Source organism: Conger conger, chromosome 5 (assembly GCF_963514075.1).
Source record: "Conger conger chromosome 5, fConCon1.1, whole genome shotgun sequence".
NCBI lineage: Eukaryota > Metazoa > Chordata > Actinopteri > Anguilliformes > Congridae > Conger > Conger conger.
In genome coordinates this window covers 62,834,954-62,906,412 of record NC_083764.1, presented here as the reverse complement: position 1 = coordinate 62,906,412, position 71,459 = coordinate 62,834,954, and the positions used below count along the sequence as shown (strand labels likewise).

At 46.4% G+C, this 71,459-nt stretch overlaps 3 protein-coding genes and 1 pseudogene across 3 annotated transcripts; all 4 read right to left on the bottom strand.

The window, feature by feature from the left end:
- Positions 1-20,697: 20,697 nt before the first annotated feature.
- Positions 20,698-25,748, bottom strand: LOC133128084 (E3 ubiquitin-protein ligase TRIM35-like). The gene is made up of 6 exons (XM_061241328.1): positions 24,561-25,748; positions 23,539-23,634; positions 23,227-23,453; positions 22,795-22,829; positions 22,182-22,298; positions 20,698-21,750 (listed from the first exon to the last, which is right to left on the bottom strand). Exons 1-6 carry the CDS (start codon positions 24,966-24,968, stop codon positions 21,227-21,229), a joined length of 1,407 nt encoding a protein of 468 aa, XP_061097312.1. The 5' UTR covers positions 24,969-25,748; the 3' UTR covers positions 20,698-21,226.
- A 2,312-nt stretch (positions 25,749-28,060) lies between these two features.
- Positions 28,061-46,934, bottom strand: LOC133128965 (pyrin-like; annotated as a pseudogene).
- A 7,654-nt stretch (positions 46,935-54,588) lies between these two features.
- On the bottom strand, positions 54,589-61,729 carry LOC133128964 (E3 ubiquitin-protein ligase TRIM35-like). The gene is made up of 6 exons (XM_061242771.1): positions 61,262-61,729; positions 60,042-60,801; positions 59,005-59,100; positions 58,707-58,919; positions 57,378-57,483; positions 54,589-55,091 (listed from the first exon to the last, which is right to left on the bottom strand). Exons 2-6 carry the CDS (start codon positions 60,447-60,449, stop codon positions 54,589-54,591), a joined length of 1,326 nt encoding a protein of 441 aa, XP_061098755.1. The 5' UTR covers positions 60,450-60,801; positions 61,262-61,729.
- A 4,367-nt stretch (positions 61,730-66,096) lies between these two features.
- Positions 66,097-70,913, bottom strand: LOC133128963 (E3 ubiquitin-protein ligase TRIM35-like). The gene is made up of 5 exons (XM_061242770.1): positions 70,285-70,913; positions 69,222-69,317; positions 68,912-69,136; positions 67,928-68,039; positions 66,097-67,498 (listed from the first exon to the last, which is right to left on the bottom strand). Exons 1-5 carry the CDS (start codon positions 70,690-70,692, stop codon positions 66,981-66,983), a joined length of 1,359 nt encoding a protein of 452 aa, XP_061098754.1. The 5' UTR covers positions 70,693-70,913; the 3' UTR covers positions 66,097-66,980.
- Between the last annotated feature and the right edge of the window lie 546 nt (positions 70,914-71,459).

The window sequence follows — 71,459 nt, the reverse complement described above, 5'->3', positions numbered from 1 at the left end:
GAGAAGCCGGTCGTCTTCTAGCTCCAAAGTTGATTAAAACCGCACAATGTATGTGCGATCTCCGATAAAATATCGGGTCCTTGCAAGTATTGATGTGTATAATTTCAGAACTAGCAGGCCCAATGAATAGAACCGTGATCAAGGGTTCAGACACAAAGGGAGTGTTCTTAAAATTAATTAGATGGGAGTCTCTTTTGGAACGAACAGCATGGGATAGCCGTAGGTTAGAAAGAGGCCGTGAAATTCGCGCCTGAGGCTTTTGTGAGGTCCAGCAGTTGCGTATTTCCGGCTGTTACTGTATTGGCTAAATTTCCATTAAATTACAGTGGGAGGCGGCGTTGATTGCATCATCAATGGCGTGGACAAAGGCGTTTCCCTGTTTCAAAAAGTTCTTACGTTGGCCCCAACATCCCCCCTTGGCCTTAGGACGAGCTCAAATCAGTCCTGAGGACACAAAGTGGGTCAAAAGTCCATTCACAGTACATGACAGGCTTGCAACATCTGGGCAAAGATTACAGACTGCTAACATCTGGGCAATTGAGGTAGGTTATGTAGGCTATAGTAGGCAAAGAAACAAAACAAAGGTACATATCAAAATACACTGTTGACCGTTGGTTACATATTCCCTGAGATTATATGTGTTAGTACACAAGGGCATGCAGTTCTAGGGCTGGGTGAAGTGCATAGGGGGTCATTGTCCCTATCACTCAACACAGTCTCCTGCAGTCCTGGGTGAAAGAGGAAGAACACCACAGGGCTTGCGTTTAAATCGGTCAGGGATTCTGGTGAGGGAGTCAATTTTAGTGTGTAAGGTTTGAATGTGTCTAGAGAGAATTAGTACCACACCCGCAGTAACGATCCAGCCACCCAGGAGAAGTCCAAACGCGACTCCGCTAATAGTACCCCAGGGATCAGATGACCTTCTGACTATTGGACTGAGGAGAGTAGTTTGGAGTCCAGACTGATCCAGACTGAATTGGACCGTTTTGGTCCCTTCAGACAGGAGTTGCTGTCGAAGGGTGTCACCAAGATCGAGTGTGTAGCCTCGAAAGGCATCTACCATCTCTATTTCTGTCTCATATCTCTCAGGATTGAGGTAGTGTAGGACAGTGTCCTCAATATGGACTGTAGTCCCTTGGGGGACTGTGATAAAGATGGTTTGGTTAGGGAGCTTCATCCTTGTGGCTGTATCGTGGCGGTCGTAGGACATTGTGATCTCCTGCTTAGGGGTGTTCACAAGCCACCGAGCCCCAACTCTCTCTATGCGGGTTTCCTCGACATCATCCTTTATAGTCATGCTAGCCCTGCATTTTTCTGAAGACGCACCGACTCTAAGGCCACATAAGCGTTCAGTGGTATCCCTAATGAATGGGTTGCTAGGACATACCCAGTGAATGTCTTTTGTGAGAGTACACATGTCTAGGTTAGGGATAAGGTAGAGTGTCGGGCTATCTTCATGATAGGCTAGCATGGGTGGTGTTTTGATATGTACATGTATGTCATCCTGCCAGAAGCCTACATTGAGGGCAGACTTAAGGCGATATATATGTTGCTTTTCTATAATAGGTAGATTAAGGATGAATCCTATCTCTAGTTTTGCTGGATTGACGTATATAGGGATGGCACTACCCAGGCTATAGGCCAAATGAACCTGTGAAGTTTGAACTGTGGTGGTGGTAGCAGACTGTACAATACTTTCAACCATACTGAGGGGTACGAGGTATGAAGGGATAGTTCCTCCACTCAGGCTATTCACTGAGGAGCTGACTTCCCTTAGGAGGTCGGACATAAGATCCCTGATCATACGCACCACAGAGGTTTCGGTCTCTACAATATGGGACAGCTTGCTGAGGGCATAGACAGTACTATTCAAAAGTGTTGAATGCCTGTTGACTGTAAGTATGGTACCTTGTAAAGTCCTACCAACACCCTGCAACTGCTGCTGTTGGACAAACAGTTTCTGCTGTATCTCTGGCATCTCCTGCTTCAGGTCGTTTACCTGCCTTTTTATTGTGCTCAAACTAACAGAGTTAGCAGCAGAGAGACCAACTGAAAACAACGACCCAATCGCAGAAACTGCAGTTAACAACCCCCCTAGGAATCGCTTCTGACGCTTTGTCCCCCCCAGTTCTTCTTCAGTTACTAGGAACTTCTGCAATTGTTCCAAGATGTGGACAGTAGTCAGGCGAGCATGTTCCAGGGTTGTTTGGGTTTGGCTGTTCAGATACCTCCCATCGGAGGGGAGGTCCTTGGGCGCATCCATGTGTTTCTGGTAGACGTCCTGAGGGTCAAGGCGGACATAGACCCTTTGGGTGTAGAGGTGGCAATTTACTAGAAGAAGTCCAGGAGCATCCTGGAGAACGATGCCAGTAGGAGGTCCCGGTTCCACCACCTCGTCGGACTGTGCTGTCCGAAGGACCAGGAACATCACAAGGATCCACTCAAGGTGCATTCTGGAATGGATATAGGTTGAAGTGGATTAATGCCCAGGAACGGAAGGTATATGAGGGGTAAGTAGCATGCTACATTAGTGGTGAGGGAGCCTATCTACCAGTTAGTCATGAGACCCCCCTTGGACGGTTGAAGGGTTATATGGCCTAATCTGGTTAACATGGACCCACTTATACACCGGGGTTTGGTTTGGCTTTGAGATCCTGATGCGGTAAGCGACCGGTGACAGCTTTCCCACAATCTCATGAGGGCCAGACCAGTTTTGGAGAAACTTTTTAGGCGTACCGATGGGTTTGGTAAAGTTGAAATACAGTACCTTGTCCCCAACCTGATATTCACTCTCGGTCGCCCTTTTGTCATAAAAGGCCTTCTGTCCTTTAGCACTGGCCTCGAGGTTTCCCTGAGCCCAGGCAAAGGTGGCCCTGAGGTGTGCTTGCAGGTCTGCTACATATTGGTGGGTAGCATATGCTGCAGCCACACTCACATCCTCAGGCCTGTAGAGGAGGTGTAAGGGAAGAGTCATCTCTCTCCCTGTCATCATCTCAAACGGGGTAACTCCGGTAGAGCGGTGAGGAGTTGATCTGATGGCCATCAGCACCAAAGGGAGTTTCACGTCCCAATCTTTGCCATTAGCCTTCACGTATTTCCTCAGCATGCCAACGATGGTACGGTTGGCTCGCTCAACCTGTCCGGATGACTGAGGGTGGTAGGCAATGTGGAACTTTGCCTCGACACCCAGCATTTCCCACAATGAAGTCATTACCGTAGCTGTGAAGTGAGTGCCCCGATCTGAGTCGATAGACAAAGGAAGGCCCCAACGGCTGAAGACGTGGTTGACCAGCAAGATGGCTGTGGTTTCAGCCGTGTCATTAGGGGCAGGGAGAGACTCAACCCATTTGGTAAAGGCACAAGTTACCGTGAGGAGGTACTTGTTACCTCTCGAGGATTTTGGAACGGGGCCGATCCAGTCTATTTGGAGGTTCGACCAGGGAAACGCGATTCCCCTCTTCTGTAGAGGAGCTCGGTGTAGGGGTTGTGATGGCTGGAACTGGCAACAGACTAGACAACCACTGACATATTCTGTTATGTCCTTAGCCATGAATGGCCAGTACACCACCTGTCGGAGCGTTTTATAGGTGGCCTTGGAGCCTCTATGACCCCCACAGGGTGCGTCATGAGCATGAACGATCATCACACCCCTATGCTCAGCTGGAACGACCCATCGAGGAGGTTTCTGATCATTTGGGGTGTACACCAACAACCCTTTTTCAATCTTCAGATGTTTTCTGAGATTGTACAATGTCCTCAGATCACCGGATTGTTCCAGCGATTCTGCTGAGATGGGGTTTTTCAGAGGATCCGACACGAACCGGTAAATGGCCTTGATCACTGGATCCTGTTTTTGCATGGTGACCAGGTCGGCGTCGCCGGGCTTCCTACCCAAACACACTGTTTGGTGACTGTCGTCTGGTTGGTCTTGACCATTCCAAGCCTGTCTACGAGTGATTGCGTTCACTGAGCAGGTGTCCACTGCTGGGAGCCATTCTTCTTGGAACTGCCAAGGGCTACCATCTAACGCGCCGGATTTGGCTAACCGATCTGCTTCATCGTTGCCATCCTTGTCCGGGCCTGCGACTTGAGAGTGCCCCTTGACCTTTTTCCAGTATACCCTCATGCCACGATCACTGACAAGTTTGTCACCAGCCAAGAAAAGTTCTGAGTGCTTCACGACCTTTCCTCTGGCATTGTTCATACCATTCTGTTTCCACACTGGGAAGTGAGAGACAAAACTGTACCGGGCGTAGTTTGAGTCTGAACAGATAACTAACTCTGGAATGTTAGCCCGAGCTGCCTGTTGTAGGACGATAAGCACACCGGCTATCTCCGCATACTGGCTAGTCTTGGGTCCAAGGTGATACTGTTGGGGTTCATCGACAGAGTAGTTTGCCCAAACTATACCTACACCGGCTTGGACTTGGCCCTCATGATGGAATGAGCACCCGTCCACATAGACTTTTGGAAGACCGCGACAAACATTCTCATCAAAATAGTGATGGTTCGATGGCAGTGTTGCAGTTGTTGTCATCATGGGGAGTTCGTGAGGTTCACCCTCACCAATGCAATGTTGGCATTCCGCCAACCCTTGGCCCAGGGCCATTTTGTGGTTCTGAGCATACCTCACCTCAACCTCATAGCCTTGCAGAGCCATCATCCAGGTTGCGATGCGACTGTTGGAGACTCGGCCTTCTCTGAGTCGCTGACTATTTAGGAATGACACAGGTTGGTGGCAGGTCTCAATGATAATTTTCTGCCCTCCGATGTAGCTCCGGAAGTGCTCTACTGACCACACCGTAGCGAGTAGGGCTTTTTCGCAGTCCGAGAACTTCAGCTCAACACTGGTCAATGACCTACTGGCATATGCGACCACACGCCTGTCTTGGTCATACTGTTGTGACAAAGCCGCACTGAGACAGTGCTCTGAGAAGCTTGCCTCAAGATAGAACTCCTTGTCCTTATCTGGGTAGGCAAGACATGGTGCAGTGCAGAGCCTGTGTTTCATCTCCTTGACAGCACTTTCTTGGGCTGTTTCCCACAGAAAGTCTCTGTCCTTCTGGAGCAATTGAGTCAGGGGCCTGGAAATCTCTGCATAGTCCTCGATGAACTGTCGAGAATAATTACAGATCCCCAGGAAGCTCCGCAGTTCCGACACATTGGTTGGTGACTTGATGTCCTGAATGGCTTGAGCCCTGCTGGACTGTGGTTCCACACCATTGGCTCCAACCAGGAGTCCGACGTACTCCACCTTGGATCGGCACCACTGACCCTTTGTCAGGGACAGTTTGGCGCCCGCACCGGAGAGTTGATTGAGCACGTGACGGATCTCCGCTAGATGGGCATCCCATGTCTGACTACGCATCAGGATATCGTCAACATAGATTAGATTACCGCGCGCAACCGCATCGCTCATGGCCTTATGTAGGAAAATGTTAAACTCCGCCGGGGAGTTGGAATAGCCAAAGGGACACCGGTTCCACGTGAATTGTCGATTGCCAAACGAGAAAGCCAGTTTGTACTGGTCCACTGGATCCACTTTCATGGTCCAGAAGCCGTTTGACACATCCACTGTGGAAAAGTACTTCGCATTGGTGACCTTTGCTAGTTCTTGGTCCAAATGGATCATTGGCCAGCGGGAGAGCGGAACCTGCTTGTTCAGCTGCCGGTAATCAATAGTGAGACGCCACTTACCTGATGGTTTCAACACCGGCCACAATGGGGAATTGTATGTTGAGTTACATTCCCGGATGACTTTCTTTTCCAACAGCGAGTCCAGAATTTCTTGAATGGACTCAAAGGCTGCTAGAGGGATCTTGTACTGTCGTACAAATGTTGGTTGTGCGCCGGGATCGGTGGGTATGCGGACGGTGTGCATATCTGTGATACCACAGTCATAAGAGTCCCTGGAGAATATGTCTCGGAACTCATAGAACAGTGTTTTGAGCTCTTGCCTTTGGGTATCTGTCTCCAGTGCATCAGCTTTATCAAGCTGCTGCTGAGCTTCAGCCTCAAAACCAGAGTATGGTTCTTCTTGTGAAGGAGGGTAGGCATCATTGCTCAAGGCTGAGCTATGATCAGAGACAATGGCATGTACCACCATCTCATTGGTTCCACTTAGGTCGATGCGACAGATGGCGCTTGTGTGTATAGTTCCCCGAGGACTAATGGAAATCATCCGAGTGGGGTGCGTGAAGTACACTTGCGCATCATTTTCGTCCCCGATCAGGGAGTCTGGCAACTCACCAATCACCGGAATGGTCAACTCAAAATCATGAAATGCACAGTCAATTAGATAGCCCAGAGGCTCTCGGGCTGTTATCTGAGTGACGTGGTTAGTCAGATTTTGCACTAACAAGTAAGCTGAACGATTGTTCAGTTCGAGCAGGGGTGTGCCGCAGACCGTTAAATTCAGCTGAAAGAAGTGTGGTCCTGGTTGAAAGAAGGCTTGGGAGCACTGTGGTTCCTGTCCCTTTAAAACCATGAGGCGGACAGGTACACCAGCTGTTCTGGCGGGAACGGCTACGTCAAATTCGCTTGCGATTTGACATGCCTGAGGGATGGTCTGGCCTGAGCGCATATTCTCAGGTGTGCCCGTCAGTGGTCTCCTCTCTATGTTTGCCTGAGACCACAGCACCTGATTGATCCTATCAATCTGGGCCCCAAGCCGGACCAAGATGTCGGCTCCTATGTAAACAGAATGGGACAACTTCGGCACTACGCTCATGTAGTGCCTGAATTCCTTCTTTCCAATCTGTAAGGAGAGTGTGCAAACACCAACAGCTACCATGGAGGTCTGGGGAGACCCCGCTGATAATAACCGATGGCTCTTTTGCACAAAGGGGTCGTTCTGACAGATTGCATCATACAGCTCCTGCCTTATGGCAGATTCCTCTGACCACAAAGCTACAAGTGCATCCGGTATGGCTGTTTCACCCACTCGGATGCCACCGGTAACCAGAGGACTGTACAGTGTTGACTCTGAGTTATTTAAGGCACAGAGGAAGGTTTCATGACCATTCAGAACTTGAGCAGGTGGCCAACGGTTCCCGGCTCTATTCAGGGTGTCTTGGTTAGGGGGCGCTTGGCCTTGTGTCTGGAGCGAGGGGGCTAACTGCGCACATAGATTTGTGGGAGCGAGGGAGTCACTAGGTGGTTCCTCGACCGCCACTCTGTCACATGACGTGTGTCCAGTGGTCTCCATATTGATGGGCTTCGGCATGACTTGCGCCCATAGCTGTCCGCGATGACAGTCAATCAGGGGGGCCAGTCTGTCCAACAGGTCCTGGCCAATTAACATCCGTTCCGTGTTAACCTTGGAGATGTACACGGGGTGTACAATTTTCATCTCCTGGAAGGTGAATTCCAGCCAGGCTTTCTGAGTGATTGGAGCCTGGTCTTGGGTATAGCTGGTGATGTTGATGTCACAGGCCTCTATCCGAAGGCGTCTCCCAGTGGACAGGGTCATTTGGGTGACCTCTGCAAAGGTGTCTGCGCACATCAGGCTAACTTCGGATCCAGTGTCCAATAAAGCGTCAAGGTGCAGTCCGTTTTCAATCAGGACTGTAGTATAAAGACGCTTGGCGTTCCCTTTCTGGATGAGGTCGCCTAGGAACTGCAAAAATGGGTAAGTTAGGGTGATCGGTGGGGTTCTATGAGGCTGTTCATTAATTGGTGAACGAACAGCATCACCTAGGGGTTCCTTACCCCACCCAATGAGATAGACTCTCGCCGGTGTGGAGGAAGGCTCCCGGACTAGTCATTCTCTAGGAGGACCATCACCACCTTTGCCCGAACGCTTTTCAGCATCCTTTGGTGGGACTTTAGAGAGGGCCGCCATACCCTTTGATAGGGCGGCCAAAGTGTCCTTTATAGAAGCCAGCTCTGACTTCCACTGGACAGGAGCTTGAGGACCTGCCCCACCCTCCTGTTTTCTATATTGTTCGTTTCGGCGGGAATCACGACCCTTGTATCCCCTCTGTTCTCTGTCCCTACCCATGTAGGTCGACTGGTAGTCATTCCTTTCTCCTTGGGCATCCATCGGCTGACGATCACCACCCCTCTTCGACTGCCTGTCCTTCCATCCCCTTGTTGCGCTGTCGCGATGTGAAGGCCGGTTTTGCTGGACACGGGAGTGAGAGGGTTTTGGAGCAGGAACTTCAGATCCCTCCAGTTCCAATGAAACCTTTGTGGGGGCCTGAACTATGAGGACCCTTTGGTCCTCTTCCCTTTTGTCATTCGAGCGGACCACTGTTTCCCATGCCATCTGTGCCATTTTTTTGATGTCGCGCATCGACGGATCATCCTGCCGCGTCATAAGCGTGACATGGGTCCGCACACAGGGATGTAAGTTATGCAGGAAGAGGGACTTGAAGGCCCGGTCTTCCACAAGACCTGGCGCATTCCTTCCCTGAAAGAATGCATGTCGCAACCTGTTATAGAATTCCCTTGGGTGTTCGTTGCGACGATGCTTGATTTGTATGGCGGAGATAGTTGCCGATGTTTCATCAGCAAATGGAGAATACTCCTCCATCAGAGCTCTGCAGAGTCGAGAATAACTATCACGGGTTGAGGAAGGCTGGGACTCTATGAAAGCATGGATTGATCTGGAAGTAGTCTTCCAGATCAGCTTAATCTTCTCTCTCTGCGTCGCACCAGGTAAGTCGGAGAGACTATGTGCGATTTCTCTGAGGTAGTCCTCAACATTGTGATCCTTCTTTTCTGGGTCAAATCTCTCGATGTCTTTGGCTAGTGCATCCAGCTGTTTCAAGCGGGGACCGCCAGTGAAACGAGTGGTTTGGCGGGGTCGGTAAGTAGTTCCGTGATCACTATCTGAGTGGCTGGACTCTTCTTCCCGCTGAGTGGTTAGGGTTTGGGAGCGAGAACCATGCACCCTACGCCTAGGGGGCGATGGTGAGTACTCCCTACGAGGTTCCCGATAGGATAACTTTGATTCCCTACCATGCGGGGAATCAGAATCACGATACGGCATTTCTGCCTTCCTCCAAGGTGGTGAAGCAGAAACACGGCGTGGAGATGAGGTTGCAAAGCGGGTCCTGTGCTCTTGACAAGAGAGACGAGATAGGCGAGGCAGCCCTATATTCCTTTTGTCCCCTCTAGGGGGCGATGAAGGAGACGTAAAGCGTGATGAGCGTGGGTGATGCTCTGTGGAGCGACCCATGGACACACGAAGAGAAGAAACTGGTGCAGGTCTAGTAGGGTCTTTAGAGAGAGAATGTGGATCAGGTATGTAGCCTTCAGTCTCTTCCTCAGAGAGTGAATACAAATCGGCCTCAGAACAATCCGTGGGAAGAGGGCTAGTAGCAGTTAGCTTAGGTTTGGGCCTATGCTTTGCACGAGTCCCAAGGTTTCCCAGTTCCGGGTGGGGAGCTGCCCAACGAGGAGGAGCCTCTGATGTAGCAAGCTCCCTAGAGCCAGTAGGCTTGGAGGCAAGGCCCTCCGGTACCCCTGTACGGGAGAATCCACTTACCTGTCTTTTGACAATGGACCCAGTAGCACTCTGGCTTTGCTCACCCTCTGTAAGCCTGGAAGTACATTCCTCTAAGGCTTCAGTGGTGAGTTTTAGGTCATGGCGCAGCTCCTCGACCTCCGAGTCAAGCTTATCATTTCTCTGGCGTAGGAGTTTATTCTCCTTATGCAGAGTGTCAAGCTCCAGACTCGTTTGTCTATGGTACAAGAGAAACAGCCTTCCAACTGTGTCTTGTACAGTGAGCACACTCCGAGAGGGGTCTTGGATGAGCCGGACCAAATTGTCCACTCCTGCCGCACACTCCTCAGCAGTGTGCTGCTCAAGTTCCTCCTTGTCTTCATGAGACAGTTGAATGAGTTGAGCCACAAACTCACAAATTGAAATGTTCTCCAAAGGTGGTTGGCTATCTTCCATAGCCACTGCACGTGGAGCACGGAAGCTCATTTCGAACTCTAGTTACTTATTGTGCAAAATGTTAAATTGAATGAAACACGTGAGGTGTGGTGCGTTGCAGCAGCACCTTACAAGACAACCAAAACTACTGCGTATTGGCTAGCTACAGTAGTTTGCACAACCAAAAGCTTTCACCGGAATGCTAGCACGTGGGTTGATTATCACGACTGATTAAGGATAACACCAGCTTGGCAACAACAGCAGAAACGTGTCCAAATCAGAAGCACTGACTAGTCACAACATCAATTCACAGGGCCGGGTTAGGCACTTAGAATCAAAACCAGCTATCGGGTTACCAACAGTGTATACCAACACAGCAACAGCACTAATAAACAACACCAGCCCAGTACCTCAGCAGGCCGGGTGAATCTTAAATGGTATGTACTTCTAAAAGAACAAAAACGGGAAAAGAAAACCAGTGACAATTAACCAACACCCTGGAATGATTAACGATTCAAATTGATTCAACGTGGAATTTGAAATCAGAATTTGATTAATAATCAAAAAGGGATGAGTGGCTAAATGAAAAATGAAAAAGTTAAAATTATGAATAATTGGCAAAACACTTAAAATTAAAGAATTATTATTATTATTAATTTTTTTAATGGGAAATGATTAATAAATTAATCAAAACGTATAACCATTAATTATTAATCCGTTAACTTTATTTAAGCGATATGTCAATTACTAAATAATTATCGTCACTTGGTGAATAAAGCTGCGTTAGTCTCGCGATGATGTCGGAGCTACGTCAAGTCGCAATGAACAGAGCTACCACCACAATACAATTGCGTACAAGCGCCTTTGGCCTAGTAGGCTAAATGTGGGTTTGGCGCCACCCCGTGGCGTCAAATGGTTGTTCAAGACAAAACGCAAAAATCTTGGTCGCACCCCAAAGCTATTCAAACATGAATCAAGCCAACTTTTCTACTCCTCACACGGGGCGCCAGTATGTAGGTTCCGAAGGGTAATATCGTATTTAGTAATCAGTCTCATTTAATTATTAAATTTAGCTACGTTATTAATAACGAACTCAATGGTAATGATTTAATAAATCATTCAACAGTCATACCGTTGAATTAATACTATGAATTCAACAACCACTTATATGAGTTCGAATTTTATAAGTAGCCTTATAAGTAGTTCTTAAATAGCTAGTTGGCTTGATTTAGTGTTGGAAAAACATTGACGGACAACCGGTTACAATAAAGGGGTATTTATTGAACACAAGAAACATATAAACACAGCTAAATAAGAAGGGCGTGACGGAAAAGTAACGCATTGAAGTGGGAAGAAAGATGGAGGACAAAGGAATGCGCGTACACGTATGCCCGCGTCGAGAAAGCGAGGGAAGGAGACAAAGGAAGAGGGAAAGAGCGCGTGCACGTGAGTACACGTAGCGGGCGAAGAGGATGGGGGAAGGAATTGGTGGAGAATGTAGGTAGGGCCTTATAATGGTGGACCTATGGTTCTAGCGCGTAATGGCGCGTACACCTAGCTCAAATTTGGGTGGTCAGGAGACAAATTAATGAAATCACCGCAACAAGAGTACTTGCGCTTTGGGAAGCGTTTCCGCGAGTTTGCGGTGCTTGATTAAATTAATTTATAAACTTAGAATCCACTGACTATAAGCCCGGAGGGTTATTTGTACGGAGGAGAGAGAGAGAGAGAGAACAATGTAATTGGATGATCGTGTGGAAGTTGTAAACGAGAAAAACAATTTAACAAAGTTACATAAAGTTAATCTAACGATACAATGTATATAACATTAACAAAACTAATGCCCAGATGCGCAGCCTTACTTGGGGGCGAATATCTGATGATATTCGACCAGTCTCAAACAGCTGACCGTCGTCAGCAGGCAAAGTTTGTTGCTTGGAGAATCTGTGATGCTCCAGGGAATTAACGCTGTCCAGGTACCGTTGTCCCGGGGGAAGGGCGTCTCTGGCGGGACCAGGGAAATCCGTCTCTGGCCTGACCAGGGGAAGGCGTCGTCGTCTCACGCGTGGTTGGAGGAGGAAGAGAAGCCGGTCGTCTTCTAGCTCCAAAGTTGATTAAAACCGCACAATGTATGTGCGATCTCCGATAAAATATCGGGTCCTTGCAAGTATTGATGTGTATAATTTCAGAACTAGCAGGCCCAATGAATAGAACCGTGATCAAGGGTTCAGACACAAAGGGAGTGTTCTTAAAATTAATTAGATGGGAGTCTCTTTTGGAACGAACAGCATGGGATAGCCGTAGGTTAGAAAGAGGCCGTGAAATTCGCGCCTGAGGCTTTTGTGAGGTCCAGCAGTTGCGTATTTCCGGCTGTTACTGTATTGGCTAAATTTCCATTAAATTACAGTGGGAGGCGGCGTTGATTGCATCATCAATGGCGTGGACAAAGGCGTTTCCCTGTTTCAAAAAGTTCTTACGTTGGCCCCAACAGCGCTCCAGTGGATGTACTGCATGGGCTGGCGTTGCTCTGTGGTGTTGCCGGTCACACGTAATTGGCTGCAGTGTCGCCCGGGGGGACCGCGTCTCGTTGCTCTCCGTCGCCCTCTGCAGGTCAGTCGGGTGTTCACGGCCTGGTCGCTCAAGCTACGCCAGACGCGTCTTTGCCCGTCTCGTCTCAGGTCGTCTCAGGACCGCACACATCTCCAGAAGCAGCAGCAGCTTGACGCTTCGCGTTGGGCCTGCAGAGGGCGCTGCTGCACGTCTATGGTCCGTACAGCAGAAGAGCGCCATTCGGTGTATGGCTGGTATGATACGCTATTCTAAATAACGTCATGAAAGACAATTCAAAGGGAGCGTTTCTTACACAAGGGACATGCACACCAAAAGACGCACTACAATTCCAAGGCTCAAACGAAAAAAATGAAACCCGTTTACGGTGAACCCAAAATTTGGACACAGCACACAGCACACAGTGGTGTTAGGGAACTACAGAAAAACAAACCTGCCCTTTAAAAGAAGGGAAATCACGAACAAAAAAACAACCAAGGAGTACTCTTATGCAATCGCAAGAAAAGCAACAATAAAATAATAAAATTTTAAAAATCAAAGGAGCGATTTCATTTCCTTTTGTTATATTCACAGTGACCTGCGGCCAAATATTACGAGAATGTTTTTGTGTTAGCTGGGCCATTAGCATGTGAACAGAGTGGTGTATCCACGGCCTCCAGCGGGTCACAGGGGAACGTCCTCACCTGGGGACAGGTGAACAGTCCTGGGGCCCAGGAGCCCCGCCCACGCCTGTGCGACGGCCACGCCCGCGTGGGGGAGACCCTTGGTGCGGTCCGTGATCCAGTGGTTCATGGTTCTGGCTGTGTGAACGGTGTTGGAGAAGTCCAGGCTGCAGGCTCCTGCTCCCACACTGGGAGACGCTCCGGACAGAGGAGAGGAGGGGACCCTTCATCGCCAAGCCCTTCTGCACGAAAACGCCATTGGAGACGGTCGCCGTGGCGCCCAGGCTGGGCTTGGTTAGGCTCCTGTGTAGCTCTGTTGCTATATGACATGATAAGGTACATGATCCATTAGGAACATTTTAACTTTGTTACACCAAGTTATTTGTGCGATTATCTACAGTGCATCCGGAAAGTATTCACAGCGCTTCACTTTTCCCACATTTTGTTATGTTACAGCCTTATTCCAAAATGGAATAAATTCATTTTTTTCCTCTAAATTCTACACACAACACCCCATAATGACAACATGAAATAAGTTTTTTTGAAATTTTTGCACATTTATTCAAAATAAAAAACTAAGAAATCACATGTACATAAGTATTCACAACCTTTGCCATGAAGCTTGAAATTGAGCTCAGGTGCATCCTGTTTCCACTGATCAACCTTGTGATGTTTCTACAGCTTAATTGGAGTCCACCTGTGGTAAATTCAGTTGATTGGACATGATTTGGAAAGGCACACACCTGTCTATATAAGGTCCAACAGTTGACAGTGCATGTCGGAGCACAAACCAAGCATGAAGTCAAAGGAATTGTCTATAGACCTCCGGATTGTCTCGAGGCACAAATCTGGGGAAGGGTACAGAAAAATTTCTGCTGCTTTGAAGGTCCCAATGAGCACAGTGGCCTCCATCATCCATAAATGGAAGACGCTTGGAACCACCAGGACTCTTCCTAGAGCTGGCCGCCCGTCTAAACTGAGCAATCGGGGGAGAAGGGCCTTAGTCAGGGAGGTGACCAAGAAGTCGATGGTCACTCTGTCAGAGCTCCAGCGTTCCTCTGTGGAGAGAGGAGAACCTTCCAGAAGGACAACCATCTCTGCAGCAATCCACCAATCAGGCCTGGATGGTAGAGTGGCCACACGGAAGCCAGTCCTTAGTAAAAGGCACATGGCAGCCCGCCTGGAGTTTGCCAAAAGGCACCTGAAGGACTCTCAGACCATGAGAAACAAAATTCTCTGGTCTGATGAGACAAAAATTGAACTCTTTGGCGGGAATGCCAGGCGTCATGAATGGAGGAAACCAGGCACCGCTCATCACCTGGCCAATACCATCCCTACAGTGAAGCATGGTGGTGGCAGCATCATGCTGTGGGGATGTTTTTCAGTGGCAGGAACTGGGAGATTAGTCCGAATTGAGGGAAAGATGAATGCAGCAATGTACAGAGACATGGGGGTGACATGGCTCAGGCAGTAAGAGCAGTCGTCTGGCAGTCGGATGGTTGCCAGTTCGATCCCCCGCCCGGGCTGTGTCGGCACCTTGCATGGCAGCCAGTCGCCGTCGGTGTGTGAGTGTGTGTATGAATGGGTGAATGAGAAGCAACAATTGCACAGCGCTTTGGATAAAGGCGCTATATAAATGCCAATCATTTACCATTTACCATTTAGACATCCTGGATGAAAACCTGCTCCAGAGCGCTCTTGACCTCAGACTGGGGCGACGGTTCATCTTTCAGCAGGACAACGACCCTAAGCTCATAGCCAAGATATCAAAGGAGTGGTTTCAGGACAACTCTGTGAATGTCCTTGAGTGGCCCAGCCAGAGCCCAGACTTGAATCCAATTGAACATCTCTGGAGAGATCTGAAAATGACTGTGCACCGACGCTCCCCATCCAACCTGATGGAGCTTGAGAGGTGCTGCAAAGAGGAATTGACGAAACTGCCCAAAGATAGGTGTGCCATGCTTGTGGCATTATATTCAAAAAGACTTGAGGCTGTAATTGCTGCCAAACAAAATATTGAGCAAAGGCTGTGAATACTTATGTACATGTGATTTCTTTTTTTTCTTTTTTTATAAATTTGCAAAAATTTCAAAAAAACTTCTTTCATGTTGTCATTATGGGGTGTTGCGTGTAGAATTTTGAGGAAAAAAAAGAATTTATTCCATTTTGGAATAAGGCTGTAACAAAACAAAATGTGGGAAAAGTGAAGCGCTGTGAATACTTTCCGGATGCACTGTAATCAGCCAATTGTGTGGCAGCAGTGCAATGCATGCAATCATGTAGATGCGGGTCAGGAGCTTCAACCATCAGAATGGGGAGAAAACGTGAGCTAAGTGACATCGTCCGTGGAATGACTGTTGCTGGCCATCTGCGAACTCACATCCATCCATCCATCCATCATCACCCGCTTATCCGGAGTCGGGTCGCGGGGGCAGTAGGCAAAGCAGGGTATTCCAGGCGTCCCTCTCCCCAGCAACGCATTCTAGCTCCTCCTGGGGGATCCCGAGGCGTTCCCTGGCCAGGAGAGATATATAATCTCTCCAGTGGGCTCTGGGTCTCCGTCGTGGTCTCCGCCCAGTTGGACGAGCCCGGAAAACCTCCAAAGGGAGGCGCCCGGGAGGCATCCTGATCAGATGCCCGAACCACCTCAATTGGCTCCTTTCGATGCGAAGGAGCAGCGGCTCTACTCCGAGCTCCCTCCGGATGTCCAAGCTCCTCACCCTATCTCTAAGGCTGAGCCCGGCCACCCTACGGAGGAAGCTCATTTCGGCCGCTTGTATACGCGATCTCGTTCTTTCGGTCACTACCCAAAGCTCGTGACCATAGGTGAGGGTTGGGACGTAGATCGACCAGTAAATCGAGAGCTTCGCCTTCCGGCTCAGCTCCCTCTTCACCACAACGGTCCGGTGCAACGCCCGCATTACTGCTGACGCTGCACGGATCCGCCTGTCGATCTCACGCTCCCTTCTACCCTCACTCGTGAACAAGACCCCGAGATACTTGAACTCCTTCACTTGGGGCAAAGACTCGTTCCCAACCCGGAGGGAGCAATCCACCATTTTCCAGCAGAGAACCATGGCCTCGGACTTGGAGGTGCTGACTCTCATCCCGGCCGCTTAACACTCGGCTGCAAACCGCTCCAGTGCATGCTGAAGGTCACGGTCCGATGAAGCCAGCAGAACCACATCATCCGCAAAAAGCAGAGATGCGATTCCGAGGTCACCAAACTGGACACTCTCCTCACCTCGGCTGCGCCTTGAGATCCTGTCCATGAACACCACAAACAGGACCGGTGACAAGGGGCAACCATGGCGGAGTCCAACACCCACCGGAAACGTGCTTGACTTTGTGCCGAGAATGCGAACACAGCTCTCACTTTGGTAATACAGGGACCTGATGGCTCGTAACAACGGCCCCGGTACCCCATCCTCCCGCAGTACACCCCACAGGGTTCCCCGGGGGACACGGTCAAAAGCCTTCTCCAAGTCCACAAAGCACATGTGGACTGGATGGGCAAACTCCCATGACCCCGCCAGCAACCCTGCCAAGGTAAAGAGCTGGTCCACTGTTCCACGGCCAGGACGGAAGCCACATTGCTCCTCCTGAATCCGAGGTTCGACCATCGGTCAGAGCCTCCTTTCCAATACCCTACAGTAAGCTTTCCCAGGGAGGCTGAGGAGTGTGATACCCCGGTAATTGGAGCACACCCTCCGGTCCCCCTTCTGGAAAATGGGGACCACCACCCCGGTCTGCCACTCTACAGGTACAGTCCCCGACCTCCACGCGACACTGAAGAGGCGTGTCAGCCAAGACAGCCCAACAATGTCCAGAGCCTTCAGCATCTCAGGGCGAATCTCATCTACACCCGGCGACTTGCCACTGAAGACCTTTTTGACTACCTCAGCAACTTCCGCCAGGGATATAGGTGCAGATTCCCCCGAGTATTCAGGCTCTGCCTCTTCCACAGAGGACGTGTTGTTCGGGTTCAGGAGCTCCTCGAAGTGCTCTTTCCACCGCCCGACAATATCCCCAGTCCGGGTCAGCAGTTCTCCTCCCCTGCTGAAAACAGCCTGAGACAAGCCCTGCTTTCCCTTTCTGAGTCGTTGGATGGTTTGCCAGAACTTCCTCGAGGCCAACCGAAAGTCCTTCTCCATAGCCTCCCCAAACTCCTCCCATACCCGGGTTTTTGCTTCAGCGACTGCCGAAGCCGCAGCCCTTCTGGCCACCCGGTACCTGTCTGCTGCTTCAGGGGACCCCTGGGCCAGCCAAGCCCGAAAGGCCTCCTTCTTCAGCTTGACGGCCTCCCTCACCGCTGGTGTCCACCAGCAGGTTCTTGGGTTGCCGCCCAGACAGGCACCGATGACCTTCTGGCCAGAGCTCCTGCTTGCCGCCTCTGCAATGGAGGCTTTGAACATGGCCCACTCGGGCTCCATGTCCCCAGCTTCCCCCGGGATGCGTGAGAAGTTCTTCCGGAGGTGGGAGTTGAAGACCTTGTGAACAGGGGCCTCCGCCAGATGTTCCCAGTTCACCCTCACTACACGTTTGGGTTTACCGGGTCTGTCCGGCAGCCTCCCCGGCCACTTGATCCAACTCACCACCAGGTGGTGATCAGTTGACAGCTCTGCTCCTCTCTTCACCCGAGTGTCCAAGACATACGGCCGCAGGTCTGATGATACGACCACAAAGTCGATCATCGATCTTTGGCCTAAGGTGCTCTGGTACCAAGTACACTTATGAGCTACCCTATGCTCGAACATGGTGTTTGTTATCGACAATCCATGACCAGCACAGAAGTCCAATAACAAAACACCTCTTGGGTTCAGATCAGGCAGGCCGTTCCTCCCAATCACCCCCCTCCAGGTTTCTCCGTCATTGCCCACGTGAGCGTTGAAGTCGCCCAGCAGAACTATGGAGTCTCCGGGTGGCACCCTTTCCAGGATGTCGCCCAGTGACTCCAAGAAGGCCGGATACTCTGAACTGCCATTTGGTGCATAAGCACAAATGACAGTCAGAGCTTTCCCCCCAGCGACACGTAGTCGCAGAGAGGCGACCCTCTCGTTCCCCGGGTGGAACTCCAACACAGTGGCGCTCAGCCGGTGGCTTGTGAGTATCCCCACACCCGCCCGGCGCCTCTCACCTTGAGCAACTCCAGAAAAGAACAGAGTCCAGCCCCTCTCCAGGAGTTTGGTTCCGGAACCAGTACTGTGCGTGGAGGTGAGCCCAACTATATCTAGTTGGTACCGCTCCGCCTCCCGCACTAGCTCCGGTTCCCCAGAACCAGTCTGCGATGCCGAGGATCAGCACGCCCGGATCCCCGCCTTTGCCTACTGCCCGTTGGACAAAGCACCCGACTCCGATGCCGACCCCTGCAGGTGGTGAGCCCACAGGGCGGCGACCCCACGTGACCAGTTTGGGCTGTGCCCGGCCGGGCCCCATGGGATAAGGCCCGGCCACCAGACGCTTGCCGACGAGCTCCCCTCCCGGGTCTGGCTCCAGCAGGGGGCCCCGGTTTCCCTTTTCCGGGCGAGGTAACTGGGTCGTTGTGTGGCCGTATCATGGGAGTCTTTGAATCGCTCTTAGTCCGGCCCCTCCCCCGGGACCAATTTGCCTTGGGAGACCCTACTGGGGGCTAACAGTGCCCCCGACAACCTAGCTCCCAGGATCACCGGGACACACAAACCCCTCTACCACGTTAAGGTGGCGATTCCTCGGAGGGGTGCGAACACACAACGCATCATAACTCTAAGTGGATAGGCTACAGCAGTAGAAGTCTAAAAATACATAATAAATTGCTTGGTGAGTGTTTTTAACATGAGTGTGTGTATATAACACGAGTGTGACTGTGTCATGAGTGTAATTCATGTCCAGAGATCAGGATCAGGAAACAAGATCAGGCAGATTTGCCGTCGCATTCTACAATTTCCGCTCAGCTAACCAATCGTGAGCTGAGAATTAGAAGGTCATTATAACTATAAGCGCATTCACTTTGGGATCTTTGAAGCTCAATAACTCAAAACTAGATAGAACAGACAGAGCCTTCAAATACTCACGCAATGCAGTGGCCTAAAACAACCTCACAAAACACGGCAAGTGGTGAGCAGTGAACCCATTGAGGGCATTTTCATGGAAAGGAAAGGAACGCCCACGTCACGTGGCATATTAGACACGTACATAACAGCCAAACGCACTGGGATCGCCGCAGAACTTTATGAGACAGCCTCAAAACTTGTGGGTCTCCTTTCGCCAGTGTCCGAGAGGAACTCTGTGGAACAGTTTTGGTACGACGCGTCCTCTCCTGTCTTTGGATTACAAAAGGTCTACCCAACTCCCAGCCGCCTTTCATATTGAGTAGTGTACTTCAAGCTCGAGTCAAACTAACAACACATTACAATGACCTTGAGAAGATATAAGCACTATTCTCTTGGTCGGCTTTTATGCGCCTTGTTCCCAGACAACCTTTCACTGATACGAGCAAACAAAAACAAAAACAATGCTATCCGTCATGCTGTGTCCTGGAACGTGTAAATTGACGCTCAAAGACTCGTTTGCGATCAGTTTGGGTCGTATTAGTGCGCTAATAAAATTCATGTTTCAGAGTACCGTCAAGGTCGGCCCTCGCTGTCATTAATGGACCTCACGCTTTAGACGGTTTCAATCTTGTTTTGGGCATTAGCTATATGAAGCCGATTTGTATTGCAGTTCTAGGTTTCCATAGGTTCATTTGCATTAAGTGCTTTATTGATTTTGCACTTTAGCGGACTGGTCTGGGGGACGTTATTAGCTGGGTTATTAGCATTCCTGAAGGTGCTGATGTGACTGTAGCTTCACCCATCTCTAGCTCGGTGGTTACTTACCATATGACCTGTGTAATGTTTATGCGACGGGGGGCCTGTAGTGCAGTGGTTAAGGTAAATGACTGGGACACACAAGGTCGGTGGTTCTAATCCCAGTATAGCCACAATAAGATCCGCACTGCCGTTGGGCACTTGAGCAAGGCCCCTTAACCCTGCATTACTCCAGGGGAGGATTGTCTCCTGCTTAGTCTAATCAACTGTATGTCGCTCTGGATGAGAGCGTCTGCCAAATGCCATCAATTATGAATGAAGCTGATCACAATTTCTTGCTCTCCATGACGTGAAACTGGTTGTCACGATAGAAGTCATAAAAATCCTAGAAATATGCAATGAACACAAAAGACGGTTTGCTATTGTCCTGTTTTGAATTGGATTGAAACCACTCCAATATGACACTGATTGATTTTACGTTACCTTTGAGTGACATTCACACTGTACTACAGCCGCTGTCTCCATGGCGATGGCCTTTTATGTGTTACCACGACCCTGCTTAAGACTCAACCACACGTCACTGCTTATGATGATGGCTCTGTGTTTCTCAACTGATCTCAGATCAGCTCAAGTGAGTGTGGAATGAACCCAAACCCAGCGTATGAGGGGCGTATTTGTCTCTGTCTGCGTTCATACTGCACCGGAGAGAGAGACTTACCTCATCACACACCTGGGAGACACACTGGTGACGGGTCAGGAAAAGAGCAGCACTCTGGACTGATTCCACTGGTGTCTTTATTACACCCCAACTCATTAGACACACACCAGTGTACTCACAATACCACCATATACCTGGGCGACATGGCTCAGGCAGTAAGAGCAGTCGTCTGGCAGTCGGATGGCTGCCGGTTCGATCCCCCGCCCGGGCTGTGTCGAAGTGTCCCTGAGCAAGACACCTAACCCCCGAATGCTCCTGACGAGCTGTTCGGCGCCTTGCATGGCAGCCAATCGCCGTTGGAGTGTGAGTGTGTGTATGAATGGGTGAATGAGAAGCATCAATTGTACAGCGCTTTGGATAAAGGCGCTATATAAATGCCAACCACTTACCATTTATATACCACAGGAACTACTCAGTAATAACATTCTGAGGTTATATCAGAGCGATCAGACATTTTTCATCAAGCACAATACAATGTTTATATTTACATTTCAAATAATAGACAATATTTTGTCTTTTTGTTTATAACATTTGTAATAAACCTGGTCTGAGTTGATTAAATACAGTCCTTTGACTTCAACTGATGTTTACAAATAATGCCACAGTGCTATTTTACACTTACAGACACCTTCAGTGGGCAGATCCGCACAGTCCCCTGAGTTCTAAAGAATGGAAACAGTCTCTCAGTGAAGGAGTTTTTAAAAGTGTAGAGAGGAGTGTTGTCACTGGGGTCAGAGAATGACATCTCCCCCCTGTCCCAGTCCAGCTGCACTCTGACCCTCTGGAGGTCCCTCTGTACAGTGAGGTGTGTGAGTGGGGAGGTCATGGCTGTGTATTTCCCATCGTACAGCCCTATACTCCACACTCCTCCTGCTGGGCTCACATACACACGCCCTTTCCTGCTGACGGACTCTTTAACCACACCCACCCGCCAGTACTCACCCCCCACATCTACATCCCAGCAGTGTCTCCCTGAGCTGAATCCCTCAGAGCCCAGCACACACCACCATTTATCAAATCTCTCTGGATTATCAGGAACCTGCTGTCCCTCATCACTGCGTCTCACACTGGTCAGATCCTCAGACAGTGAGAGTTCAGGATGTGCTGTGTTTGGATCCAGAGTCACAGGAGCTGAAGGGACAGAGAATGAGACATCAGCACTGAGGGAACAAAGGGAAACCGTCAGACACAATGGGGTCCTCCTGATATAAACTGGGTTTCACAACAACAACCATTTTAGCCTCAGATACATGTGTGAGAGAAGCAGCAGAACTAAAAGACAGTAATATTTCTTAGGATTTCACAAGGATAGTATAATCGTTGTAAGAAGGAGCAAAGCCTGTCAGTGTTTCTGTAGCCCCTTAAATACAGTATCACTCTTAAAGCAGCATTTTATTATGAGCATCAGTGAGATTAAGGACTGGTGCTCAGTCTCTTCACTCCAGGGCTCTCACACAGACAGGACCAATATGACTCTGACTGGCTTCATCAGCTTGTTGAAAGGATGCTGAAGATTCCCCCTGTACAGTGACAATGTGGAGCTCCCTGCCCCCAGTACTCACTGTATTGAACAGTCCCCAGCATCTTCTCCCACACTCTGTACTTCAGATTGCCCAGGTGCTTGGCCATATCAACCAGCGCTCCTGAGACCTTCTCTGGATCCCCCAGGGTGCACTGGGCTCTGCAATAATATTCAGGAGTCACTTGTGCTGTGGGCGAGGCTTCATTACCATAGAAGATTATCAGCAGCAAAATCTGATCTTCATTCCGTAAGAAAATGGCTCCAGCATTCTGCCACACAGCCCCACTGAGAGACACACACTCACAGTCCCACTGAGAAATACACACTCACAGCCCCACTGAGAAACACACACTCACAGCCCCACTGAGAGACACACTCACAGCCCCACTGAGAAACACACACTCACAGCCCCACTGAGAGACACACACTCACAGCCCCATTGAGAGACACACACTCACAGCCCCACTGAGAGACACACACTCACACGAGTGGGGGAGGGGGGAAGGGGGGTATTTATATTAGAGGCAAATAATATTGTAAATACTTCAATATTATTATATATATGTTCCTCCATAGTCATTATTAAAGCTGCAGTAAGTATTACAGAGAGAGAGGCATTTCAAACACATTCCACAGTAGCTCACTGATAGAACACTGCAGAGCTAATAAACTACTCTTGATATTTAACCTGATGAGAGAGGATGGAGTTTGTTTACCTGTTTTGTGTGTCCTTGTAGCTCTGAAATAAAGAGAGTGAATTATTATCACTGTAGCCAATACTCTGTCCATTAACATCATGTTAGAAACCACATTAATCTCTTTAAATACCTTTTGATATTATATGACATAGAAAAATAAATGTTCTGCTTTAACACTGTTATACATGTGTACAGTGTATGTTGCATGATGAAGTTGACTTAAAACACTTACTCTGCAAAACAATAATTCTGCTTGATTAAGTTTTGAGCAGATTGAGTGACTTTTGCAAGAATAGAGAATACTATATTGTATAAATGAATGTGTGTGAGCATTAACAGCAGTGTACATAGAGTCCTACAGACACAGAGTGAACAGGTCTTACCTGCAGGAATGAGATGTCTTCAGCTCCCAGCTCCTGTTCTAAGGCTCTGATCTGTTCTGAAAGGGATGATATCTCTTCTGTCATCTCTTCAATCTTCTCCTTCATCATCCGACTCTTCTGCTCCTCTTCCTCCCTCAATGTAGTGATCCTGGCTGCCTCTTCATCTTTTAGGAACTGCTGAAGTTTCTCAAACTCCATCTTTATCTGTCTCTCTGTGTGCTGGGCCTGGCTCTGGAATAAACATTATTCACCATCATATCAGGACAATCCAGTGCTGCATTTTCAACACTGTGATTTAAAGGCCTCAGTTCAGTACCTTGATGTGCTCTGCTGTTTGATCACAGATTAGCTTCACTGCATTAAAGGCTTCTAGCTTCTCCTGCAGTGGGGCCAGTGCAGTCCCAAGTTTCTCCTGGAAAGAAATGACAGAGTCCACACTTTTCTGAGGAAACGGACAGTAAACTTCATTGCCTACAGACAGCACAAAAGTCCCTGCTCAGACAGAGGGGAGACAGAATTTTTTTTTCACAGACAAAATTCAACATCCATCCATCCATCCATCCATTCATCCATTTTCTTAACCCACTTATCCTGAACAGGGTCACAGGGGGGCTGGAGCCTATCCCAGCATACATTGGGCGAAAGGCAGGAATATACCCTGGATAGGTTGCCAGTTCATCGCAAGGCACACACACCATTCGCTCACACACTCATACCCACGGGCAATTTAGACTCTCCAATCAGCCTAAGCTGCACACAGAGAAGCCCCGGCTGACCGGGATTCAAACCCAGAACCTCCTTGCTGTTACGCACTCAATATCCAGATGTTTTAAAATGAAAATATCCTACAATGTATACTTAGTCTCTCATGACACATTAACTGTGATCTTCCATCTTAGACCACATTGTGTCAGACACATTTATCTGAGCATGAACTTTGACCCCGACTGTCCCATGCTGAGCACTGCTCCCTAACACAGCTCTGAGAACGTCTCCACACTCCTGCCCCTCCCTCCTGTCTCTCTGTCAGTCATGTGACACGTAGTGAGGAGCTCCAACTGCAGTCAGGCCTGAGAACTAAAATGGCTCCTTTTGCATAACATTTCACTTCGGAAATGCAATAGATACTTACATTAGAATGTGAAATAATGAAACATTTTAATATTCAATGTTAATTATACTTCTGTTTTCAGTTATACTGATGACCTTCACCAAGAGCTCAGTAGATGACAGCAAATCAAATCATTTTTAATCATCAAGAATTTTCTGATGAAATTAGTAAAATATGAAGTTAATAAAATAAATTATGAATGTGTGAATTGCGTTATAACCAGTTACCTTATACTCTTCTGCAGCCTCCTGAACTGGTCGCATTTTGTGGTTTTCATGTTTTTTGGAAATTTGACAGATAGCACAGATGGGTATTTGATCCTCTAAACAGAAGACTTTGAGTTTCTCACTGTGCAGACTGCAGAGCACTTCAGATCCTGCTTTAGCTCTCTGACTTCTCTCCTTTAAGAACGCCTCACAGGTATTCCTCAGAGACAGGTTACGGGGAGGAAGCTCCTTCGAAGATCTTCTCCTGCAAACTGGGCACTCCAGAGATCCCTTCTGATCCCAGTACTGCTGCAGACAGGCCTTACAGAAGCTGTGACTGCAACTCAGGAGAACAGGATCCCTGAAGATTTCAGAGCACACAGGACAGGAGAGCTCCTCTTCCAGGAGAGAAGGAGATCCAGACGCCATTCTGTCTCCGTCTGTTCTGAGCTCAGTAATGGCTTTTTTTTTAAATCTGCAGTTTAGTTTCACTTTTACTTACTGCTGTTACTACAGGTAAACTTAATACATCTCTTTGAATGCCTACTTGTCAGTCTGCTTTTGTTTCCCTATCTTTAGAGGTTCCTTAATATCTGAAGTATATGCAGTGAGATCATATCCTGAGATTCCCAGTGTAACTGAAGCGTCTCAGTGTGTGAGAAACTTGTGCTTTGCTCTTCCTGGTAGACACGCCTGGTTATCAGAGACAATTCCTGCAGGGGGAACATTGTGCCACTGAGATTTGAGTGGCTGATCTGCCTGCAGATTTACACCAGTGTCACGAAGTAATAACACATTATTTGATGAAAGTCACTTCCCCAACACTGCAAGAGAGGGAAGGTTCATCAATGTTAGAAAGCCATCGTAGGGCAGCATTTTCTTCCTTATTAAGGTTGATCCTCTGGGAATTACATTGATTTTTAAATAGAGATTCTGTGTCATAAGAAACTTTCTAAGTAAAAGCTATGACGGATTACTAGTTATTACGAGTAGGGGAAAATGTAGATTTAGGCCTAAAACGAACAGAACAGAACTTATGTAAAGTACAGAATGATGTGTAGTCCCCGAAAGTACATTATAAGGGTTCTGATTGTACAAAACCCCTAGATATAAACCTCTATAAAATATAAAATAAAGGTTTAGGCCTACATCTTAGTCAATACATTCAGACTAGACTAGGAGATAAAACGTAGATTTAATAGAAATAAATTAAGCTTTTGAAAAGCTCTAACAGTTACACAGCAGCAATGGTGTTGTTAGTAAATTGCTCCACCTGAACCTGACTCCACGTTTGCTTTGTACAGAGTTTGAGGTACGTGTGCAGGGCGGTAAAATCCTACTCACTTCCTTTGCGATCACTGAATTCACCCAATTCAACTAAAGAACTTCTAAAGAACTAAAGGTCTTCAGTCCAGATGGAGAGGAGTTGAATCGGGCGTTTTCGGGAGTCTCAGGTGGCTCACCCGATATTTTCCTTCATTTACCCTGACATTTTGGCTTCCCTGAGCTACAGCATATATCGCATTACAGTAAAACAGTAAAAACTAAATAAAATATATTTGTGCAAATATTATCACTGCAACACGTTGTTGTGATTAAAGACACTTGTATTATGTCACGTAAACTTTGACCCCTGGATCTCAGGAGTACGGCAGCGCTCCAGTGGATGTGCTGCACGGGCTGACGTTGCTCTGTGGTGTTGCCGGTCACACGTAATTGGCTGCAGTGTCGCCCGGGGCGACCGTGTCTCGTTGCTCTCCGTCGCCCTCTGCAGGTCAGTCGGGTGTTCACGGCCTGGTCGCTCGAGCTACGCCAGACGTGTCTTTGCCCGACTCGTCTCAGGTCGTCTCAGGACCGCACACATCTCCAGAAGCAGCAGCAGCTTGACGCTTCGTGTTGGGCCTGCAGAGGGCGCTGCTGCACGTCTATGGTCCGTACAGCAGAAGAGCGCCATTCGGTGTACGGCTGGTATGATACGCTATTCTAAATAACGTCGTGAAAGACAATTCAAAGGGAGCGTTTCTGACACAAGGGACATGCACATCAACAGACGCACTACAATTCCAACGCTCAAACGAAAAAAACAAAACCCGTTTACGGTGAACCCAAAATTTGGCCACAGCACACAGCACACAGTGGTGTTAGGGAACTACAGAAAAACAAACCTGCCCTTTAAAAGAAGGGAAATCACAAACAAAAAAAACAACCAAGGAGCACTCTTATGCAACCGCAAGAAAATCAACAATAATTTAATTTCCTTTTGTTATATTCACAGTGACCTGCGTGTGGAAGACGCAAATATTTAAAAAAGGAAGAGAAATGTTTTGGGGGTGACAAGTCACACACACAAAAAATAAAATAAATAGAAAAATAAAATCTATAGCTTTTCCAGAATGATTCCAAATCCAACCAACAACAGTAACTAGCGCATTTATCCCTGCGAAACGGCAAAAAAAATTATTTCTATTTCTCTTTTTTATTATTAAAAAGAGGACCTTTTTGATGGTAAATTCATCGGTCCACTGATAATATTGTTTAAAAAGTGCACCACTGGGTCTGGGTTAAAAATAAATAAATAAATCACTCGTTACCATGACAACACAGTCCGAAATCTGCTTTAGATTTAGGACGTGGAAAGTAGGATATCTAGAGAATTTACAACCTTGCAACCAATGAGGGGTTAAAGAACTACATTTTGAAAATTTGCAGTTCTCCAGGGACCAATGAGACACAGTAAGGTGGAATAAGGGGTAATCAGACCTGGGTCAAACACACAACTGTTTTGGATTCAAATACTTATCTACGCTTTACTGAGTTTGTACGGTAAAGACATACTCTCAAAACGTGCAAACCCCACCTTCTGGTGGATCTGGATCGATCGAGCGCAGAACAGCATTTGAATTTAAGAACAATTACCCCTCCGATCGCTCCTGTTCCAGCGGAGCTAGCATGGCGCAACAAATCCTTTTCACATCAGCAGTAGAAGTAGGGGAAAGAGGGGACGGCCATTTTTAAATTTGTCTACAGAAATCCATGTTTGGCATTTACATTTTTATTCACCTTTTTATTTTCCTGTTTTTTCCTTTTTTATTTTATACAGTATTGAAAACAACAACAAAAAAAAAGAGAAATGCGGAGCGTTCACAGTTTTCCCGAGGAATTCTCTCTGAAGTGGATCTCTACGGGGCGCCACACTCCACGGCCCGAGGCACGCTCCGTCCTCCGCTCAGAATTCGCGCTGGGAGTCCAGGCCCCATTTTAAAATCATCTACAACACTTCATGGATTGTTTTTTCTTTTTTTCTGCCATCTTTTTACATTTGACATTTATTTTTCATTTTCTTTTGCGTTTTTTTGTTTGTTCTTAATGGAAGGAAGAGTCAGTTTCCCGGTGTTTATAGGTAAAAGGGACTACCCAGTCCATGCGCAAAACAGTCCAAAGGGATTCTTTTTTTCGTTCTTTTTCCCCTTCTCTCTCTCTCTCTCTGCCGGTCCTTCACTCGCTCCGTTCGAGGTGTTCCTTTACGCTACGTAGGTGTATACTTTGCGGTCCTCGGGCGTTCGTGCCAAGTATTCTCTCTCTATGAGTCCTTCAATGCGCTTTTTAATGACCACGGGACTGGGGAGGAACCTGGCCCTCAGCTGCTGAGTCACCTGGGAAACAAGACACAAAAGACCTAAATCACAACGTGCACTACTCTCCCATAACAGCCCCGTCAGGTGTGAGGTCACACATAGGCCATTAGCATGTTCTCAGCTGAGCATTCTCATGCTGATGTCACAATCACGAACTCATTTGAATAAATGAAGACCTAAATCACAACATGCACTACTCAACCAATCAGACCCGGGCCTGCCCTAGTTAGGGGCAGACTCAACTGTGGCTGCCACTTGACATTATATGACAAATAATAATTACCTTCGGCTTACCAGAGATATTACACAATTTACAAACGGTAACAACCTGGTCACTTTGAATTACACACGAGAGGTACGGTCAAAGAGGCACCCGAATTTAACATCAGAATTTCACATGAAGGCAAACTGCCAGCCGTTACCTCCAAATCACACAAGCTTTTACAAACTAGCAAGACACTGCAGGTGAGCGATTATGAGGCGAGAAGGGGATCTTCCACCAGTGTTTAGGAGTGTGGGCCCGGGCTACACCGCTAGGCCTCACCTCTGCTACGAGAACGTTGTGCTGCATCTCATGCTAGCCCTGGACTTTCCACCTCTGTTCCACACTCAGTGCCAACAAACAGCAGCACACTCTGCGGCTGTCCTGGACCACAGTCAAAGCCCCCTCACCTGTGGCAACTGATGCTTTGGCTCCCTCTTCACTGACCTCCATCTTGGCTCTCTGTAGAGCCTTGGAGACATACAGTGGCTCTAAGCCCAGGGAATAGGAGGAAACCATAGTTAACTGTTACATAATTACATTACATTACATTATTGGCATTTGGCAGACGCTCTTATCCAGAGCGACGTACAACAAAGTGCATACCCATAACCAGGGATAAGTTCGCTGAAAGACCCTAGAGGTAAGTACAATTTCAACTGCTACCTGTACAACAAAGATAAGGACAAGGGCCTTTTTTTTTTTTTTTTTTGAACAAACAAACAAACAAACAGAGCAAAAGTCACCAAAGTTAACTATCCAAACACTGCTTACCTAGCCAACTAAAAATACCGATACACAAAGCAAGTCACAGAGACAACAATTAAGGTTCACAGGGAGGTAGGGAGGGATGGGGAGAGGTGCTGCTTGAAGAGGTGTGTCTTCAGCTTGCGCTTGAAGGTGGGGAGAGATTCTACAGTTCTGACCTCAGCGGGGAGTTCGTTCCACCACCGTGGAGCCAGAACACACAGTAGTCGTGAGCGTGAGGTGGAGGTTCTGAGAGGGGGAGGTGCCAAGCGGCCTGTGGAGGCTGAACGAAGAGGTCTGGCAGGGGTGTAGGGTCTGATGATTTTTTGCAGATAAGCTGGGGAAGACCCTTTAACTGCTTGGAAGGCTAGCACCAATGTTTTGAATTTGATGCGAGCCATGACAGGCAGCCAGTGGAGGGAAGTAAGCAGGGGGGTGACGTGTGAGTATTTGGGAAGGTTGAAGACCAGACGAGCTGCTGCATTCTGGATGAGTTGGAGGGGTCTGATAATAACACAGTCTTTGAATTAATTCAAGTGTGACATTTCACATTTTTATTGTACCCCTGTATTCATCACCAGAATGTTTTAACACTTTTTTTAAGCTCCAATAAAAACACTAAGGACGCACAGACAGAGTTGTGGAACACACAGCACAGGTGTGCAAACTGTGCCTCGGTGAGAGGTGCGTTTCTCACACACGTGTCTGAAGTCGGCTCTGCGTCTGTGGAACATGTCGCTGACACCCCAAGTTAAGAGAGGCCGTCTCATGTGGAGCTCTGCCTCGACAGAAAACCTGCAGCACCCGTGCACAGACACGGCGGGAGAGACGCCAGGCAGCGATGGACACTTCCACATTACACCAACAGGGGGCAGTAGAGCAGCTCACAGATCTGCATGTGATTACACCAACAGGGGGCAGTACAGCAGCTCACAGATCTGCATGTGATGACACCAACAGGGGGCAGTACAGCAGATCACAGATCTGCATGTACGCTGGAACAGCCTCCTTGTTGCACAAAGAAGGGCAGTCTGTAGCGTAGTGGTTAAGGTAAGTGACTGGGACGCGCAAGGTCGGTGGTTCTAATCCCGGTGTAGCCACAATAAGATCTACACAGCCGTCGGGCCCTTGAGCAAGGCCGTTAACCCTGCATTGGCCCTCCAGGAGAGGATTGTCTCTTGCTTAGTCTAATCAACTGTATGTCACTCTGGATAAGAGCATCTGCCAAGTGCCATCAATTATGAATGAAGCTGATCACAATTTTTTGCCCTCCAGGACATGAAACTGGTTGTAACGATAGAAGTCATAAAAATCCTAGAAATATGCAATGAACACAAAAGACGGTTTGGTATTGTCCTGTTTTGAATTGGATTGAAACCAGTCCAATATGACACTGATTGATTTTACGTTACCTTTGAGTGACATTCACACTGTACTACAGCTGCTGTCTCCATGGCAATGGCCTTTTATGTGTTACCACGACCCTGCTTAAAACACAACCACACGTCACTGCTTATGATGATGGCTCTGTGTTTCTCAACTGATCTCAGATCAGCTCAAGTGAGTGTGGAATGAACCCAAACCCAGCGTAGGAGGGGCGTATTTGTCTCTGTCTGCGTTCATACTGCACCGGAGAGAGAGACTTACCTCATCACACACCTGGGAGACACACTGGTGACGGGTCAGGAAAAGAGCAGCACTCTGGAGTGATTCCACAGCTGTATTTATTACACCCCAACTCATTACACACACACCAGTGTACTTACATACCACCATATACCACAGGAATGATTCATTACACAGACACCAGTGTACTTACAATACCACCATATACCACAGGAATTACTCAGAAATAACATTCGGAGGTTATGTCAGAGAGATTAGACATTTCTCATCAAGCACAATACAATGTTTGTATTACATTTAAAATTATACACAATATTTTGTTAGGATGTGTTTTTGTTTATTACATTTGGAGTAAACCTAGTTGATTAAATACAGTCCTTTGACTTCAAGTGATATTTACAAACAATCCCACGGTGCTATTTTACACTTACAGACACCTTCAGTGGACAGATCCGCATAGTCCCCAGAGTACTAAAGAATGGAAACAGTCTCTCATTGAAGGAGTGTTTAAACGTGTAGAGAGGAGTGTTGTCACTGGGGTCAGAGAATGACACCTCCCCCCTGTCCCAGTCCAGCTGCACTCTGACCCTCTGGAGGTTCCTCTGCACAGTGAGGACTGTAGGTGGGAAGGTCAGGGCTGTGTATTTCCCATTGTGCAGGACTATACACCACACTCCTACTGGTAGGTTCAGATCCACACCCCCTTTCCTGCTGATGGACTCTTTAACCACACCCACCAGCCAGTACTCACCCCCCACTTCTACATCCCAGCAGTGTCTCCCTGAGCTGAATCCCTCAGAGCCCAGCACACAACACCACCAATCAAATCTCTCTGGATTATCAGGAACCTGCTGTCTCTCACCACTGCGTCTCACACTGGTCAGATCCTCAGACAGTGAGAGTTTGGGATATGCTGTGTTTGGGTCCAGAGTCACAGGAGCTGAAGGGACAGAGAATGAGACGTCAGCACTGAGCTGCACAAAGGAAAACCGTCAGACACAATGGGGTCCTCATGATATAAACTGGGTTTCACAACAACAACCATTATAACTTCAGATACATGTGTGAGAGAAGCAGCAGAACCAAAAGACAATAATATTTCTAAGAGTCACAAGGAGAGTATAATCGTTATAAGAAGGAGCAAAGCCTGTCAGTGTTTCTGTAGCCCCTTAAATACAGTATCACTCTTAAAGCAGCATTTTATTATGAGCATCAGTGAGATTAAGGACTGGTGCTCAGTCTTTTCACTCCAGGGCTCTCACACAGACAGGACCAATATGACTCTGGCTGGCTTCATCAGCTTGTGGAAAGGATGCTGAAGATTCCCCCTGTACAGTGACAATGTGGAGCTCCCTGCCCCCAGGACTCACTGTATTGAACAGTCCCCAGCATCTTCTCCCACACTCTGTACTTCAGATTGCCCAGGCGCTTCTCCACATCAATCAGCGCTCCTGAGACCTTATCTGGATCCCCCAGGGTGCACTGGGCTCTGCAATAATATTCAGGAGTCACTTGTGCTGTGGGCAGGGTTTCATTACCATCAAAAATTATCAGCAGCAACATCAGATCTTCATTCTGTAAGAAAATGGCTCCATCCCTCCCAGCATTCTGCCACACAGCCCCACTGAGAGACACACACTCACAGCCCCACTGAGAAACACACACTCACAGCCCCACTGAGAGACACACACTCACAGCCCCACTGAGAGACACACACTCACAGCCCCACTGACAAACACACACTCACAGCCCCACTGAGAAACACACACTCACAGCCCCACTGAGAGACACACACTCACAGCCCCACTGACAAACACACACTCACAGCCCCACTGAGAAACACACACTCACAGCCCCACTGAGAGACACACACTCACAGCCCCACTGAGAAACACACTCACAGCCCCACTGAGAGACACACACTCACAGCCCCACTGAGAGAAACACACTCACAGCCCCACTGAGAGACACACAGTCACAGCCCCACTGAGAAACATACACTCACAGGAGTGTGGGAGGGGGGAAGGAGGGTATTTATATTTGAAGCAAATAATATTGTAAATACTTCAATATTATGAAATATATATGTTCCTCCATAGTCATTATTAAAGCTGCAGTAATAATTACAGAGAGAGAGGCATTTCAAACACATTCCACAGTAGCTCACTGATAGAACACTGCAAGCTAATAAACTACTCTTGATATTTAACCTGATGAGAGAGGATGGAGTTTGTTTACCTGTTTTGTGTGTCCTTGTAGCTCTAAAATGAAGAGAGTGAATTATTATCAGCCAATATTCAGTCCATTAACACCATGTTAGGAACCACATAAATATCTTTAAATACCTTTTGATATTATATGACAGAAAAATAAATTTGCTGTGTAAAATGCTTTAACACTGTACATGTGTACAGTGTATGTTGCATGATGAAGTTGACTTAAAACACTTTCAATGCTTTCAATAATTCTGCTTGATTAGGTTTTGAGGAGATTGAATGATTTTTGCAAGAATAGAGAATACTATATTGTATAAATTAATGTGTGTGAGCATTAACAGCAGTATACATAGAGTCCGACAGACACAGAGTGAACAGGTCTTACCTGCAGGAATGAGACGTCTTCAGCTCCCAGCTCCTGTTCTAAGGCTCTGATCTGTTCTGAAAGGGATGATATCTCTTCTGTCATCTTTTCAATCTTCTCCTTCATCATCCTACTCTTCTGCTCCTCTTCCTCCCTCAATGCAGTGATCCTGGCTGCCTCTTCCTCTTTTAGGAACTGCTGAAGTTTCTCAAACTCCATCTTTATCTGTCTCTCTGTGTGCTTGGCCTGGCTCTGGAATAAACATTATTCACCATCATTTCAGAACAATCCAGTGCTGCATTTTCAACACTGTGATTTAATGGCCTCAGTACAGTACCTTAATGTGCTCTGCTGTTTGATCACAGATTAGCTTCACTGCATTAAAGGCTTCTAGCTTCTTCTGCAGTTGAGCTAGTGCAGTCCTGAGTTTCTCCTGGAAAGAAATGACAGAGTCCACACTTTACTGAGGAAACGGACCCACAGTAAACTTCACTGCCTACACAGACAGCACAAAAGTCCCTGCTCAGACAGAGGGGAGACAGAATGGCTCTATTCTGTTTTCACAGACAAAAGTCAACATCCATCCATCCATTCATCCATTATCTTAACCCGCTTATCCTGAACAGGGTCACAGAGGGGCTGGAGCCTATCCCAGCATACATTGGGCGAAAGGCAGGAATACACCCTGGACAGGTCGCCAGTCCATCGCAGGGCACACACACCATTCACTCACACACTCATACCCAAGGGCAATTTAGACTCTCCAATCAGCCTCAGCTGCACGTCTTTGGACTGTGGGAGGATACCCACGCAAACACGGGGAGAACATGCAAACTCCACACAGAGAGGCCCCGGCTGACTGGGATTCAAACCCAGAACCTCCTTGATGTGAGGCATTCAATATCCAGATGTTTTAAAATTAAAATATCCTACAATGTATACTTAGTCTCTCATGACACATTAACAATGGTCTTCCATCTTAGACCACATTGTGTCAGACACATTTATCTGAGCATGAACTTTGACCCCGACTGTCCCATGCTGAGCACTGCTCCCTAACACAGCTCTGAGAACGTCTCCACACTCCTGCCCCTCCCTCCTGTCTCTCTGTCAGTCATGTGACACGTAGTGAGGAGCTCCAACTGCAGTCAGGCCTGAGAACTAAAATGGCTCCTTTTGGAGATCATTTCACTTTGGAAATACAATAAATACTTACATTAGAATGTGTAAATAATGAAACATTTTAATATTCAATGTTAATTATACTTCTGTTTTCAGTCTGATAACCTTCACCAAGGGCTCAGTAAAACAAATCATTTTTAATGATCAAGAATTTTCTGATGAAATTTGTAAAATATGAAGTTAATAAAATAAATTATGAATGTGTGAATTGCGTTATAACCAGTTACCTTATACTCTTCTGCAGCCTCCTGAACTGGTCGCACTTTGTGGTTTTCATGTTTTTTGGAAATTTGACAGATAACACAGATGGGTATTTGATCCTCTAAACAGAAGACTTTGAGTTTCTCACTGTGCAGACTGCAGAACACTTCAGATCCTGCTTTAGCTCTCTGACTTCTCTCCTTTAAGAACGCCTCACAGGTATTCCTCAGAGACAGGTTAATGGGAGGATGTTGCTTCAAATATCTTTTCCTGCAAACTGGGCACTCCAGAGATCCCTTCTAATCCCAGTACTGCTGCAGACAGGCCTTACAGAAGCTGTGACTGCAACTCAGGACAACAGGATCCCTGAAGATTTCAGTGCACACAGGACAGGTGAGCTCCTCTTCCAGGAGAGAAGGAGATCCAGACGCCATTCTGTCTCCGTCTGTTCTGAGCTCAGTAATGGCTTCTGCTAAATCTGCAGTTCAGTTTCACCTTTACTTACTGCTGTAACTGCAGGTACACTTAATACATCTCTTTAAATGTCTGCTTCTCAATCTGTTTTTGTTTCTCTATCTTTAGAAGTTCCTTAATTTCTGAAGAATATGCAGTGAGATCATATCCTGAGATTCTTAGTGTAACTGAAGCGTCTCTGTGTGTGAGAAACTTGTACTTTGCTCTTCCTGGTAGACATGCCTGGTTATCAGAGACAATTCCTGCAGGGGGAACATTGTGCCACTGAGATTTGAGTGGCTGATCTGCCTGCAGTTTTACACCACAAAAAAAGAATTCATTATTTGTTGAGAAAAACTTCCCCAACACTGCAAGAGAGGGAAGGTTCATCAATGTTAGAAAGCCATCGTAGGGCAGCATTTTCTTCCTTATTAAGGTTGATCCTCTGGGAATTACATTGATTTTTAAATAAAGATTCTACATCATAAGACACTTTCTAAGTAAACGTTATTTTGAGTAAGAGAAAATGTATATTTAGTCCTAAAACGACTAACAGAACTTATATAAAGTAAGTTATATAAAGAATGATTTGTAGTTCCTGAAAGTACATTATAAGAGTTCTGATCGTATGAAACCCTTCGATGTAAACCTCTATAAAATATAAAATAAAGGTTTAGGCCTACATCTTACTCTATACATTCAGACTAGAGTAGGAGATAAAAAGGAGATATAAAGGTTAATATGAATAAATTAAGCTTAAGCAAAGCTCTAACAGGTACACAGCAGCAATGGTGTAGTTAGTAAATTGCTCCACCTTAACCTCCACGTTTGCTTTGTACAGAGTTTGAAGTACGTGCGCAGGGCGGTAAAATCCTACCCACTTCCTTTGCGATCACTGAATTCACCCGATTCAGCAAAAGAACTTACAGTCTTCAGTCCAGATGTAGAGGAGTTGAATCCGGCGTTTTCACTCTGAGCCTCAGATGGCTCACCCCACATTTACCTACATTTACCCTGAGCTACAGCATTTATCTCAACATAAGAGACATTACAGTGAAACTAAATAAAATATATTTGTGCAAATATTACCACTGCAACACGTTGTTATCATTAAAGACACTTGTATAAACTTTGACCTCTGGATCTCAGGAGGGTACGGCAGCGCTCCAGTGGATGTGCTGCACGGGCTGACGTTGCTCTGTGGTGTTGCCGGTCACACGTAATTGGCTGCAGTGTCGCCCGGGGCGACCGTGTCTCGTTGCTCTCCGTCGCCCTCTGCAGGTCAGTCGGGTGTTCACGGCCTGGTCGCTCAAGCTACGCCAGACGCGTCTTTGCCCGACTCGTCTCAGGTCGTCTCAGGACCGCACACATCTCCAGAAGCAGCAGCAGCTTGACGCTTCGTGTTGGGCCTGCAGAGGGCGCTGCTGCACGTCTATGGTCCGTACAGCAGAAGAGCGCCATTCGGTGGACGGCAGGTATGATACGCTATTCTAAATAACGTCATGAAAGACAATTCAAAGGGAGCGTTTCTTACACAAGGGACATGCACACCAACAGACGCACTACAATTCCAAGGCTCAAACGAAAAAAACGAAACCCGTTTCCAGTGAACCCAAAATTTGGACACAGCACACAGCAGACAGTGGTGTTAGGGAACTTCAGAAAAACAAACCTGCCCTTTAAAAGAAGGGAAATCACGAACAAAAAAACAACCAAGGAGTACTCTTATGCAATCGCAAGAAAAGCAACAATAAAATAATAAAATTTTATAAAATCAAAGGAGCGATTTCATTTCCTTTTGTTATATTCACAGTGACCTGCGCCCAAATATTACGATAATGTTTTTGTGTTAGCTGGGCCATTAGCATGTCAACAGAGTGGTGTATCCACGGCCTCCAGCGGGTCACAGGGGAACGTCCTCACCTGGGGACAGGTGAGCAGTCCTGGGGCCCAGGAGCCCCGCCCACGCCTGTGCGACGGCCACGCCCGCGTGGGGGAGACCCTTGGTGCGGTCCGTGATCCAGTGGTTCATGGTTCTGGCTGTGTGAACGGTGTTGGAGAAGTCCAGGCTGCAGGCTCCTGCTCCCACACTGGGAGACGCTCCGGACAGAGGAGAGGAGGGGACCCTTCATCGCCAAGCCCTTCTGCACAAAAACGCCATTGGAGACGGTCGCCGTGGCGCCCAAGCTGGGCTTGGTTAGGCTCCTGTGTAGCTCTGTTGCTATATGACAGGATAAGGTACATGATCCATTTGGAACATTTTTACTTTGTTACACCAACTTATTTGTGCGATTATCTACAGTGCATCCGGAAAGTATTCACAGCGCTTCACTTTTCCCACATTTTGTTATGTTACAGCCTTATTCCAAAATGGAATAAATTCATTTCTTTCCTCAAAATTCTACACACAACACCCCATAATGACAACATGAAAGAATTTTTTTTTTTTTTTTTGCACATTTATTCAAAATAAAAAACTAAGAAATCACATGTACATAAGTATTCACAACCTTTGCCATGAAGCTCGAAATTGAGCTCAGGTGCGTCCTGTTTCCACTGATCAACCTTGAGATGTTTCTACAGCTTAATTGGAGTCCACCTGTGGTAAATTCAGTTGATTGGACATGATTTGGAAAGGCACACACCTGTCTATATAAGGTCCCACAGTTGACAGTGCATGTCGGAGCACAAACCAAGCATGAAGTCAAAGGAATTGTCTGTAGACCTCCGAGACAGGATTGTCTCGAGGCACAAATCTGGGGAAGGGTACAGAAAGATTTCTGCTGCTTTGAAGGTCCCAATGAGCACAGTGGCCTCCATCATCCATAAATGGAAGAAGTTTGGAACCACCAGGACTCTTCCTAGAGCTGGCCGCCCATCTAAACTGAGCAATCAGGGGAGAAGGGCCTTAGTCAGGGACGTGACCAAGAAGCCGATGGTCACTCTGTCAGAGCTCCAGCGTTCCTCTGTGGAGAGAGAACCTTCCAGAAGGACAACCATCTCTGCAGCAATCCACCAATCAGGCCTGTATGGTAGAGTGGCCAGACGGAAGCCACTCCTTAGTAAAAGGCACATGGCAGCCTGCCTGGAGTTTGCCAAAAGGCACCTGAAGGACTCTCAGACCATGAGAAACAAAATTCTCTGATCTGATGAGACAAAGATTGAACTCTTTGGCGGGAATGCCAGGCGTCATGTTTGGAGGAAACCAGGCACCGCTCATCACCTGGCCAATACCATCCCTACAGTGAAGCATGGTGGTGGCAGCATCATGCTGTGGGGATGTTTTTCAGTGGCAGGAACTGGAAGACTAGTCAGGATTGATTGAAAGATGAATGCAGCAATGTACAGAGACATCCTGGATGAAAACCTGCTCCAGAGCGCTCTTGACCTCAGACTGGGGCGACGGTTCATCTTTCAGCAGGACAACGACCCTAAGCTCACAGCCAAGATATCAAAGGAGTGGCTTCAGGACAACTCTGTGAATGTCCTTGAGTGGCCCAGCCAGAGCCCAGACTTGAATCCGATTGAACATCTCTGGAGAGATCTGAAAATGGCTGTGCACCGACGCTCCCCATCCAACCTGATGGAGCTTGAGAGGTGCTGCAAAGAGGAATGGGCGAAACTGCCCAAAGATAGGTGTGCCATGCTTGTGGCATTATATTCAAAAAGACTTGAGGCTGTAATTGCTGCCAAACAAAATATTGAGCAAAGGCTGTGAATACTTATGTACATGTGATTTCTTTTTTTCTTTTTTTATAAATTTGCAAAAATTTCAAAAAAACTTCTTTCATGTTGTCATTATGGGGTGTTGCGTGTAGAATTTTGAGGAAAGAAAAGAATTTATTCCATTTTGGAATAAGGCTGTAACAAAACAAAATGTGGGAAAAGTGAAGCGCTGTGAGTACTTTCCGGATGCACTGTAATCAGCCAATTGTGTGGCAGCAGTGCAATGCATGCAATCATGTAGATGCGGGTCAGGAGCTTCAACCATCAGAATGGGGAGAAAACGTGAGCTAAGTGACATTGTCCGTGGAATGACTGTTGGTGGCCATCTGCGAACACACAACGCATCATAACTCTTAAGTGGATAGGCTACAGCAGTAGAAGTCTAAAAATACATAATGAATTGCTCGGTGAGTGTGTTTAACATGAGTGTGTGTATATAACACGAGTGTGACTGTGTCATGAGTGTAATTCATGTCCAGAGATCAGGATCAGGAGACAAGATCAGGCAGATTTGCTGTCGCGTTCTTCAATTTCCGCTCAGCTGACCAATCGTGAGCAGAGAATTACAAGGTCATTATAATTATAAGCGCATTCACTTTGGGATCTTTGAAGCTCAATAACTCAAAACTAGATAGAACAGACTTCAAATACTCACGCAATGCAGTGGCCTAAAACAACCTCACAACACACGGCAAGTGGTGAGCAGTGAACCCATTGCGGACATTTTCATGGAAAGGAAAGGAACGCACGCCCACGTCACGTAGCATATTAGACACGTACATAACAGCCAAACGCACTGGGATCGCCGCAGAACTTTATGAGACAGCCTCAAAACTCGTGGGTCTCCTTTCGCCAGTGTCCGAGAGGAACTCTGTGGAACAGTTTTGGCACCATGTGTCCTCTCCTGTCTTTGGATTACAAAAGGTCTACCCAACTCCCAGCCGCCTTTCCTATTGAGTAGTGTACTTCAAGCTCGAGTCAAACTAACAACACATTACAATGACCTTGAGAAGATATAAGCACTATTCTCTTGGTCGGCTTTTATGCGCCTTGTTCCCAGACAACCTTTCACTGATACGAGCAAACAAAAACAAAAACAATGCTATCTGTCACGCTGTGTCCTGGAACGTGTAAATAGACGCTCAAAGACTCGTCTGCGATCAGTTTGGGTCGTATTAGTGCGCTAATAAAATTCATGTTTCAGAGTACCGTCAAGGTCGGCCCTCGCTTTTGGATGGGATGTCTCGCTGTCATTAATGGACCTCACGCTTTAGACGGTTTCCGTCTTGTTTTGGGCATTAGCTATATGAAGCCGATTTGTATTGCAGTTCTAGGTTTCCATAGGTTCATTTGCATTATGTGCTTTATTGATTTTGCACTTCAGCGGACTGGTCTGGGGGACGTTATTAGCTGGGTTATTAGCATTTCTGAAGGTGCTGATGTGACTGTAGCTTCACCCATCTCTAGCTCGGTGGTTACTTACCATGTTACCGTTTCCATATGACAGGTTTCTGCTCATTTGTATACTGTAATGGTACTGTATAATGGATGTCACTTTGATTTGAAGTCTTTGTACGCACTAAAGCCGCCGTTTTGGTTATGTCAAGGGACTTCCTGGTTAAATAAATGTGAGAGGGAAATTAAGCCTTTGCTCTATTAGTTAAGCAGCGGCTGTAGTTAGTAAAGTGCTCCACCTTAACCTGACTCCACCTTTGCTCAGTACGCTGGGCCACCGTGTCTCGCTGCTCTCTGGCGCCCTCTGCAGAAACAACTTCCCATCGCTGCTGAAAAACCAGCTCAATCCAGGTCTTCAAACAACTGGTAGCTGGTTGACCAGTACAGACCAGCTCAAGCTAAATTTTAAAACAGCTGGTATTGGTATTTTAAGATGGTCATTCATCCATAGTTTAGCCCACAGACTGCTGTTGTGCTACCTGTGCTAAGAGTTTAGCCCACAGACTGCTGTTGTGCTTCCTGTGTTAAGAGTTTTGAAAAAGTGTACTCGGTACTGGGACATGGGTATAACCAATTGTAAAAAAATTATAATAATAAGATTCCAAGTATTTTACGTATTTTGTGGTCCAAGTATTCTATTTTTAAGGGCTAGAATAAACATATTGACCGTTTTCAACAGGAAACCCAAAAACCTCTGAATGAGGTAATGTTTATGCGACGGGTGGCCTGTACCGTTGTGGCTAAGGTAAATGACTGGGACACACAAGGTCTGAGGTTCTAATCCCAGTGTAGCCACAATAAGATCCGCACAGCCATTGGGCCCTTGAGCAAGGCCCTTAATCCTGCATTACTCCAGGAGTGGATTGTCTCCTGCTTAGTATAATCAACTGTATGTCGCTCTGGATAAGAGCGTCTGCCAAATGCCATCAATTATGAATGAAGCTGATCACAATTTCTTGCTCTCCATGCCGTGAAACTGGTTGTAACGATAGAAGTCATAAAAATCCTAGAAATATGCAATGAACACAAAAGATGGTTTGGTATTGTCCTGTTTTGAATAGGATTGAAACCACTCCAATATGACAGTGATTGATTTTACGTTACCTTTGAGTGACATTCACACTGTACTACAGCTGCTGTCTCCATGGCGATGGCCTTTTACGTGTTACCATGACCCTGCTTAAAACCCAACCACACATCTTTGCTTATGACGATGGCTCTGTGTTTCTCAACTGATCTCAGATCAGCTCAAGTGAGTGTGGAATGAACCCAAACCCAGCGTATGAGGGGCGTATTTGTCTCTGTCTGCGTTCATACTGCACCGGAGAGAGAGACTTACCTCATCACACACCTGGGAGACACACTGGTGACATCTGGTGACATCACTGGAGTGATTCCACTGCTGTATTTATTACACCTCAACTCATTCCACACACACCAGTGTACTTACAGTACCACCATATACCACAGGAATTACTCATTACACACACACCAGTGTACTTACAGTACCACCATGTACCACAGGAATTACTCAGTAATAACATTCTGAAGTTATATCAGAGAGATTACACATTTCTCATCAAGCACAATACAATGTTTGTATTTACATTTAAAATTATACACAATATTTTGTTATGATGCGTTTTTGTTTCTAACATTTGTAGTAAACCTTCTCTGAGTTGATGAAATACAGTCCTTTGACTTCAAGTGATATTTACAAACAATGCCAGAGTGCTATTTTACACTTACAGACACCTTCAGTGGGCAGATCCGCACAGTCCCCAGAGTACCAAAGACTGGAAACAGTCTCTCAGTGAAGGAGTGTTTAAAAGTGTAGAGAGGAGTGTTGTTACTGGGGTCAGAGAATGACACCTCCCCCCTGTCCCAGTCCAGTTGCACTCTGACCCTCTGGAGGTCCCCCTGCACAGTGAGGTCTGTAGATGGGGAGGTCAGGGCTCTGTATTTCCCATCGTACAGCCCTATACTCCACACTCCTCCTGCTGGGCTCGCATACCCACCCCCTTTCCTGTTGATGGACTCTTTAACCACACCCACCCGCCAGAACTCACCCCCCACGTCTACATCCCAGCAGTGTCTCCCTGAGCTGAATCCCTCAGAGCCCAGCACCCACACCCAATCAAATCTCTCTGGATTATCAGGAACCTGCTGTCCCTCACCACTCCATCCCACACTGGTCAGATCCTCAGACAGTGAGAGTTTGGGATATGCTGTGTTTGGGTCCAGAGTCACAGGAGCTGAAGGGACAGAGAATGAGACGTCAGCACTGAGCTGCACAAAGGGAAACCGTCAGACACAATGGGGTCCTCATGATATAAACTGGGTTTCACAACAACAACCATTATAGCCTCAGATACATGTGTGAGAGAAGCAGCAGAACCAAAAGACAATAATATCACAAGGATAGTATAATCGTTGTAAGAAGGAGCAAAGCCTGTCAGTGTTTCTGTAGCCCCTTAAATACAGTATCACTCTTAAAGCAGCATTTGATTATGAGCATCAGTGAGATTAAGGACTGGTGCTCAGTCTCTTCACTCCAGGGCTCTCACACAGACAGGACCAATATGACTCTGACTGGCTTCATCAGCTTGTGGAAAGGATGCTGAAGATTCCCCCGTACAGTGACAATGTGGAGCTCCCTGCCCCCAGTACTCACTGTATTGAACAGTCCCCAGCATCTTCTCCCACACTCTGTACTTCAGATTGCCCAGGTGTTTGGCCACATCAATCAGCACTCCTGAGACCGTCTCTGGATCCCCCAGGGTGCACTGGGCTCTGCAATAATATTCAGGAGTCACTTGTGCTGTGGGCGAGGCTTCATTACCATAGAAGATTATCAGCAGCAACATCAGATCTTCATTCTGTAAGAAAATGGCTCCATCCCTCCCAGCATTCTGCCACACAGCCCCAGTGAGAGACACACACTCACAGCCCCACTGAGAAACACACAATCACAGCCCCACTGAGAGACACACACTCACAGCCCCACTGAGAAACACACACTCACAGCCCCACTGAGAGACACTCACAGCCCCACTGAGAAACACACACTCACAGCCCCACTGAGAGACACACACTCGCAGCCCCACTGAGAGACACACACTCACAGCCCCACTGAGGGACACACACTCACAGCCCCACTGAGAGACACACACTCACAGGAGTGTGGGAGGGGGTAAGGGAGGGTATTTATATTTGAGGCAAATAATATTGTAAATACTTTCATATTTTTTAATGTTGCTCCTTAGTCATTATCAAAGCTGCAGTATTTATTAGAGAGAGGCATTTCAAACACAGTAGCTCACTGATAGAACACTGAAGAGCTAATAAACTACTCTTGATATTTAACCTGATGAGAGAGGATGGAGTTTGTTTACCTGTTTTGTGTGTCCTTGTAGTTCTGAAATAAAGAGAGTGAATTATTATCACCATGTTAGAAACCTCATTAATATCTTTAAATAACTTTTGATATTTTTGACGTAGAAAATTAAATTTGCTGCTTTAACACTGAAATGTGTACAGTGTATGTTGCATGATAAAGTTGATTTAAAAAAACTTTCAATGCTTTCAATGATTCTGCTTGATTAAGTTTTGAAGAGATTGAATGACTTTTACAAGAATAGAGAATACTATATTGCATAAATGAATGTTTGTGAGCATTAACAGCAGAGTACATACAGTCCTACAGACTCAGAGTGAACAGGTCTTACCTGCAGGAATGAGACGTCTTCAGCTCCCAGCTCCTGTTCTAAGGCTCTGATCTGTTCTGAAAGGGATGATATCTCTTCTGTCATCTTTTCAATCTTCTCCTTCATCATCCGACTCTTTTGCTCCTCTTCCTCCCTCAGTGAAGTGATCCTGGCTGCCTCTTCATCTTTTAGGAACTGCTGAAGTTTCTCAAACTCCATCTTTATCTGTCTCTCTGTGTGCTGGGCCTGGCTCTGGAATAAACATCATTCACCATCATTTCAGCACAATCCAGTGCTGCATTTTCAACACTGTGATTTAAAGGCCTCAGTGCAGTACCTTGATGTGCTCTGCTGTTTGATCACAGATTAGCTTCACTGCATTAAAGGCTTCTAGCTTCTCCTGCAGTGGAGCCAGTGTAGTCCTGAGTTTCTCCTGGAAAGAAATGACAGAGTCCACACTTTACTGAGGAAACGGACAGACAGTAAACTTCACTGCCTACGGACAGAATGGCTCTATTTTTTTTGTCTGTTTTCACAGACAAAATTAAATATCCATCCATCCAGCCATCCATTATCTTAACCCGCTTGTTCTGAACAGGGTCACAGGGGGGCTGGAGCCTATCCCAGCATACATTGGGCGAAAAGCCGGAATACACCCTGGACAGGTCGCCAGTCCATCGCAGGGCACACACACCATTCACTCACACACTCATAACCACGGGCGATTTAGACTCTCCAATCAGCCTAACCTGCATGTCTTTGGACTGTGGGAGGAAACCGGAGTACCCGGAGGAAACCCACACAAACACAGTGAGAACATGCAAATTCCACACAGAGGCCCCGGCCGACCAGAATTCCAACCCAGGACCTCCTTGCTGTGAGGCATTCAATATCCAGAAGTTTTCAAATGAAAATATCCTACAATGTATACTTAGTCTCTCATGACACATTAACAGTGATCTTCCATCTGAGACCACATTGTGTCAGACACGTTTATCTGAGCATGAACTTTGACCCCGACTGTCCCATGCTGAGCACTGCTCCCCAACACAGCTCTGAGAACGTCTCCACACTCCTGCCCCTCCCTCCTGTCTCTCTCTGTCAGTCATGTGACACGTAGTGAGGAGCTCCAACTGCAGTCAGGCCTGAGAACTAAAATGGCTCCTTTTGCAGATCATTTCACTTTGGAAATACAATAAACACTTACATTAGAATGTGAAATCATGTCACATTTTAATATTCAATGTTAATTTTACTTCTGTTTTCAGTTATTGTGATAACCTTCACCAAGGGCTCAGTAAATGACAGCAAAACAAATCATTTTTAATCGCCAATAATTCTCTGGTGAAATTAGTAAAATATAAAGTTAATAAAATAAATTATGAATCTGTAAATTGTGTTATAACCAGTTACCTTATATTCTTCTGCAGCCTCCTGAACTGGTCGCACTTTGTGGTTCTCATGTTTTTTTGAAGTCTGACAGATAACACAGATGGGTATTTGATCATCCAAACAGAAGAGTTTGAGTTTCTCACTGTGCAGACTGCAGAGCACTTCAGATCCTGCTTTAGCTCTCTGACTTCTCTCCTTTAAGAGCGTCTCACAGATATTCCTCACAGACAGGCTAATGGGAGGATGTTCCTTTGAAGATCTTCTCCTGCAAACTGGGCACTCCAGAGATCCCTTCTGATCCCAGTACTGTTGCAGACAGGCCTTACAGAAGCTGTGACTGCAACTCAGGAGAACAGGATCCCTGAAGATTTCAGTGCACACAGGACAGGAGAGCTCCTCTTCCAGGAGAGAAGTAGATCCAGACGCCATTCTGTCTCCGTCTGTTCTGAGCTCAGTAATGGCTTCTGCTAAATCTGCAGTTTAGTTTCACTTTTACTTCCTGCTGTAACTGCAGGTAAACTTAATAAATCTATTTAAATGTCTGCTTCTCAATCTGTTTTTGTTTCTCTATCTTTAGAAGTTCCTTACTTTCTGAAGAATATACACTGAGATCATATCCTGAGATTCCCAGTGTAACTGAAGCGTCTCTGTGTGTGAGAAACTTGTATTTCGCTCTTCCTGGTAGACACTCCTGGTTTTCAGAGACACTTCCTGCATTGTGCCACTGAGATTTGAGTGACTGATCTGCTTGCAGATTTGCACCAGTGTCACGAAGTAATAACACATTATTTGATGAAAGTCACTTCCCCAACACTGCAAGAGAGGGAAGGTTCATCAATGTTAGAAAGCCATCGTAGGGCAGCATTTTCTTCCTTATTAAGGTTGATCCTCTGGGAATTACACTGATTTTTAAATAGAAAGTTTCTTATAACGGTGAATCTCGAAGTAAAAGTTATTACGAGTAAGAGAAAATGTATATTTAGGCCTAAAACTACTAGCAGAACTTATAGAAAGTACAGAATGATTTGTAGTTCCCGAAAATACATCATAAGGGTTCTGATTATACCAAACCTTTCGATGTAAACCTCTATTAAATATAAAATAGAGGTTTACATCTTTGTCTATCCATTTAGACAAAGAGATAAAAAGGAGATATAAAGGTTAATATAAATAAATTAAGATTTTGCAAAACTCTAACAGGTACACAGCAGCAATGGTGTAGTTAGTAAATTGCTCCACCTTAACCTGACTCCACATTTGCTTTGTACAGTGTTTGAGGTACGTGCACAGGGCGGTAAAAGCCTACTCACTTCCTTTGCGATCACTGAATTCACCCGATTCAACTAAAGAACTTACGGTCTTCAGTCCAGATGTAGAAGAGTTTAATCCGGCGTTTTCACACTGCAAGGCGGCTGAACCAGGAGGCCCGTGGGCGAGGCGGCTGAACCAGGAGGCCCCTGGGCGAGGATGCTGAACCAGGAGGCCCCTGGGCTAGGCGGCTGAACCAGGAGGCCCGTGGGCGAGGCGGCTGCACCAGGAGGCCCGTGGGCGAGGCGGCTGCACCAGGAGGCCCGTGGGCGAGGCGGCTGCACCAGGAGGCCCGTGGGCGAGGTGGCTGAACCAGGAGGCCCCTGGGCGAGGCAGCTGAACCAGGAGGCCCCTGGGCGAGGCGGCTGAACCAGGAGGCCTGTGGGTGAGGCGGCTGAACCAGGAGGCCCGTGGGCGAGGCAGCTGAACCAGGAGGCCCGTGGGCGAGGCGGCTGCACCAGGAGGCCCGTGGGCGAGGCAGCTGAACCAGGAGGCCCGTGGGCGAGAGTTCGAGCCCTACACAGAGGGTTGCGAGTAGTGAACGTGCTGACGGATGATCAGAGTTTGAGCCCGAGACTGGGTTATCCTGTCTGAGAGAAAAAGATGTATAACATTACATGACATTAATGGCATTTGCAGTGTGAGTGCTCAAATTGCTTAGCTTGTTCAGCTCTGCTCACGCTGTGTGTGTGTGTGTGTGTGTGTGTGTGTGTGTGTGTGCAGTGTGTAGATCCAGTGACAGGATTAATTTAAAATTATAATAAATTCTTGAATTGCATTATGTAATTATACAGATTAAAGAATACATCTAGAATACACGCAGTTGTCGGCATGGCGACCAAACAGGGGTCAGCTGCTGAGATAAAAAGCTCCCTGCGTTTAAAAAAGATATTGAACGCATATCAGAAAAATGGGAGAGCAGAACAAAGAAATTGGTAACGGTGTGGCCAAAAGGTGGTACATGTGATGTAAACATATGTGATGAAATTGAAGGAGTAGTGGAAATAAAGGAAAGAAGCGAGAGGAGAAATGGAGAAAGAGTTGGAAGTGTTGAAATTGTTTCGGTTGGAGGGACAGAAGGTGAGAGCTGCGTACAAAGGCAAGGAAAGAACAGAGAGGCTGTCGAGAGAGAAAGAGCCCCTTTCAGACCCTAATGTAGCAGCGAGGGAGAGGCCCCCACCTTACGCTCCAGGGAAAGGCCTGTATCCAGTAATTAAGGGCATTGGTGAAATATCAGGAACAGTAGATAGTGAAGATGCTGAAGGAAAGGCACAAACAGAAAGAGCTGATTTGGAAAATAAGTTAATAGAGGAACAATTGTTGTTGAAAATGTTTTAACTGACCACAGAACAAGAAGAGAAAGAACAAGAGGAACTGGCTAAAACAGTGCAAGAAGTGGAAGTGCTGCAGAGGAGAAAAGCAAAAGCAGAGAGGGAGGGGCAGACGCTCACAGGAGCTGAAAAATACCTTGCCCCCAGAGGAAGAGAATAGGAATGCAGTGACCCTGCCCAGAGGAAGAGAATGGGAATGCAGCGACCCTGCCCCCAGAGGAAGAGAATGGGAATGCAGTGACCCTGCCCCTAGAGGAACAGAATGGGAATGCAGCGACCCTGCCCCCAGAGGAAGAGAATGGGAATGCTGCGTTGCTGAGGAGAGACTGCACAGACTGGAAGTGGAGGAGAGGGAGAGAGTAAGGAGAAGAGATGAACAGCTGTGAAGACCACCCCTAAGGGAGGAGCCAGGACCTTCCCGAGGGAGGGAGGGAGAAAGAGAAGATACCCAAACTAAGATGCATAAATTACTGAGTGATGACAGAATGTATGAATACAGAATAGAGGGAATGAAGACTCCACTGAAGAGAATAAGCTGGGAGTACCCAGCTGTCCCAAGAGGAAGGGAAGATGATGAGAAAAGCATCATTTACCCATCCTCAAGTGAAGATGAGGAAAGCGCCCATCCGAGGCGTAGCCAGAGATCTAAGAAAGGACCAGAAAGATACCCCATGCTCCTGGTTCATCTGAAAAATGGAAGAGCCCAATATGTCCCTTGGGGGGGCCAAGACCTCCAAGGCCTGCTGTCAGCCCTGCCCAATATTAACGAGGGAGCAGGTCATTGGATACAAGTTTTAGAGGAAGAAACGTGTGGAAGGATGCTGGCATTGGGGGACATCAAAGCCCTTCTGGCCAGGATGATGGGTGCAGACAGAATGGCTGAACTGCTGAACAGAGTCAATCTCCCGGGGGTAGCTGACGGGGTGCCACTGGACAGCCACAGAAACGTGCTGTGGACAGCCCTGAGAGAGACTTTTCCATTCAGCCTGGATCCTAAAGCACTGAAGGGGGAGCCACGGGGGGACACTGAAGATCCAGCAGCATATCTGGAGAAGCAGCTCAAAAGATGGCGCACGATGACAGAAAGGGAGATTACACAAGACTCCATCATGCTGACCATGTTTCACTCTGCCATTGTGGAAGCCATGCCCCCTCCTGTGAAATCCAGACTGGATGAGGTGGTAGGCCTGATGGCAAAGAGTGAGCGGGAATTCACTGAACATGTGGTCCACGCGGTGGAGAAGTACCGCGAAGAGGAAAAGAAACAAGATGACCGACAAAAAGAACTCCAACGGAAGCTGTTGCAGCTGCAGTTGTTGACGTACCCAGACATTACCATAAAGGAATGCACTACAAGCAATATAGCACATTCCATGCCACTGCCACATGAGGGAGAGCCCCATGATTGTGTTGCTGAGTCAAAAGAGTTCTCCAAATTGAGAAAAGACTTGAAGTCTGAACCATTGGAAACAAGTGACAAGAGAGTTTGTGGATGGATCATGCTATAGGGATCACAGAGGAGGGTATGAATAGGGATCACCATGCAGGGTATGCAGTGGTAGAAAAAGTAGGCAACAGAATGATACCTTTGTTGGCAAACAGATGCGAACAGCCATGTTCAGCACAGCTGGCAGAATTGAAAGCACTAACACAGGCATGTGAGGCAGCAGAAGGCCAGCAGGTAGACATATACAGTGCATCCGGAAAGTATTCACAGCGCTTCACTTTTTCCACATTTTGTTATGTTAAAGGCTTATTCCAAAATTGATTCAATTAATTTTTTTCCTCCAAATTCTACACACAATACCCCATAATGACAATGTGAAAAAGGTTTTTTGGAGATTTTTGCAAATTTATTAAAAATACAAAACTAAGAAATCACATGTACATAAGTATTCACAGCCTTTGCCATGAAGCTCAAAATTGAGCTCAGGTGCATCCAGTTTCCACTGATGTTTCTACAGCTTAATTGGAGTCCACCTGTGGTAAATTCAGTTGATCGGACATGGTTTGGAAAGGCACACACCTAAGGTCCCACAGTTGAAAGTGCATGTCGGAGCACAAACCAAGCATGAAGTCAAAGGAATTGTCTGTAGACCTCCGAGACAGGATTGTCTCGAGGCACAAATCTGGGGAAGGGTACAAAAAAATTTCTGCTGCTTTGAAGGTCCCAATGAGCACAGTGGCCTCCATCATCCGTAAATGGAAGAAGTTCGGAACCACCAGGACTCTTCCTAGAGCTGGCCGCCCATCTAAACTGAGCAATCGGGGGAGAAGGGCCTTAGTCAGGGAGGTGACCAAGAACCCGACGGTCACTCTGTCAGAGCTCCAGTGTTCCTTTGTGGAGAGAGGAGAACCTTCCAGAAGGACAACCATCTCTGCAGCAATCCACCAATCAGGCCTGTATGGTAGAGTGGCCAGACGGAAGCCACTCCTTAGTAAAAGGCACATGGCAGCCCGCCTGGAGTTTGCCAAAAGGCACCTGAAGGACTCTCAGACCATGAGAAACAAAATTCTCTGGTCTGATGAGACAAAGATTGAACTCTTTGGCGGGAATGCCAGGCGTCATGTTTGAAGGAAACCAGGCACCGCTCATCACCTGGCCAATACCATCCCTACAGTGAAGCATGGTGGTGGCAGCATCGTGCTGTGGGGATGTTTTTCAGTGGCAGGAACTGGGAGACTAGTCAGGATTGAGGGAAAGATGAATGCAGCAATGTACAGAGACATCCTGGATGAAAACCTGCTCCAGAGCACTCAACCTCAGACTGCGGAGACGGTTCATCTTTCAGCAGGACAACGACCCTAAGCACACAGCCAAGATATCAAAGGAGTGGCTTCAGGACAACTGCACATAAATGTCCTTGAGTGGCCCAGCCAGGGCCCAGACTTGAATCCGATTGAACATCTCTGGAGAGATCTGAAAATGGCTGTGCACCGACGCTCCCCATCCAACCTGATGGAGCTTGAGAGGTGCTGCAAAGAGGAATGGGAGAAACTGCCCAAAGATAGTTGTGCCAAGCTTGTGGCATCATATTCAAAAAGACTTGAGGCTGTAATTGCTGCCAAAGGTGCATCAACAAAGTATTGAGCAAAGGCTGTGAATACTTATGTACATGTGATTTCTTAGTTTTTTATTACAAAAGTTTTTTAAATTTGCTAAAATTTCAAAAAAACTTATTTCATGTTGTCATTATGGGGTGTTGTGTGTAGAATTTTGAGGGAAAAAATGAATATATTCCATTTTGGAATAAGGCTGTAACATAACAAAATGTGGGAAAAGTGAAGCGCTGTGAATACTTTCCGGATGCACTGTATACTGATTCAGCATATGCGTATGGAGTGTGTCATTTGTTTGGAGCAGAATGGAAGCAGAGAGGATTTAAGAAAAGCAATGGAGAACCAATTCAAGATAAAGAGCAGATATTGGATTTAATAATGGCAATGCTAAAACCAAAGTCATTGGCTATTATTACGTGTCAGGCACACAAAAAGGGAAATGACATGGTAACTGAGGGAAACAAAGCAGCAGATGAGTTGGCTAAACAGGCCTCAGGATGTTAGCTATGGTAATAGCCCCACAGATAACGGTTGTGGCTCAGCCAGAATTGGATGACATAAAGGAAATGCAAAGAGTGGCATCTCAGGGAGAAAAGACGCTGTGGGAACAAAGGGGGGCGAAAGAAGGAGATGATGGGATATGGAGAAACTCAGAGGGTTCGTTTGTAGCTCCGAGTCCACTACTAACAATACTAATTGGGGAAGCGCATGGGGTAGATCACTGTGCAAGGGGGGAGGTAATGAGAAAAATAAAACAAGTCCTAGATTTGGAATACCCTCAGAAATTAGTTCTGATAATGGGTCAGCTTTTATCAATAATGTTTTTGGGGGTCTGCAAAACAATTTGGGTGGAAGGAAGAAAAGTTATGCCAGAATCAGGACCACCCAGAGGTATAATGAAAAAACAAACTCGACAATTGGTGGTTATGTGGGTCCGTATATGGGCTACGGGCCAGCTTACCCAGAAATTGGACAGGATTGTGCGCTAGAATAATGCCAGTAATTATACCATATGAGCAAAGGCAAGACCATGATATTGTGAGGGAAGAGAGAGATAAGCCAGACCCGAAAGTAACATTGGATGCAATAGGACAACCTAGAGGGATCCCAAATGAGTTTAAAGCGTGGAATGAAATAGCCGCAGGGTTTGAATCCATCTTTTTATGGATTTCCCCCAACAAAAATTTAGAATGGATTAATTATATCTACTATAAACAGCAGAGATTCATCAATTATACCAATGATGCATTAATGTAATGTAACTGCATTAGCAGAACAGGTTGATGCTACCAGCAGAATGGCATGGCAAAACAGATTGGCTTTAGATTGGATGCTAGCAGAAAAGGGAGGAGTTTGTGCAATATTTGGAGATATGTGTTGCACTTTCATTCCCAACAACACTGCCCCTGAAGGATTTTTTACTGAAGCAATGAATACGCTCAGAAACCTGAGAAAATAAGTCACAGAGGATGCAGGTTTTGGCCAGGAAGCATGGGATTGGCTAGATTCTGCATTGGGAAAGTGGGGAGCATGGTTGGCTAAAATGGGAGGAGTAATCATTCATTCATTCATTCATTCATTCATTATCCTAACCCGCTTATCCTGAACAGGGTCACAGGGGGGCTGGAGCCTATCCCAGCATACATTGGGTGAAAGGCAGGAATATACCCTGGACAGGTCGCCAGTCCATCACAGGGCACACACACCATTCACTCACACACTCACACCTATGGGCAATTTAGACTCTCCAATCAGCCTAACCTGCATGTCTTTGGACTGTGGGAGGAAACCGGAGTACCCGGAGGAAACCCACACAAACACAGGGAGGACATGCAAACTCTGCACAGAGAGGCCCCGGCCGACGGGGATTCGAACCCAGGACCTCCTTGCTGTGAGGCAGCAGTGCTACCCACTGCACCATCCGTGCCGCCCTTAGGAGTAATCATGCTAGTAGTAATTGCGATGGCAGTGGTGTTTTGTTGTGCATTACCTGTTCTCAGATCTTTTCCCACCAGGGTCATTACCCGTCAAATGGTGCTGGGTGTTGAGCGACCTCACTCACTTGTTGCACCCCCAATGACCCCCCACCCCCAATGACAGAGCTGTGGGAGGAGTTCCAGTTACCTGACGCCTGGGAGCTGGTTCCAGTGAGAGGGGAGCAACTGGATGTGTTGGACCGGGACGGAGAAGAATAAATTGCATAAACACTGTTTAGTCTGTGCGGACCAGGGTGCCTCATCCATCAGTAAAGAGAATATAAAAGTGAATTGGAGAGGTTTTTGACACTTTGGTTGTGTTATTTTGTTATTTTATTTTTGTTTTTATATTAGCGACACTGTCTGAAATGAGGTGGCTAACGATGGAGTGAGGCACGAAACAGGCACATTACTGTTGGATAAGCTTGCTGTGTGTGCGGCTTAGAAGCCACAAAGCGGGGAATTATATAAAATATTTTCTCTAGTTATTCCTAGTTATTCTATGTTTATCTTAAGAATCAGTATGATTATCTTATGTTATTCTATGTATCACTATATGCACTAATTTGCACTAACACAACACTGAAGAAGTACACTGAAGTATGATATTTGCACTGTATTGTATTATTTTTGATATATTCCCAGCATTGAAGTGCACTGCACTGAATTGTATTATTTCTGTTTCTCCTTAAAACACTGAAAAGAACGTTTTCTTGAAGTAAAATGTTAAGGGGGGGTTGATTAAAAGTTTCAGAGATATGGATGAGAAGGTGTAAGACAATTGTGCTGTGTGTAAAAGCCAATCAGAAGCAAGAAAACAACTATGGCGTGACTGGAGAAGATGTAGCCGTACCCAGACAGAGGGAGAGACCAAGGCCGCAAAAATGAGATATAAGAAACTGTTTTGCAAAGTGTGAGTGCTCAGATTGCTTAGCTTGTTCAGCTCTGCTCACGCTGTGTGTGTGTGTGTGTGTGTGTGTGTGTGTGTGAGTGTGTGTGTGTGTGTGTGTGAGTGTGTGTGTGTGTGTGTGAGTGTGTGTGTGTGTGTGTGAGTGTGTGTGTGTGTGTGTGTGTGTGAGTGTGTGTGTGTGAGTGTGTGTGTGTGTGTGTGTGTGAGTGTGTGTGTGAGTGTGTGAGTGTGTGTGTGAGTGAGTGTGTGTGTGTGTGTGTGTGTGTGTGTGTGTGTGTGTGTGTGTGTGTGTGTGTGCTTGCTGTTCTGTGCCCTACTGATGATCACTGCTTTTTTTTACTTGGATTCCATCTGATGGAATAAAGGCCTATTATTCAACACTTGACTACAAGACTCCTGATTTTATAAATTGGATTGTTTATTTGTAATTCGACTGATAATTTGTTGGCCTGGGAACCCATAACAAAATTCGGCGCTGCGAGCAGGGTAGCGAAGAGGTCAGGACCCGTCCGACTGCAGAGGTGGCTGCACCAGGAGGCCCCTGGGCGAGGCGGCTGAACCAGGAGGCCCCTGGGCGAGGCAGCTGAACCAGGAGGCCCCTGGGCGAGGAGGCTGAACCAGGAGGCCCGTGGGCGAGGCGGCTGAACCAGGAGGCCCGTGGGCGAGGAGGCTGAACCAGGAGGCCCCTGGGCGAGGAGGCTGAACCAGGAGGCCCCTGGGCGAGGCGGCTGAACCAGGAGGCCTGTGGGCGAGGCGGCTGAACCAGGAGGCCCCTGGGCGAGGCGGCTGCACCAGGAGGCCCCTGGGCGAGGAGGCTGAACCAGGAGGCCCCTGGGCGAGGCGGCTGAACCAGGAGGCCTGTGGGCGAGGCGGCTGAACCAGGAGGCCCGTGGGCGAGGCGGCTGAACCAGGAGGCCTGTGGGCGAGGCGGCTGAACCAGGAGGCCTGTGGGCGAGGCGGCTGCACCAGGAGGCCCGTGGGCGAGGCGGCTCCCGGAGAGACTGACAGACCAAAGGGTGGCCACCCGTCTACAAAACCGGCAAGGTAAGCAAACTTAAATAAATGGCACATAAATCCTTGCTGTGGTTGAATAGACAAAAAGGTTCTGTCAGCCTGTCTGTGGCCGGCGCTCTACAGGATCTCTGTGACCTCTCCTACCCAAAAGAACCTAAAGTCAAATAGAAACATAAGTGATTGAAAACAGGAGACTTGGAGGAAAGCTTTGGATAAAGATTGTATGTAAAACCATATGCATGTGCAACACTTACTGCATGTAAAGCTTTTGTTTGGGATCTGTTGTGAAAAGGTGTGTGATTCACGTTGATGATATTGCATGGTGTGGTATGAATGGTGGTCAGAGTTCGAGCCCTACACGGGGGGTTGTGAGTAGTGAACGTGCTGACGGATGATCAGAGTTCGAGCCCGAGACTGGGTTATCCTGTCTGAGAGAAAAAGATGTGTAAGTCCAGAAGGCATTGTTTACTTTGCTCAGGCGGTAAAGATATTTTCTCCCTAAGGGTGAAAAATACATAAGTCCGGAAGGCATTGTCGACTTTGTTCAGGCGGTAAAGGTATTTTTATTCAAGGTTGAATAAAGTACATAAGTCCGGAAGGCAATTGGCGGCTTAGCTTCAGCGGTAAAAGTATTTTTCCGATGTCATCATCATCATCACTGTAAGGTTAAGGAGCGTTTAGAAATTTAAAATAAGTGTTTCTGTTTTATGTAAATGTTGACCATGTGGCAAATGTTGAAATGTGATAAATGTGGGATGAATATCTAACATATGAAAACGCGACAAACTAATATTATGAGAGAAAAAGAGTAATTGTGCAGTTAACTAAGGGTATTAGAGAGCATTTTTGGAGAGAGGCAGTGTGTAGATCCAGTGACAGGATTAATTTAAAATTATTATAAATTCTTGAATTGCATTACGTAATTATACAGATTAAAGAATACATCTAGAATACACGCAGTTGTCGGCATGGCGACCAAACAGGGGTCAGCTGCTGAGATAAAAAGTTCCCTGCGTTTAAAAAAGTTATTGAACGCATATCAGAAAAATGGGAGAGCAGAACAAAGAAATTGGTAACGGTGTGGCCAAAAGGTGGTACATGTGATGTAAACATATGTGATGAAATGGAAGGAGTAGTGGAAATAAAGGAAAGAAGCGAGAGGAGAAATGGAGAAAGAGTTGGAAGTGTTGAAATTGTTTCGGTTGGAGGGACAGAAGGTGAGAGCTACGTACAGAGGCAAGGAAAGAACAGAGAGGCTGTCGAGAGAGAAAGAGCCCCTTTCAGACCCTAATGTAGCAGCGAGGGAGAGGCCCCCACCTTACGCTCCAGGGAAAGGCCTGTATCCAGTAATTAAGGGCATTGGTGAAATATCAGGAACAGTAGATAGTGAAGATGCTGAAGGAAAGGCACAAACAAAAAGAGCTGATTTGGAAAATAAGTTAAAAGAGGAACAATTGTTGTTGAAAATGTTTTAACTGACCACAGAACAAGAAGAGAAAGAACAAGAGGAACTGGCTAAAACAGTGCAAGAAGTGGAAGTGCTGCAGAGGAGAAAAGCAAAAGCAGAGAGGGAGGGGCAGACGCTCACAGGAGCTGAAAAATACCTTGCCCCCAGAGGAAGAGAATGGGAATGCAGTGACCCTGCCCCCAGAGGAAGAGAATGGGAATGCAGCGACCCTGCCCCCAGAGGAAGAGAATGGGAATGCTGTGTTGCTGAGGAGAGACTGCACAGACTGGACGTGGAGGAGAGGGAGAGAGTAAGGAGAAGAGATGAACAGCTGTGGAGACCACCCCTAAGGGAGGAGCCAGGACCTTCCCGAGGGAGGGAGGGAGAAAGAGAAGATACCCAAACTAAGATGCATAAATTACTGAGTGATGACAGAGTGTATGAATACAGAATAGAGGGAATGAAGACTCCACTGAAGAGAATAAGCTGGGAGTACCCAGCTGTCCCAAGAGAAAGGGAAGATGATGAGAAAAGCATCATTTACCCATCCTCAAGTGAAGATGAGGAAAGCGCCCATCCGCGGCGTAGCCAGAGATCTAAGAAAGGACCAGAAAGATACCCCATGCTCCTGGTTCATCTGAAAAATGGAAGAGCCCAATACGTCCCAGCTCAAAAGATGGCGCACGATGACAGAAAGGGAGATTACACAAGACTCCATCACGCTGAACATGTTTCGTTCTGCCATTGTGGAAGCCATGCCCCCTCTTGTGAAATCCAGACTGGATGAGGTGGTAGGCCTGATGGCAAAGAATGAGCGGGAATTCACTGAACAAGTGGTCCACGCGGTGGAGAAGTACCACAAAGAGGAAAAGAAACAAGATGACCAACAAAAAGAACTCCAACAGAAGCTGTTGCAGCTGCAGCTGGAGGAACTGGAAAAGAAAGAGAAAGAAAAAGAAAACGACAAGGCAAAAAAAATAGCACCAGTGATGGCGGATTTCATGTTTGAAGAAATGGCGCCACCTATGCCCCGGAACCAGGGAAAGGGGGGTGGAGATGGACCCGTGTCCAGCGTCATCTACAACGTTATCGTCACAGTGACCGGCGCTTGGAAGAACGAAATGTTAAGCAAAAGGAAGATAAATGTTTTGGGGCTGACTGACTGTACAAATCACGCAAAAAAAATAAACATAAATCGAGAGCTTTTTCCGAATGATTCCAAATCTAATCAAACGAAATGGAGAAGGATAGCAAGTAACTTACTCATCAACCCCTGTGAAAAACAAGAAGGGTACTTTGTATGCAATGTCACACGATTATATTTTAAAGGAATGAATCACTAATGCAGCAACATTCCTCAATATACTGTATTTTGGCCATATGTTCGCATATGCAGTAATAATGCCAACGCACAACGGCTCATGAGGTAAGAGCAATCATCTGGGTGTGCCGAAGTGTTCCTGAGCAAGACGGCTAACCCCCAAAAGTGCACAATGAGCTGATTGAGAGACACACACTCACAGCCCCACTGAGAAACACACACTCACAGGAGTGTGGGAGGGGGGAAGGGGGTATTTATATTTGAGGCAAATAATATTGTAAATACTTCAACATTATTATATATATATATGTTCCTCCATAGTCATTATTAAAGCAGCAGTAATTATTACAGAGAGAGAGGCATTTCAAACACATTCCACAGTAGCTCACTGATAGAACACTGCAGGCTAATAAACTACTCTTGATATTTAACCTGATGAGAGAAGATGGAGTTTGTTTACCTGTTTTGTGTGTCCTTGTAGCTCTAAAATAAAGAGAGTGAATTATTATCAGCCAATACTCAGTCCATTAACACCATAAATGAACCACATAAATATCTCTAAATACCTTTTGATATTATATGACAGAAAAATAAATGTTCTGCTTTAACACTGTTATACATGTGTACAGTGTATGTTGCACGATGAAGTTGACTTAAAACACTTTCAATGCTTTCAATGATTCTGCTTGATTAAGTTTTGAGGAGATTGAATGACTTTTACAAGAATAGAGAATACTATATTGTATAAATGAATGTGTGTGAGCATTAACAGCAGTGTACATAGAGTCCTACAGACACAGAGTGAACAGGTCTTACCTGCAGGAATGAGATGTCTTCAGCTCCCAGCTCCTGTTCTAAGGCTCTGATCTGTTCTGAAAGGGATGATATCTCTTCTGTCATCTTCTCTATCTTCTCCTTCATCTTCTGACTCTTCTGCTCCTCTTCCTCCCTCAGTGCAGTGATCCTGGCTGCCTCTTCATCTTTTAGGAACTGCTGAAGTTTCTCAAACTCCATCTTTATCTGTCTCTCTGTGTGCTGGGTCTGGCTCTGGAATAAACATTATTCACCTTCATTTCAGCACAATCCAGTGCTGCATTTTCAACACTGTGATTTAAAGGCCTCAGTTCAGTACCTTGATGTGCTCTGCTGTTTGATCACAGATTAGCTTCACTGCATTAAAGGCTTTTAGCTTCTCCTGCAGTGGAGCCAGTGCAGTCCTGAGTTTCTCCTGGAAAGAAATGACAGAGTCCACACTTTACTGAGGAAACGGACCCACAGTAAACTTCACTGCCTACAGACAGCACAAGAGTCCCTGCTCAGACAGAGGAAAGACAAAATAGCTCTATTCTGTTTTCACTGGCAAAATTCAATATCCAACCATCCATCCATCCATCCATCCATCCATTATCTTCACCCGCTTATCCTGAACAGGGTCACAGGGGGGCTGGAGCCTATCCCAGCATACATTGGGCGAAAGGCAGGAATACACCCTGGACAGGTCGCCAGTCTATCTCAGGGCTCTCCAATCAGCTTAACCTGCATGTCTTTGGACTGTGGGAGGAAACCCACGCGAACACGGGGAGAAAATGAAACTCCACACAGAGGCCCCGGCTGACCGGGATTCAAACCCAGAACCTCCTTGATGTGAGGCATTCAATATCCAGATGTTTTAAAATGAAAATATCCTACAATGTATACTTTGTCTCTCATGACACATTAACAGTGATCTTCCATCTTAGACCACATTGTGTCAGACACATTTATCTGAGCATGAACTTTGACCCCAACTGTCCCATGCTGAGCACTGCTCCCTAACACAGCTCTGAGAACGTCTCCACACTCCTGCCCCTCCCTCCTGTCTCTTTCTGTCAGTCATGTGACACGTAGTGAGGAGCTCCAACTGCAGTCAGGCCTGAGAACTAAAATGGCTCCTTTTGCAGATCATTTCACTTTGGAAATACAACAACATTAGAATGTGAAATAATGAAAAATTGTAATATTCAATGTTAATTATACTTCTGTTTTCAGTCTGATAACCTTCACCAAGGGCTCAGTAGATGAGAGCAAAACAAATCATTTTCAATCATGAAGAATTTTCTGATGAAATTTGTAAAATATAAAGTTAATAAAATAAATAATGAATGTGTGAATTGCGTTATAATCAGTTACCTTATATTCTTCTGCAGCCTCCTGAACTGGTCGCATTTTGTGGTTTTCATGTTTTTTGGAAGTTTGACAGATAACACAGATGGGTATTTGATCCTTCAAACAGAAGAGTTTGAGTTTCTCACTGTGCAGACTGCAGAACACTTCAGATCCTGCTTTAGCTCTCTGACTTCTCTCCTTTAAGAACACCTCACAGGTATTCCTCAGAGACAGGTTAATGAGAGGATGATCTTTTGAAGATCTTCTCCTGCAAACTGGGCACTCCAGAGATCCCTTCTGATCCCAGTACTGCTGCAGACAGGCCTTACAGAAGCTGTGACTGCAACTCAGGACAACAGGATCCCTGAAGATTTCAGAGCACACAGGACAGGAGAGCTCCTCTTCCAGGAGAGAAGGAGATCCAGACGCCATTCTGTCTCCGTCTGTTCTGAGCTCAGTAATGGCTTCTGCCAAACCTGTAGTTTAGTTTCACTCTTACTTACTGCTGTAACTGCAGGTAAACTTAATACATCTCTTTAAATGTCTGCTTCTCAATCTGTTTTTGTTTCTCTATCTTTAGAAGTTCCTTAATTTCTGAAGAATATGCAGTGAGATCATATCCTGAGATTCCCAGTGTAACTGAAGGGTCAGTGTGTAAGAAACTTGTACTTTGCTCTTCCTGCAGGGGGCAGCATTGTGCCACTGAGATTTGCAGTTTTACACCACAGAATAATAATTCATTATTTGTTGAAAATAACTTCCAAAAAACTTCCAGAAAATAACACTGCAAGAGAGGGAAGGTTCATCAATGTTAGAAAGCCATCGTAGGGCAGCATTTACTTCCGTATTAAGGTTGATCCTCCGGGAATTACATTGATGTTCAAATAGAGATTCTACGTCATAAGAAACTTTCTTAGTAAAAGCTCTGACGGATTACTAGTTATTACGAGTAGGAGAAATTGTAGATTTAGGCCTAAAACGACTAACAGAACTTATATAAAGTACAGAATGATATGTAGTTCCCGAAGGTACATTATAAGGGTTCTGATTGTACGAAACCCCTAGATATAAACCTCTATAAAATATAAAATAAAGGTTTAGGGTTACATCTTAGTCTATACATTCAGACTAGACTAGCAGATAAAAAGGACATATAAAGGTTAATATAAATAAATTAAGCTTTTGAAAAGCTCTAACAGGTACACAGCAGCAATGGTGTAGTTAGTAAATTGCTCCACCTTTACCTGACTCCACGTTTGCTTTGTCCAGAATTTGAGGTATGTGCGGTAAAATCCTACTCACTTCCTTTGCGATCACTGAATTCACCCGATTCAACTAAAGAACTTACGGTCTTCAGTCCAGATGGAGAGGAGTTGAATCCGGCGTTTTCGCTCTAAGCCTCAGGCGGCTAACCCGATATTTTCCTACATTTACGCTGAGCAACAGCATTTATCGCAACATAAGGGGCATTACAGTAAAACTAAATAAAATATATTTGTGAAAATATTATCACTGCAACAACACGTTGTCATTAAATACACTTGTATTATGACACGTAAACTTCCCCCCCGGATCACAGGACCGTACGGCGGTGTTCCAGTGGTTGTGCCGCACGATCTGTTGTGACCGGCGACACCACAGAGCAACACGTGATTGGCTGCAGGGTCGCCCGGGGCGACCGTGTCTCGCTGTGTAGGGGACATTCCCTGGAGAGGCGACGTCTTGCAAACAACCTTTCCCTTTCAAAAGAACCCAGTTCTTTCACAGCAAGGAGAGCTACAATAATACTAACTTTATTAGAACTGCAGCAAAACAAAGCACGGAGAATGCATCACACCAATGTGAGAATACACTCTAGATTTTAGCAGACAGGGTGTCTATTCTCATACCATTACACATCCTAAGTTATCACATGAATACATTACGGTGAAAGCCAATCATCTTCATACAGTGTTTCAGTACTTTTCCATCACGCGTTGTACTCCTGGGCCCACTTCTGCTCTTTAAGTCATGTAACATTTGTTTTGCAATTAACACACTGCTGCAGTAACTACAAAACTTACATTTATCATCCGTTTTTTCTCCTAGGCTGGTTAAGGAGGAGCCGACCTTGGGTGCGCTTCCTCCTCATTCTTTTTCTATCATAACAAGCACCTGAGCGCACCCCCGAATGGGAGAGTGTTCTGCCGTATCTCCTGAAGCTGTGGTCGAGCACTCACCCCTCCCTTACATTTTTGCTGGTTATCTGTCACAAGCACAATTTATTATTTTAAGCAGTTTTCTAACTATATGCATTGTACATATCTGGATACATATATCCTAGGTTACATTGTACTAGATTATATTTTTCTCCCACAGCTGCTCTCTGGCTCCCTCTGCAGGTCAGTAGGGTGTTCACAGCCTGATTGCTCGAGCTTCCCCAGACACGTGACGTTTTCGTGCGACTCGTCTCAGGTTGTTGGACCGTATTCAACTCCAGAAGCAGCAGCACCTTGACGTTTCGCTTTGTACCTGCAGAGGGCGCTCAAATTCGAAACGGAGCGTTTCTTACACAAGGGAAATCCACAGCAACAGACGCTACTACAATTCCATGGCTCAAACGGATGGTGCAGTGGGTAGCACTGCCGCCTCACAGCAAGGAGGTCGTGGGTTCGAATCCCCGTCGGCCGGGGCCTCTCTGTGCGGAGTTTGCATGTTCTCCCCGTGTCTGCGTGGGTTTCCTCCAGGTACTCCGGTTTCCTCCCACAGTCCAAAGACATGCATGTTAGGCTGATTGGAGAGTCTAAATTGCCCGTAGGTATGAGTGTGTGTGTGCCTTGTGATGGACTGGCGACCTGTCCAGGGTGTATTCCTGCCTTTCGCCCAATGTATGCTGGGATAGGCTCCAGCCCCCCTGCGACCCTGTTCAGGATAAGCGGGTTCAGATAATGGATGGATGGATGGATGGATGGATGAAGCCAAAATGTGAACACAGCGCTCATTCCGGTTGGAGATTCACAGCTAACGGACATGGTGGCCATTCTGTTTGAGAATTACAGAAAGACAAACCTGCCCTTTAAAAGAAGGGACAACGCCAACAAAAAAACAAACGAAGAGGACTCTTCAAAAAGAGCGACAAAAATGAAAATAAAAGCAAGGATTCTGTTTCATTTTTCCTTCCTTTATCTACATTTAATATGATGAAGCCCAGTCTCAGCACAGTCCACTCATAGCAATGAGCACAAAGTCTTACTTTCAAATGTTTACACGATTATATTGTAAAAGAATGAATCAATAATGCAGCAACATTCCGCAATATACTGTATTTTGGCCATATGTTTGCATATGCAGAAATACTCTTAATTCCAAATCCCAACACACAACGGCTCAGGAGGTAAGAGCAGTCGTCTTATTGGCTCAGGAGGTAAGAGTAGTCGTCTCATTGGCTCAGGAGGTAAGAGCAGTCATCTGGCACTCGGTGGGTTGCAGGTTCGATCCCACCCTGGGTGTGTCGAAGTGTTGGAACAGCCTCCTCGTTGCACAAAGAAGGGCGGCTTGTAGCGTAGTGGTTAAGGTAAATGACTGGGACCCCGAAGGTAGGTGGTTCTAATCCCAGTGTAGCCACAATAAGATCCGCACAGCCGTCAGGCCCTTGAGCAAGGCCCTTAACCCTGCATTGCTCCAGGGGAGGATTGTCTCCTGCTTAGTCTAATCAACTGTAAGTCGCTTTGGATGAAAGCATCTGCCAAATCACATGTCATGTAATGTAACAATGTTGAGTCAGAGAATGCAGTAGGGAAACAGGAAGTCTTTGTGTCGTCCACAAGATATTTCTATATTGTCCACATAACACAATCGGCACATGGGGAGACATTAAATGGAGGAAAAAAAGCGCTAGTGAGCCGTTTCTAAGGAACTGCCGTTCCACTTGTAGCACAGTTCTGTTATCTAAGATTTACACTCCTGTTTAGATGTACTTTTACAATATTTAAGCTACAACCTTCAATGAAAACCCTCTGATGAAAAGTAGAAGACAAAACACTTTGTGGGGAGCTAGAGGAACTGATGGAATGCATAAAAAAAGACATTATTAGACACACATCCCAGATAACACAAAATGTTCTCCCAATGTTAGTGGAATGTTTTGTCAATGTCATCACAACATTGCCACAACGTGGCGGCAACACTACGAGAAAGTTTTTGTTTTAGCTGGGCCATTAGCATGTGAACAGAGTGGTGTATCCACAGCCTCTAGCGGGTCACAGGGGAACGTCCTCACCTGGGGACAGGTGAACAGTCCTGGGGCCCAGGAGCCCCGCCCACGCCTGTGCGGCGGCCACGCCCGCGTGGGGGAGACCCTTGGTGCGGTCCGTGATCCAGTGGTTCATGGTTCTGGCTGTGTGAACGGTGTTGGAGAAGTCCAGGCTGCAGGCTCCTGCTCCCACACTGGGAGACGCTCTGGACAGAGGAGAGGAGGGGACCCTTCATCGCCAAGCCCTTCTGCACGAAAACGCCATTGGAGACGGTCGCCGTGGCGCCCAGGCTGGGCTTGGTCTGGCTCCTGTGTAGCTCCGCCAACATTCACCCACTCATACACACACTCACACACCAACAGCGATTGGTTGCCATGCAAGGCACCAACACAGCCGACTACAGCACATTTCACAGAGTGAGCTGGACATGGAGATGAACACAGAAAAGAAACAATAACAAGACAATAATAAATAGTTAAAACTAAACTCTATTTGGGGTCCGACCCTTATTGTAGACAGTAATGAGGTCCAGCCCCAGAAACAGGACTAAGCTTCCCTTTGTGAGGATAGAGTTCTAGCTGTCACAATATGTCATGACAGATTGAAACCGCAGGTGGTGTCTAGTCATGACATAGAAGAGATCAGCCAATCGTGTGGCAGCAGTGCAATGCATGCAATCATGTAGATGCCGGTGAGGAGCTTCAGTTAATGTTCACATCAACCATCAGAATGGGGAGAAAATGTGATCTAAGTGACATTGTTCGTGGAATGATTGTTGGTGGCAGACAGGATGGTTTGAATATCTCAGAAACTGCAGATCTGCTGGGATTTCCATGCACACCAGTCTCTAGACTTGCAAAGAATGGTGAAGAGAAAAAAAATCCAGTGAGCAGCAGTTCTGCAGACAGAAACGCCTTGTTAGTGAGAGAGGTCAGAGGACAATGGCCAGACTGGCCAAAGCTGACAGGAAGGTGACAGTAACGCAAATAACCACACATTACAACAGTGGTATGCAGACAAGCATCTCGAAACGCACAACGCATCATAACTCTAAGTGGATAGGCTACAGCAGCAGAAGTCTAAAAATACATAATGAATTGCTCGGTGAGTGTGTTTAACATGAGTGTGTGTATATAACACGAGTGTGACTGTGTCATGAGTGTAATTCATGTCCAGAGATCAGGATTAGGAAACAAGATCAGGCAGATTTGCCGTCGCGTTCTTCAATTTCCGCTCAGCTAACCAATCGTATAAGATCCGCACAGCCGTTGGGCCCTTGAGCAAGGCCCTTAACCCTGCATTGCTCCAGGGGTGGATTGTCTCCTGCTTAGTCTAATCAACTGTATGTCGCTCTGGATAAGAGCGTCTGCCAAATGCCATCAATTATGAATGAAGCTGATCACAATTTTTTGCTCTCCATGCCGTGAAACTGGTTGTAACGATAGAAGTCATAAAAATCCTAGAAATATGCAATGAACACAAAAGATGGTTTGGTACTGTGCTGTTTTGAATTGGATTGAAACCACTCCAATATGACACTGATTGATTTTACGTTACCTTTGAGTGACATTCACACTGTACTACAGCTGCTGTCTCCATGGTGATGGCCTTTTATGTGTTACCATGACCCTGCTTAAAACACAACCACACGTCACTGCTTATGATGATGGCTCTGTGTTTCTCAACTGATCTCAGATCAGCTCAAGTGAGTGTGGAATGAACCCATTACATTACATTATCCAGAGCGATGTACAAAAAGGGCACACCCATAACCAAGGAGAAGTGCGCTGAAAGACCCAAGAGGGAAGTACAATTGCAACTGCTACCACCACAACAAGGATAAGGACCAGGGCCTATTTTTTTATTTTTTTTAAACATAAAAATAAACAAACAAACAAAGCATAAGTGACCAAACTTAACTAGCCAAACACTGCTTACCTAGCCAAACTAAAAATACCGATACACAAAAAAGTAAATCACACAAAGACAACAATTAAGGTTCACAGGCAGGTAGGGAGGGACGGGGAGAGGTGCTGCTTGAAGAGGTGCGTCTTCAGTTTGCGCTTGAAGGTGGGGAGAGATTCTACAGTTCTGACCTCAGCGGGGAGTTCGTTCCACCACCGTGGAGCCAGAAAAGACAGTAGTCGTGAGCGGGAGGTGGAGGTTCGGAGAGGGGGAGGTGCCAAGCGGCCTGTGGAGGCTGAACGAAGAGGTCTGGCAGGGGTGTAGGGTGTAGAACCCAAACCCAGCGTAGGAGGGGCGTATTTGTCTCTGTCTGCGTTCATACTGCACCGGAGAGAGAGACTTACCTCATCACACACCTGGGAGACACACTGGTGACGGGTCAGGAAAAGAGCAGCACTCTGGAGTGATTCCAGTTCTGTATTTATTACACCCCAACTCATTCCACACACACACACACACACACACACACACACACCAGTGTACTTACAGTACCACCATATACCACAGGAATTACTCATTACACACACACCAGTGTACTTACAATACCACCATGTACCACAGGAATTACTCAGTAATAACATTCTGAAGTTATATCAGAGAGATTATACATTTCTCATCAAGCACAATACAATGTTTGTATTTACATTTAAAATTATACACAATATTTTGTTATGATGTGTTTTTGTTTCTAACATTTGTAGTAAACCTACTCTGAGTTGAGACAGTCCTTTGACTTCAAGTGATGTTTACAAACAATGCCACAGTGCTATTTTACACTTACAGACACCTTCAGTGGGCAGATCCTCACAATCCCCACAAAGAATGGAAACAGTCTCTCAGTGAAGGAGTGTTTAAAGGTGTAGAGAGGAGTGTTGTCACTGGGGTCAGAGAATGACACCTCCCCCCTGTCCCAGTCCAGCTGCACTCTGACCCTCTGGAGGTCCCTCTGCACAGTGAGGCGTGTGAGTGGGGAGGTCAGGGCTCTGTATTTCCCATCGCACAGCCCTATACTCCACACTCCTGCTGCTGGGCTCAGATTCACACCCCCTTTCCTGCTGAAGGAGTCTTTAACCACACCCACCGCCCAGACCCCATCCCCCAGTTCTACATCCCAGCAGTGTCTCCCTGAGCTGAATCCCTCAGAGCCCAGCACACACCACCCTGTATCAAATCTCTCAGGATGATCAGGAACCTGCTGTCTCTCATCACTGCGTCTCACACTGGTCAGATCCTCAGACAGTGAGAGTTCGGGATGTGCTGTGTTTGGGTCCAGAGTCACAGGAGCTGAAGGGACAGAGAATGAGACGTCAGCACTGAGCTGCACAAAGGGAAACCATCAGACACAATGGGGTCCTCATGATATAAACTGGGTTTCACAACAACAACCATTATAGCCTCAGATACATGTGTGAGAGAAGCAGCAGAACTAAAAGACAGTAATATTTCTTAGGATTTCACAAGGATAGTATAATCGTTGTAAGAAGGAGCAAAGCCTGTAAGTGTTTCTGTAGCCCCTTAAATACAGTATCACTCTTAAAGCATTTTATTATGAGCATCAGTGAGATTAAGGACTGGTGCTCAGTCTCTTCACTCCAGGGCTCTCACACAGACAGGACCAATATGACTCTGACTGGCTTCATCAGCTTGTGGAAAGGATGCTGAAGATTCCCCCTGTACAGTGACAATGTGGAGCTCCCTGCCCCCAGTACTCACTGTATTGAACAGTCCCCAGCATCTTCTCCCACACTCTGTACTTCAGATTGCCCAGGTGCTTGGCCACATCAATCAGCGCTCCTGAGACCTTCTCTGGATCCCCCAGGGTGCACTGGGCTCTGAAATAATATTCAGGAGTCACTTGTGCTGTGGGCGGGGCTTCATTACCATAGAAGATTATCAGCAGCAACATCAGATCTTCATTCTGTAAGAAAATGGCTCTATCTCTCCCAGCGTTCGGCCACACAGCCCCACTGAGAGACACACACTCACAGCCCCACTGAGAGACACACACTCACAGCCCCACTGAGAGACACACACTCACAGCCCTACAGAGAAACAAACACTCACAGCCCCACTGAGAGACACACACTCACAGCCCCACTGAGAGACACACACTCACAGCCCCAATGAGAAACACACACTCACAGCCCCACTGAGAGACACACACTCACAGCCCCACAGAGAGACACACACTCACAGCCCCACTGAGAGACACACACTCACAGAGAGAGAGGCATTTCAAACACATTCCACAGTGGCTCACTGATAAAACACTGCAGAGCTTATAAACTACTCTTGATATTTAACCTGATGAGAGAGGATGGAGTTTGTTTACCTGTTTTGTGTGTCCTTGTAGCTCTAAAATAAAGAGAGTGAATTATTATCAGCCAATACTCAGTCCATTAACACCATGTTAGGAACCACATTAATATCTTTAAATACCTTTTGATATTATATGACATAGAAAAATAAATGTTCTGCTTTAACACTGTTATACATGTGTACAGTGTATGTTGCATGATGAAGTTGACTGAAAACATTTTCAATGCTTTCAATAATTCTGCTTGATTAAGTTTTGAGGAGATTCAATGACTTTTGCAAGAATAGAGAATACTATATTGTATAAATGAATGTGTGTGAGCATTAACAGCAGTGTACATAGAGTCCTACAGACACAGAGTGAACAGGTCTTACCTGCAGGAATGAGATGTCTTCAGCTCCCAGCTCCTGTTCTAAGGCTCTGATCTGTTCTGAAAAGGATGCTATCTCTTCTGTCATCTTCTCAATCTTCTCCTTCATCATGCACCTCTTCTGCTCCTCTTCCTCCCTCAGTGCAGTGATCCTGGCTGCCTCTTCCTCTTTTAGGAACAGCTGAAGGTTCTCAAACTCCATCTTTATCTGTCTCTCTGTGTGCTGGGCCTGGCTCTGGAATAAACATTATTCACCATCATTTCAGCACAATCCAGTGCTGCATTTTCAACACTGTGATTTAAAGGCCTCAGTACAGTACCTTGATGTGCTCTGCTGTTTGATCACAGATTAGCTTCACTGCATTAAAGGCTTCTAGCTTCTCCTGCAGTGGAGCCAGTGCAGTCCTGAGTTTCTCCTGGAAAGAAATGACAGAGTCCACACTTTACTGAGGAAACGGACAGACAGTAAACTTCACTGCCTACAGACAGAATGGCTCTATTCTGTTTTCACAGACAAAATTAAATATCCATCCATCCAGCCATCCATTATCTTAACCCGCTTGTTCTGAACAGGGTCACAGGGGGGCTGGAGCCTATCCCAGCATACATTGGGCGAAAAGCCGGAATACACCCTGGACAGGTCGCCAGTCCATCGCAGGGCACACACACCATTCACTCACACACTTATAACGACAGGCGATTTAGACTCTCCAATCAGCCTGCATGTCTTTGGACTGTGGGAGGAAACCGGAGTACCCGGAGGAAACTCACACAAACACAGGGAGAACATGCAAATTCCACACAGAGGCCCCGGCCGACCAGGATTCCAACCCAGGACCTCCTTGCTGTGAGGCATTCAATATCCAGAAGTTTTAAAATGAAAATACCCTACAATGTGTACTTAGTCTCTCATGACACATTAACAGTGATCTTCCATCTGAGACCACATTGTGTCAGACACATTTATCTGAGCATGAACTTTGACCCCGACTGTCCCATGCTGAGCACTGCTCCCTAACACAGCTCTGAGAACGTCTCCACACTCCTGCCCCTCCCTCCTGTCTCTCTCTGTCAGTCATGTGACACGTAGTGAGGAGCTCCAACTGCAGTCAGGCCTGAGAACTAAAATGGCTCCTTTTGCAGATCATTTCACTTTGGAAATACAATAAATACTTACATTAGAATGTGAAATCATGTCACATTTTAATATTCAATGTTAATTTTACTTCTGTTTTCAGTTATAGTGATAACCTTCACCAAGGGCTCAGTAAATGACAGCAAAACAAATCATTTTTAATCGCCAAGAATTCTCTGATGAAATTAGTAAAATATAAAGTTAATAAAATAAATTATGAATCTGTAAATTGTGTTATAACCAGTTACCTTATATTCTTCTGCAGCCTCCTGAACTGGTCGCACTTTGTGGTTCTCATGTTTTTTTGAAGTCTGACAGATAACACAGATGGGTATTTGCTCCTCCAAACAGAAGAGTTTGAGTTTCTCACTGTGCAGACTGCAGAGCACTTCAGATCCTGCTTTAGCTCTCTGACTTTTCTCCTTTAAGAACATTTCACAGATATTCCTCAGAGACAGGCTAATGGGAGGATGTTCCTTTGAAGATCTTCTCCTGCAAACTGGGCACTCCAGAGATCCCTTCTGATCCCAGTACTGCTGCAGACAGGCCTTACAGAAGCTGTGACTGCAACTCAGGACAACAGGATCCCTGAAGATTTCAGAGCACACAGGACAGGAGAGCTCCTCTTCCAGGAGAGAAGGAGATCCAGACGCCATTCTGTCTCCGTCTGTTCCGAGCTCAGTAATGGCTTCTGCTAAATCTGCAGTTTAGTTTCACTCTTTCTTACTGCTGTAACTGCAGGTAAACTTCATAAATCTATTTAAATGTCTGCTTCTCAGTCTGTTTTTGTTTCTCTATCTTTAGAGGTTCCTTAATTTCTGAAGAATATGCAATGAGATCATATCCTGAGATTCCCAGTGTAACTGAAGCGTCTCTGTGTGTGAGAAACTTGTACTTTGATCTTCCTGGTAGACACGCCTGGTTATCAGAGACACTTCCTGCAGGGGGCAGCATTGTGCCACTGAGATTTGAGTGGCTGATCTGCCTGCAGATTTACACCAGTGTCACGAAGTAATAACACATTATTTGATGAAAGTCACTTCCCCAACACTGCAAGAGAGGGAAGGTTCATTAATGTTAGAAAGCCATCGTAGGGCAGCATTTTCTTCCTTATTAAGGTTGATCCTCTGGGAATTACACTGATTTTTAAATAGAAAGTTTATTTTGACATAGAATCTCTAAGTAAAAGTTATTACGAGTAAGAGAAAATTAAGATTTAGGCCTAAAACGACTAGCAGAACTAATATAAAGTACAGAATGATGTGTAGTTCCCGAAAGTACATCATAAGGGTTCTGATTGTACGAAACCTTTCGATGTAAACCTCTATAAAATATAAATTAGTGGTTTACATCTTAGTCTATCCATTCAGACAAAGAGATGAAAAGGAGATATAAAGGTTATTATAAATAAATTAAGCTTTTG

What these genes read in the sequence shown, in the direction of transcription:
- LOC133128084 (XM_061241328.1), bottom strand. Translation starts at nt 24,968, where the DNA reads ATGGCGTCTGGATCTCCTTCTCTCCTGGAAGAGGAGCTCTCCTGTCCT. An exon ending in GCTGAAGACATCTCATTCCT is followed by an intron (nt 22,830 to 23,226) that starts GCAGGTAAGACC and finishes CTCTCTCATCAG; the next exon opens with GTTAAATATCAAGAGTAGTT. An exon ending in TAGTTTATTAGCTCTGCAGT is followed by an intron (nt 22,299 to 22,794) that starts GTTCTATCAGTG and finishes ATTATTGCAGAG; the next exon opens with CCCAGTGCACCCTGGGGGAT.
- LOC133128964 (XM_061242771.1), bottom strand. Translation starts at nt 60,449, where the DNA reads ATGGCGTCTGGATCTCCTTCTCTCCTGGAAGAGGAGCTCTCCTGTCCT. An exon ending in AGGCTGCAGAAGAATATAAG is followed by an intron (nt 59,101 to 60,041) that starts GTAACTGATTAT and finishes ATTTCTTTCCAG; the next exon opens with GAGAAACTCAGGACTGCACT. An exon ending in AAACAGCAGAGCACATCAAG is followed by an intron (nt 58,920 to 59,004) that starts GTACTGAACTGA and finishes TGTTTATTCCAG; the next exon opens with AGCCAGACCCAGCACACAGA.
- LOC133128963 (XM_061242770.1), bottom strand. Translation starts at nt 70,692, where the DNA reads ATGGCGTCTGGATCTCCTTCTCTCCTGGAAGAGGAGCTCTCCTGTCCT. An exon ending in AAACAGCAGAGCACATCAAG is followed by an intron (nt 69,137 to 69,221) that starts GTACTGTACTGA and finishes TGTTTATTCCAG; the next exon opens with AGCCAGGCCCAGCACACAGA. An exon ending in GAGCTGAAGACATCTCATTC is followed by an intron (nt 68,040 to 68,911) that starts CTGCAGGTAAGA and finishes TTCAGAGCCCAG; the next exon opens with TGCACCCTGGGGGATCCAGA.